At 47.4% G+C, this 72,089-nt stretch overlaps 1 protein-coding gene across 1 annotated transcript; it reads right to left on the reverse strand.

Annotated features, from left to right (window-relative positions):
* Positions 1-30,399: 30,399 nt before the first annotated feature.
* On the reverse strand, positions 30,400-56,198 carry ATP5ME (ATP synthase membrane subunit e). Its single transcript, XM_073546874.1, is given in 5 exon segments — positions 30,400-30,570; positions 32,370-32,465; positions 47,381-47,435; positions 56,056-56,156; positions 56,159-56,198. Coding segments are annotated over 5 exon segments (318 nt in total). The 3' UTR covers positions 30,400-30,544.
* Positions 56,199-72,089: the final 15,891 nt, after the last annotated feature.

Below are 72,089 nucleotides of genomic sequence, written 5' to 3' on the forward strand. Positions count from 1 at the left end.
ACATGGAAACACATCTTCATCTTCTCCTACTATGCATTCAGGCCTCTGCGGATTATGGGAATTAATACAGTCCTTCCCTACGAAACAAGATATTATCTCTCTGGCACAGAGGATTGAGGCCTCACAACAACAGGCCATTGACTCGCTATGAGAGGAAATCAATCTTCTGACCTCTAGAACAACTGTCACGGAGTGTGCCTCTAGGGATCTTTCAGACCAGATCCAAATACTGGAAAGTAAACATGAAACCCTCAACTCCCAGGTACAAAACATGACTCTTCTTCTCAATGACCAGAAAAATAGGGGTAGAAGAAACAATATTCGTATTAAGGGATTACCAGAAAGTAGAGGCTAGGAAGACCTTAAATCGTTGGTCACCACCTTATGAAGATCTCTGGAGGCTACCTTAGTCACTGACAGAATCACGAGAATGGGCCCCATAGACGTTCAAAACCTGATGTTTTCTGCAGACTCCACTACTTTACAGACAAGGAGGACATTCTGCAGAACGCTTGGGCTGCTGACCCTGTATCCATGGATGGGGTGGAGATCAAGCTCCGCCCCACATCGTATCAAAGGGAATCTGTCACCCCTTTTTTGAGATATAATATAATGATATCATTCCATTGAGTGTCACATAAGGATTCTCTTAGTACTTTTGCTTCCTTTTTTACCTTTTTTATATCGGTTCAGATGTATGTAAACTGCCACGACCTCTATGGCTAGAGCTAAGGCGGCCCTACAGCCTCTATGGCTAGAGCTAAGGCGGCCCTACAGCCTCTATGGCTAGAGCTAAGGCGGCCCTACAGCCTCTATGGCTAGAGCTAAGGCGGCCCTACAGCCTCTATGGCTAGAGCTAAGGCGGCCCTACAGCCTCTATGGCTAGAGCTAAGGCGGCCCTACAGCCTCTATGGCTAGAGCTAAGGCGGCCCTACAGCCTCTATGGCTAGAGCTAAGGCGGCCCTACAGCCTCTATGGCTAGAGCTAAGGCGGCCCTACAGCCTCTATGGCTAGAGCTAAGGCGGCCCTACAGCCTCTATGGCTAGAGCTAAGGCGGCCCTACAGCCTCTATGGCTAGAGCTAAGGCGGCCCTACAGCCTCTATGGCTAGAGCTAAGGCGGCCCTACAGCCTCTATGGCTAGAGCTAAGGCGGCCCTACAGCCTCTATGGATAGAGCTAAGGCGGCCCTACAGCCTCTATGGATAGAGCTAAGGCGGCCCTACAGCCTCTATGGATAGAGCTAAGGCGGCCCTACAGCCTCTATGGCTAGAGCTAAGGCGGCCCTACAGCCTCTATGGCTAGAGCTAAGGCTGCCCACAGCCTCTATGGATAGAGCTAAGGCTGCCCACAGCCTCTATGGATAGAGATAAGGCGGCCCACAGCCTCTATGGATAGAGATAAGGTGGCCCACAGCCTCTATGGATAGAGATAAGGCTGCCCACAGCCTCTATGGATAGAGATAAGGCTGCCCACAGCCTCTATGGATAGAGATAAGGCTGCCCACAGCCTCTATGGATAGAGATAAGGCGGCCCACAGCCTCTATGGATAGAGATAAGGCGGCCCACAGCCTCTATGGATAGAGATAAGGCGGCCCACAGCCTCTATGGATAGAGATAAGGCTGCCCACAGCCTCTATGGATAGAGATAAGGCTGCCCACAGCCTCTATGGATAGAGATAAGGCGGCCCACAGCCTCTATGGATAGCGATAAGGCGGCCCACATCCTCTATGGATAGAGATAAGGCTGCCCACAGCCCCTATGGATAGAGATAAGGCTGCCCACAGCCTCTATGGATAGAGATAAGGCTGCCCACAGCCTCTATGGATAGAGATAAGGCTGCCCACAGCCTCTATGGATAGAGATAAGGCTGCCCACAGCCTCTATGGATAGCGATAAGGCGGCCCACATCCTCTATGGATAGAGATAAGGCTGCCCACAGCCCCTATGGATAGAGATAAGGCTGCCCACAGCCTCTATGGATAGAGATAAGGCGGCCCACAGCCTCTATGGAAAGGCACACTTTTGTTCTGATTGAATGGCTAAACTATCACTCCAGATACGGACAACTCAACAAACCCCGTCATCCAATTTCACGGCTGAGCTGTCCATCACCATACTGACAAAGCAGCACCCCCCTTTCATAGATTGGATGGCAGAACTGTCATTCACTTTGTCCAGTAACTCAGATACAAGGAACTGTGAAACTAGAATGGCGAGGCTCTTCCGATTTACAGAAGAAAATAGTCCATGCTGCAATTTTTTAACACACAGCACAGTCTCACTGAATAACATTGGTCCAAGTGCGGTCCGTTTATTTATGGACAGCACTTGACTTGAAAATACGGTTGTGTAAATGCCTCCCTTGTATTAAAAAGAAGAAACATGCATATTTTCTCGGGCGTATTCAGCGTGCGTGTAAAATTGTAGCATGATGCGATTGTCACCGAGACTCGCCAATGCAAGCCTATGGGTGCGAGAGGAAAAAAAAAAAAAAATATCGCAGAGCACTTGGACCATGAGCGTATTGTTTGGTTTTTATGTACCGGTGTCCTTTGAAAAGCCGGCCATTCATGTGAAGTACAGTAAAATCGCAGAGTGATAGGTTAGAATAGATATATACACATAGATACAGTGTGGGAAATAAGTATTTGATCCCTTGCTGATTTTGTAGGCTTGCCCACTGACAAAAAAACTACTCCACACTGATGAGGGGCAATACCCCGAAACAGCTGTCTGTGGATGGATACCATGTTTTGGCTTAGGTGGTTTCCTTCATTGGAGACTGCCCTTCCCGTGGTTGTTCCTTCCCGGGGAAAGACCTGGCTAGTCATTGCTTGCGTTGAGAAACATGTGACGGTGTCTCCGCGGCTTGTGTTTTGCATGTTTTTACATATTGCCCATGAACAAAGACATGAAAAGTCTAATTTAAAGGGTAGGTTAATTTTAACATTGAGAGAGAGAATATCAAAAATAAAATCCAGAAAATCACATTTTATAAATTATATAAATTTATTTGCATTTTGCAGTGGGAAATGTATTTGATCCCTCTGGCAAACAAGACTTAATACTTGGTGGCAAAACCCTTGTTGACAAGCACAGCAGTCAGACTTTTTTTATACAGTAGTTGATGAAGAGGTTTGCATATGGGTCGCCCTCCCAGGGCTGTGGGGTACTCAGTACCAGGCCAGTATCAGTGGGATGTGTCACAGCAGCAGTGACCCGGACCGTGTCCCTGGGCGCCCAAGTAATAGGAAGCTGTGAATGGTGGAATGTAGTTAGATGAATAGTTTGTGACGCCACCTGTGGTGCTCGGCAAGGGAGGTGTTAAGCCGACGCTGCATACAGATCCGCTGGGACTGATGGTATGGTGCAGCAAAGATGTAAAAGCTCCCCACAGGTGAAGCTATAGTCCCAGGGCAGTGTAGATGTGGTTGGCACAGGGATGTAGCAGTGCCGTAAGGGTAGGAAGCAGACAAGACACAGCGGGGTGCAATTTCTGAACCTTTACTTGGTAACTGCAGTCCAGGGTCCTGATTACAGATGGTATTGGAGCAGGCTAGCCAGGAAGCAATTCAGGGATTCTCTCTCAGCAGACGGGCTGTGCAGTCACCTTTCTAGCGCTTGTTCGAATGAAGTACTCCCAGTACTGAGTTACACCGGACAGGTGTTCCCAAGAACCTCACTTGCACGGCAGACAGCTGTAGCTTCTCTCGGGGACTCCTCTCTCCTGAGTCCCGGCTCACTATCCAAGCTGCTGTTGTGCCCTCAAGTCTTAGATGGGAACAGGGCATTTACAGCCTCCTACTCTGGTGTCTGTTGCAGGACCGTTAGTATCCGTACAACCGTGGAGACCAGGCTCCAGTTCATGCGCTCTCTCCCGAGATGAGCTTGTCCTCTCCGCTCTATCTCAGCGCTCCTTCCACACGTCTGCACACTTCACCCTCTGCAGACTAACTACTCACCACCCCCTCTTCTTGGCCCTCAGAGAGCACTCCTCCCCTTCATCCCGGTTCAGAGTTCCCCCTGCTGGCCTGGAGTGGAACTGTGTTGCATGCCTAGATTGACTGCGAGAGAGACCTATCATTGCCTCCAAGCCTGGCATTACCCTCCCCTGGAGGAAGGCAAAGCCACTGTGGCGGCCATACTCCTGGGGGCGCCACACATACATGTCAGGTGGAATTTTGGTCCACTCCTCTTTGCAGATCATCTCTAAATCATTAAGATTTTGAGGCTGTCGCTTGGTAACTCAGAGCTTCATCTCCCTCCATAAGTTTTCTATGGGATTACAGTCTGGAGACTGGCTAGGCCACTCCATGACCTTAATGTGCTTCTTTTTGAGCCACTCCTTTGTTGCCTTGGCTGTATGTTTTGGGTCATTGTCTTGCTGGAAGACCCAGCCACGACCCATTTTTAATGTCCTGGCGGAAGGAATGAGGTTGTCACTCAGATTTTTACGGTATATGGCTCAATCCATTCTCCCATTGATAAGGTGAAGTAGTCCTGTGCCCTTAGCAGAGAAACAACCCCAAAACATAATGTTTCCATGTCCATGCTTGACAGTGGGGATGGTGTTCTTTGGGCTATAGTCAGCATTTCTCTTCCTCCAAACATGGCGAGCTGAGTTAATGCCAAAAAGCTCAATTTTTGTCTCATCTGACCACAGCACCTTCTCCAAATCACTCACAGAATCATCCAGGTGTTCATTGGCAAACTTTAGACGGGCCTGTACATGTGCTTTTTTGAGCAGGGGGACCTTGCGGGCACTGTATGATTTTAAACTTTTAGGCTATGTGCACACGTCCGGAATTCCCATGGATTTTATGCGTTGTTGCTGCTCTTTCGCCACGAAAACGCTGCAAAAACGCATAAAATAAGCAACCCATTGTATTCAATTGCATTACGCACATCCTGTGGTAATTCTTTGTGTGGAATTGTGGGAATTCAGCAGACATAGGAATGCATTGTTCCGCTTACTTTCCGTATGTGGCTATGCATGCCATGCGCAAAGTAAGCGGAAAATGTGGGGATGGTACCCACGGTCTGGAGGAGAGGAGACTGTCCTCGAGGCTCTGGGTACCATATCCTTGTAAAAAATAGAATTATAATAAAAAATCGTGCTATTCTCACCTTCCGGCGTCCCACGCAGAGTCCCCAGGCTTCAGCGATGCTCCCGGCAAGTGCCGTTCCCAACGATGCCTTGCAACAATGACCTTTGATGATGTATCGCAAGACCGCTACGTCATCAAAGGTCATTGTCGCAAGGCATCGCTGGGAATGGGACTTGCCGGGAGCATTGCTGAGGCCTGGGGATGCTGCATGGGACGCCGGAAGGTGAGATTAGCACGATTTTTTAATTTTTTTTAATTATTTTAAACTTTATATCTTTTTACTACTGATTCTGCATAGGCAGCCTCATAGTAAAAAGTTGGTCACACTAGTCGTCAAACACTATGTTTGACGACTGTGACCAACCTGTCAATCAGTTTTCCAAGCGATGCTACAGATTGCTTGGAAAACACTAGTATTCTGCAAGCCAATTACGCTTGCAAAATGCAAGTTTTTTCGTGGGAACTACGCATACAGATTTCTCGCAGATTTCGCACGGCAGGGAGTTATGGAATTGCCGCAGAAATTTCCGCGGGAATTCCGGACGTGTGCACATAGCTTTACGGCGTAATGTGTTACCAATGGTTTTTTTGGTGACTGTGGTCCCAGCTGCTTTGAGATCATTAACAAGTTCCCCCCGTGTAGTTTTAGGCTGATCTATCACCTTCCTCATAATCAAGGATACCCCACGAGGTGAGATTTTGCCTGGTGTCTCACTTGATGTCAATTGACAGTCATTTTGTATTTCTTCCATGCTCTTACTATTGCACCAACAGTTGTCTCCTTCTCACCCAGCATCTTACTTATGGTTTTGTAGCCCATTCCAGCTTTGCGCAGGTCTATGATCTTGCCCCTGACATCAATATAAAGCTTTCTAGTCTTGTCCATGTTGTAGAGGTTAGAGTCTGACTGATTAATCTGTATGAGTCTGTGGACAGGAGTCTTTTATAAAGGTGACTATGCAAGACAGCTGTCTTTAAGGCAGGTAACAAGTTTATTAGGAGCGTCTATCTGGTCTGTAGGAGCCAGAACTCTTACTGGTTGGTAAGGGATCAAATACTTATTTCTCGCTGCAAAATGCAAATAAATTTACATAATTTATACAATGTGGTTTTCTGGATTTTATTTTTGATATTTTATCTCTCAATGTTAAATTTAACCTACCCTTAAAATTATAAACTGTTAATGTCTTTATCAGTGAGCAAACTTACAAAATCAGCAAACTTACATATTTCCCCAACTGTAGATATATAGATGGCAGTGACACACACATATACAGCTCTTGTAAAAATTAAGAGACCACTGCAAAATTGCCATTTTGTCTGATTTTTCTCTTTATTGGTATATTTTTGAGTAAAAAGTAAATTGTTCTTTTATTCTATAAACTACTGACAACATGTCTCTGAATTTCCAAACACTAAATTTTGTATTTATTTTCAGAAAATGAGAAATGGTCAAAATAACAAAAAAAATGCAGTGCTTGCAGACCTCAAATAATGCGACGAAAACAAGTTTATAATCATTTAGAAACAACAATACTAATGTTTTAAACTCAGGAAGAGTTCAGAATTCAATATTTTGTGGAATAACCATGATTGTTAATCACAGCTTTCATGCATCTTGGCATACTTTCCACCAGTCTTTCATGCTGCATTTGGGTGACCTTATGCCACTCCTGGTACAAAAATGTAAGCAGTTCTTCTTTGTTTGATGCCTTGTGACTATCCATCTTCCTCTTGATTACATTCCAGAGGTTTTCAATGGGGTTCAGGTCTGGAGATTGGCCTGGCCATGACAGGGATTTGATGTTGTGGTCCTTTATCCACACATTGATTGACCTAGTTGTGTGGCATGGCACATTGTCCAGCTGGAAAAACAGTCCTCAGAGTTGGGGAACATTGCCTGAGCAGAAGGAATCAGCTGTTTTTCCAGGAAAACCTTGTATGCGGCTTGATTCATATGTCCACAAAGATTAACCTGCCCAATTCCAACCTTGCTGAAGCATCCCCAGATCATCACCGATCCTCCACAAAATTTCACAGTGGGTGCAAGACACTGTGGCTTGTATGCCTCTCCAGGTCTCTGTCTAACCACTAGACGAAAAGGTGTTGTGCAAAGCTGAAAATTAGACTCATCAGAGATTACTTTACTCCAGTCCTCTATGGTCCAATTCTTATGGTCTTTGGCAAACTTCTACCTGGCTCTCCTTTGCTTCTCATTGATGAAAGGCTTTTTTCTACTTTTATATGACTTGAGCCCTGCCTCTAGGAGCCTGTTACAAACTGTTCTTGCCATGCACTTCACCCCAGCTGCCATTTGCTATTACTTTTGTATGTCATTTGATGTCATCCTGCAGTTGCTGAGTGACATTTGAATAAGATGACAGTCATCCTGGTCAGTGGAGAGTCGTTTTCGCCCTCTGCCGGTCTGTAGTTTTGTTGTCCCCAATGTCTGCTGCTTGACCTTGTTGTAATGGACTGCTGTCTTAGAAATTTTAAGGATGGAGGCAACATGACACTCACTGTATCCCTCTACTAGTAAAGCCAGAATTTAGCCCTTCTTTTCCTCACTCAAGACTTTTCTTTTCAACTCCTTTGGCATGGCTAAAAGTTATTTTTTCATTCCTATTACTTTTGGGATATTGCTAGCACTTGTTTTGCCATCCAGCTTGTCCTATTGCAAGAGGATAGTGAATACCACAACAGGTTTTTTTTTTTTATACTTTCCTTTGTTAAAGGTGTTATCCAGTACTATAACTTTTTTTTTCATAAATCTTGCTATTGTGTGCCACTCAAAACATCCACTGTGTTTATTTTAGCAATATTACATTTTATCAAGCTCTAGCAGCACATCCTCAGTGCTGGCTCCAGCTCTCATGGGGTTAATCGACAACTTCCTTTCTCCTGACTTAAGCTAATACTAGAAGTTCCATGATACATTGCACTGGCCTGTATGCCAGCACCTAGCACACCCACTCCAGCATACAAACCCCTTCCTCATCTCCCTCCTCTATCTTCAATCTGAAGCATCTTATTGTAACACATTGCAAGCATCATGAGCACACACTCACGCATGAATGCAGGCACAAACACAGACATTCTTTTTTTTAAAAATAATGAATATGTACCCATATAAATACCTTTATAGTGCTGAATGCTATAAGGGTATGTGCACTAGGGTGATGACTATTTTAAAAATTTTGCAAAACGAAAATGAAACCCCTTACATTGGTGGAACAATTCCATACAAATGACATTAGTATCATCAAATTTGTAAAATATTCAAAAAAGTTCCCCCTCTTTTTCATTTCAAAAAAAAGATTTTTCGTGTTTTAATTTAAATCTATAAAGAAAATATCTTTCTAAGTTGTAACAAAAAGTGGTATTTTATTCACATCTAGAACATTCTGGAATATGTTTAAAATATTTTGTAATTTAGTATTATCTTTTCATTTTCAGTGCAAAGCTTCAAGTTTTACGATCAAGACGTGCAGGACAGGTCATTCAGAAAATGTCTTCTAGAAATTCCAGCAACAGTGTAAAGGCAAACAGGTCTATCTGGACGAGGAATCTGCCCTCCTATTCTCAACATAAAAGGGATCCAAGTATTCCATATGTTGAAAAGCTCTCCAATCTCACGCGGATGCCAACGAACTGCCAAATTCTTGGAAACTTCAGTTTTCTGTTCAACAGCGAGAAACGGCGAAGGCAGAAGAAGAAGGCAATTAAGTGTTTGAAGGCGCACTGGTTGGTCGAGGAGTCATTAATTGACATTCCCAGATCTAACCAAACTGCTGAACGTGCTGTAAAACTGATGGAGGAACTACATGCGAAATCGAAACAAATTGAATTTTTGAATCTAAAATTCATTGGAAAAAATAATTTTTAAACACTTCTTTTGTACATATTGTACTTATAATTAACTGTTTTATACCGTATTTGTTAAAAAACGAATAATAAAAGTTGCTTAGTTATTACTATTATCATTTCAATAATGCAAAATTGCATGTCCTTTTTTTGGGGGAAAAAACAATTTTTGCCTTATTTCATTTGAATGAAAGGGGGAACTTTTTTTTAAAAAACAAAAAAAGCATTACTTATTCTTAAATAACCCATAAAAGTTCCTCCATTGCACATGGTTTCATAAAAAATTTTTTTTTGTCATTACACTAATGTGCACACATTGCGGATTCCAGTGCGGATTTTTCCGCACAGTATCCGCATCTCTTGGCAGAAAACGCAGGTGCATTTTTTATGCAGATTTGATGCGGTTTTTCATGCGTTTTTTACATGCATTTTTGTAAGCTAAATAAAGATGTTATTAAAAAAAAAAAAAAGATTTGTGATATAATTTGTCCAACCTCCTCTTTTACATTTGTCCAACCCTCACTCCATTACACACATAGATAGATAGCTAGATATGGGACAGATAGATATATAGATATGGGATAGATAGATAGCTAGATAAATATGGGACATATAGATATATAGATATGGGATAGATAGATACATAGATATATCTATCCATATATGTATCTCTATCTATAGATATATCTATAGATATTTCCATAGATATATCCATGTTTACTAATGAACAATATGTTTCATTTAAAAAAAAAAAAACATTGAGTGGGCTCCCGCGCAATTTTCTGTGTCAGAAGGGGGAAATTCGATGGCTGGGAGCCAATATTTGTAGCCTGGGAAAGGGGTAAGGCTGAGTGCAGACGGAGTTTTGAGCCCTGCGGATTTTTCCGTGCAGAATGGAAGAAATCCGCAGGTCAAATGACCTGCATTTTTCCTGCGGATTTCTTCCATTTTTCCTGCGGTTTTTGTGTGGTTTTCCACTGCGGACTCCCCCCTGTGGATTTGGTGACAGGGGAGATGGAAAACCGCACAAAACAAGTGACATGCTGCGGATTTTGTACCGCAAGAAAACCGCGCGGAAAAATCTGCAGCGTCTGCACAGCGTTTTTTTTTTTTCATTGCTTTTAAGGCTACTGTACATCACAGTGCGGATATGCAACGTTTCTGCGTGGTAAAATCTGGTGCGGATCCAGTGCAATTCTGCATCGTGTGCACACAGCCTTATACAAATGGCCCCTTCTCAAGCTATGAATATCAGCCCGCAGCTGTCTGCATAGCCTTTATTGGAGCAAGTGTAAAGTAAGAAAAAATTGTTTTTTAAAAATATTAAAAAAAATAAAAATATAAAAGTATAATTCACACATTTGCCCCATTCAAAATAAAACAATTAAAAAAAAAACAACACATATTTGGTATCGACAGGTTCAGAATTGACAGATCTATCAAATTTATAAAACAAATTAATCGGTTCCGTAAACGGCGTAGTGAGGTGGAAAAAAAAATAAATCAAGGCTACAGATTATTTAATGCTTTGGTCGCTGCAACATTGCATTAAAATAGAATAACAGGTGATCAAAAGATTGTATCTACACCAAAATGGTATCAATAAAAACTTCAGCTCGGCGCGCAAAAAATAAGTCGTCACCCGTTCCCAGAACACGATTTATGGAGACAATACATGTCTCGGAAAATGAAGCAAATTTATTTTTTTTTTTAACAAACTTTGGATATTTTTTCACCACTGAAATAATAACCTAGACATGTTTGGTATCTACGAACGTGTAATGAGCTGGAGAAACATAATGGCAGGTCAGTTTCAGTATTTGGCAAACATGGTAAAAAAAAACCCCAAAAAACAGTTGTGGAATTGAACTTTTTTTTGCAATTTCACATTGCACTTGGAATTTTTTCCCGTTTTCCAGTACACTATATGGCAATACCAATGGTGCTGTTCAAAAGTACAACTCGTCTCACAAAAAACAAGAGCTCACACGGCCACATTGATGAAAAAGTTAAAAAGGTATGGCTCGGGGAAAAAACAGGAGCAAAAAACAGAAATGCAAAAACAAAAATGGGCTGCGGCGTGGAGGGGTTAAGAAATCACCCAAATAATTCTGATGGGAAACAATGGGAGACAGGGGACGGAGAGTCAGCTCACCACCTGTTGCAGCAAAGTCCTGCTGTATACACACGGAAGAGCCCGGGATCTGGCTGGAGGCACGCACAAGAAGAAATCCAGCATGTTCACAGGTAAGTAATAAAAGTCCATTTACTTAACAATCAATTCTTAAAAAACATGTTGACATGCGGCCTTGGCCATGGTGTCATCAACCGACGCTTTTCAGCTCAATGGAGCCTTAATCATGGCTGTGGTTCAATGTGAATGAACCACAATAACAGGCTGCACACATGGGCTAATCGAATCATTCAATGTGAAATCACCTGTTGGAAGTGTTAACCCATGGATTACCCTGCATATAGAAATGGGAATACTAAAAAACAAACAGCGTGTGAATAAAAGCAAGTATAATGTGTGCAAAGGACAAAGAATAAACACACAAAAAAACACATAAACATGGAAATGGAAATGCATTCAATGTTGAACATTTGTAAAACCATGTAGCGATTATTGAAACCAAAAAACCCCCAAAAAACTCTTTACAACAGGCTACGAATATTGTAAAATGAGATCATGTCTTATATTTAATCCAAATAGTTGTCTTGTTGCTAAAATGAGAATCCAAAAGGACTCACGATTCAGAATTTTTCTCTTAGGGTTCGTATTCACATGCGAGAAACTCGGACGAGTCTCGCACCTCAATACCCGGAACTACCACCGGCACTCGGATGGGAGCGTTCAGCTGCATGTATTTCTATGTAACTGAACGCTCTGATCCGAGTGCCGGGTATTGACGTGCGAGACTCGTCCGAGTTTCTCACATGTATGAGCCCTTAGTTACCACCCTGACTGGGTTGTGAACTCGCTCAATGGCTGTGAATCTGAAAGATGTTGTGTCTCCTGCATGTACTGACAAAAATCTCGGGATGCCGCTGATCTGCTCCCTGCTGTTGTGTTTGCCGCATCTGAAGATGTCTCTGCATGCGTCTTTTTAATTCTCCAGTCACGCAGCCTCCATATTGCAAAGCGTGCAATCCATGAGGTAAATCACACCTCTGCTACTGCAGGTTACAAAGCTTGCTTGTGACTGATGAGGTAAATCACACCTCTGCTACTGCAGGTTACAAAGCTTGCTTGTGACTGATGAGGTAAATCACACCTCTGCTACTGCAGGTTGCAAAGCTTGCTTGTGACTGATGAGGTAAATCACATCTCTGCTACTGCTGGTTGCAAAGCTTGCTTGTGACTGATGAGGTAAATCACACCTCTGCTACTGCAGGTTACAAAGCTTGCTTGTGACTGATGAGGTAAATCACACCTCTGCTACTGCAGGTTGCAAAGCTTGCTTGTGACTGATGAGGTAAATCACACCTCTGCTACTGCAGGTTGCAAAGCTTGCTTGTGACTGATGAGGTAAATCACACCTCTGCTACTGCAGGTTGCAAAGCTTGCTTGTGACTGATGAGGTAAATCACACCTCTGCTACTGCAGGTTGCAAAGCTTGCTTGTGACTGATGAGGTAAATCACACCTCTGCTACTGCAGGTTGCAAAGCTTGCTTGTGACTGATGAGGTAAATCACACCTCTGCTACTGCAGGTTGCAAAGCTTGCTTGTGACTGATGAGGTAAATCACACCTCTGCTACTGCAGGTTGCAAAGCTTGCTTGTGACTGATGAGGTAAATCACACCTCTGCTACTGCAGGTTACAAAGCTTGCTTGTGACTGATGAGGTAAATCACACCTCTGCTACTGCAGGTTGCAAAGCTTGCTTGTGACTGATGAGGTAAATCACACCTCTGCTACTGCAGGTTGCAAAGCTTGCTTGTGACTGATGAGGTAAATCACACCTCTGCTACTGCAGGTTGCAAAGCTTGCTTGTGACTGATGAGGTAAATCACACCTCTGCTACTGCAGGTTGCAAAGCTTGCTTGTGACTGATGAGGTAAATCACACCTCTGCTACTGCAGGTTGCAAAGCTTGCTTGTGACTGATGAGGTAAATCACACCTCTGCTACTGCAGGTTACAAAGCTTGCTTGTGACTGATGAGGTAAATCACACCTCTGCTACTGCAGGTTGCAAAGCTTGCTTGTGACTGATGAGGTAAATCACACCTCTGCTACTGCAGGTTGCAAAGCTTGCTTGTGACTGATGAGGTAAATCACACCTCTGCTACTGCAGGTTACAAAGCTTGCTTGTGACTGATGAGGTAAATCACACCTCTGCTACTGCAGGTTGCAAAGCTTGCTTGTGACTGATGAGGTAAATCACACCTCTGCTACTGCAGGTTGCAAAGCTTGCTTGTGACTGATGAGGTAAATCACACCTCTGCTACTGCAGGTTACAAAGCTTGCTTGTGACTGATGAGGTAAATGTTTTCCTTTTATGTATGTATTTGCATGAAAGACATTTAGTATTGCCACATCTAAAAAGTGTGAGCTATGTCTCAGAAATCTGGTGTTCATTGTGGCTGAATAAACTCGAGGACAAAATAGACCGTAGGCGCTTTTCTGGCAACAAATCTGACATCCGTATTTTTTAAGATGTCGTGTAATTGGTTGAGTATAGGAATATACTATATTTCTTGATGATCCGTACTATGTCATAATATTGTGAACTATACTGTGTAGAAAATGTAATAACCTTATTGTTCCTATGTGTGTTGCAAGATTTATTTAACCCCTTGGTGACAGAGCCAATTTGGTACTTAATGACCAAGCCAATTTTTACAATTCTGACCACTGTCACTTTATCTATAATAATAAATGCCCTAAGCAGCTTCCGGTTGTAACAACTTCCGTCCAGTTGTAACCGGTGACGTCACCGCACACCTCTTTCCATGTTAACCCTCAACACACCACTCCTCCTCAACACACACACTCCTCTCACCTTTCACCATCTCCACTCACCTTTCACCATCTCCACTCACGTCCACTCACTCTTTCACTCCACATACGACCCTTTCTCTCACTCCGTCTCTCATACTCACGCCGTCATCACCGTTGATCCACGATCCCCGACATCTTCTTCCGCCGGCGCCATCCTGGATCCAGACGCCCTCCACGCCGGCGACATGTTCTTGCGGCGACGCCATTTTGGATCGGCGAAATCCCGCGATAGTCAAGATGGCGTCGCCGCAAGAACATGTCGCCGGCGTGGAGGACGTCGGGATCCAATATGGCGTTGGCGAAATCTCGCGAAATTTCGCCGACGCCATTTTGGATCCCGACGGCATCCACGCCGGCGACATGTTCCTGTGGCGACGCAATTTTGGATCGGCGAAATCCAGCGATACTCAAGATGGCGTCGCCGCAAGAACATGTCGCCGGCGAGGACGACGTCGGGATCCAAAGTGGCGTCAGTGAAAACTCGCGAGATCACGGCGGCACGGTGGCTCAGTGGTTAGCTGGGGTCCTGGGTTTGAATCCCACCAAGGACAACATCTGCAAGGAGTTTGTATGTTCTCCCCGTGTTTGCGTGGGTTTCCTCCGGGTACTCCGGTTTCCTCCCACATTCTAAAGACATACTAATAGGGAATTTAGATTGTGAGCCCCATCGGGGACAGTGATGATAATGTGTGTGCAAACTGTAAAGCGCTGCGGAATATGTTAGCGCTATATAAAAATAAAGATTATTATTATTATTATTTGTGGCATATTGTACTTCATGTTAGTGGTAAAATTTCTTTGATATGACTTGCATTTATTTATGGGAAAAAAACGGAAACGGAAATGTGTCAAATATTTTGAAAATTTTGCAATTTTCAAACTTTTAATTTTTGTGCCTTTAAATCAGAGTCATATCGCACAAAATAGTTAATAAGTAACATTTCCAACATGTCTACTTTACATCAGCACAATTTTGGAAACATTTTTTTTTGTTAGGAAGTTATAAGTATTGAAAGATGACCAGCGATTTCTCATTTTTTCAGCAAAATTTATAAAACCAGTTTTTTAGGGACCACATCACATTTGAAGCGAGTTTGGGGGGGTCAATATAACAGAAAATACCCCAAAAATGACACCATTGTAAAAACTGCACCCCTCAAGGTGCTCAAAACCACATTCATGAACTTTATTAACCCTTCAAGTGCTTTACACGAACTAAAGCAATGAGGAAGGAAAAAATGAACATTTTACTTTTTTCACCAAAAATGTGCATGCATGCACACGTCCGTCATTTTCTTCCCTGAAGAAGACGCCGAGGTCTGGGGGACAGAGCCGAAGGGACACCGCAGGTAGCAGGGGGCTCGGGGGTCCCCATTTCTCTCTTCTCTGATGTGCTGGACCATATCAGAAGATAAATAAATGGAAAATCAGACTTTCTTTTTGCGGTCGCCGTTATTCGTTAGCCGCAACACTGGTGATGGTAAAAACCAACCCAAATCATGTTCTCCGGAGTCTCAGCTACCCCCAGTAGCTGAGACCCCGGAGATTTTTAAATGCTGGGGGGCACTATAACCTTATTTCTCAGCACCGTTAAAACGCGGCTCTGAGGAATAAGGCCCCTTAACTGACGCCGTTAAAAGGCTTATCAGCCGTAGTTAAGGGCTTAACTAACAAGAGCTACAGAGTATGGTGGATCCAATAGATTGTTTCTGCCTATTTGTGTGACTACTTGTACAGTCCTGTCCAAAAGTAACTTTTTGTATCCTCTGTTGTTTAATATATTGCGAATATTATCATTTACCTCTTTGAATTCAAGGTCATTGGAGCAGTTCCGTCTGATCCATATTAATTCACTTTTGGGAATACTCCTAATTATATGCGGAGGGTGGCATGACTAAGAGTGAAATATGGAATTGCAGTCTGTGGGTTTACGGTATGGGGATATGCCGACCCTACCTGTATCCGGATCTCCCTTTAGCTAAACATTAAGAAAATTAATTTGATGTATATGGTATGTATTGAATGAAAGTTAGATTGTAGGTGTTGGAATTGATATAATGAATGAAATTAATAATTTCTTCTTTGGGACCTGATCAAACAATAAGTCATCTATATAATGACTGAACCAATTGATGTATTTACAGAACAGATTATCCTCATTTAAAATACATTTTTCTCCCCATATTGCCATAATATTTGCAAGTGAGTGTGAAAATATCCCCCTTGCTCACTCATTGCTAATTGTAGAAAAAATTCATTGTTGAATAAAAAAAAAATTGTTTCAAAAGGAATGACACTGACATAACCATGAATGACAAAAGAATAATTACTATATTTGTGCAAAAAAATGTCAGACACTCAATGGCTATATTGTGGGGGATGGAAGGATAGAAGCCAATGACATCAGTCGTGATCCATGTAACATCCTGTACCATATATATTCAGGGAACGCTGAGACAATGCTTTTTGTGTATCTGATGTAACCTGGAATATTAATAAGTGGTTGTAAGTGGTGATCTACCCATGCTCCCAATCTCTCATTCATTGACCCTATCCCCGAAACGATAGGTCTAAGTGGGGGGTGAAAAAATGTCTATGTACTTTGGGCAATGAAGGAAAAATTGGGACAAAAGGACTGTCCACAAAAAGATGTTGACTAATTTTAGTATCAATGGCTCCCATATAAACGCCTTCTGCGAGCAGCGATTTTAATCTTCCTTGATATGTTGTAGTGGGGGTTACACAAAAGTTTGGAGTACATATGTTCTGTATGCAGGAGATCACGATTGAGTTTTTCATATTGTAAACTTGGAACACACCAGATGCTGAAGCGAAAGTATTTAATGCAGTCCAGAAGAGGTTTACACATGCAACAAACTTATGTTTCGGTCAAAACGACCTTCCTCAGTGTACTACAATGTAAACAAAGTTAAATAAAAGTCAGAAACTGAAAATAAAGTATATACATCAAAATGAAGTTAATGGTTAACCGCTTTTGTTATCCGTTCTCCTTCAACTCCGCCTCTTCAAAATCCATTGTCCTATTACCAATGTACTGTCCGATTTAGGCCTCTTTCACACATCAGGTTTTCGCCATCAGGCGCGATCCGGCGCTTTTGACAGCAACCGGATCCGGCGAAATGCAATGCCGGATCCGGTTTCCCCCCCATTGACTTTCATTTGCGCCGGATTGCGCTGGATGGCCATGCGTTTCATCCGGTTTTCGCCGGATCCGGCAATGTGTCGCGATCCGGCGTCTGGAAAAAACGGCTACTGTAACGTTTTTTGTCTCCGGCGAAAAAGCCGGACACGCCGGATCCGGCGCGTCCGTCTTTTTCACACAATGAAAGCCTATGAGCGCCGCAATGCGCCTGATCCGTTTTTTTTGGTCTGAGCATGCTCAGTAGCTCTGCCCACAAGACATATATAAAAGCAAGACAGTGGGACCCACAGCCACACCCAACATGCCACCCAAGAAAGCAACCAAGCGCAGCAGGAGAAGGCAGGAGACCACTGCAGCACCATCAGCACCACCACCACCCCAAATGGAGCAGCAAATGGAACATGCTGAGGAGGGGAGGCCAGCAGCAGATGAGAGACGGTAATTATCAAATCCCCCATTCCTCCAAACTAGGGCTATGGAATATCAAGATATTCATTGGCCCTTTGTTTCTCTTTATTCAACAGCCGCCCAATAGATGCAGCAGCAGCAGCAGCAGCAGCAGCAACAATGGCAGCAGCTGGAACACCACCCACAGGCATGGAGTGTGGCCACCAGGAAGACAGCACATCATCTTCTGGGAGCCCTCCCTCACATCGTCAGCGTTTGACGGTAAGTTTTTATTTCCAAAATCCATCATCTCTGTAATATATGTCTATTCATTGCCTTTTATTTCAAAACAGGATTCACAAGATGAAGAGGAGCTCCCAGAAGAAGAAGGAAGGGGTGGACAGACACCTGGAGTGGGCTCACAATTGGTAAGTTTTTTGCATCAAACGCAGAAACACAACATCACACTACACACAACACATAGAAAACAATGTTCTGCAGACCACACACAGCAAACAAATGCCTACATCCAAAGACATAACATTTTTTGTTTTCTTCTCTAGTCTTCCCAATCTGGTGCTCGGCCAAGAGGTCCTCGCAGTGCCTCCCAGGGTCATCGGCGACAGCAACGCGGCGGTCACCAGCGTGTAAGTATAAATATTTTTGCTTTGTTTTTTTGCACTTTTTATTTCATTTCTTTTGTGGAGGCTAATTATGTTATTTTTGTCTTTTTCTTTAACAGCCTTCACAGCGTGCTCCCGACTCTGACGGTGAGGATGGAGGACTCGATGTGGACCACCTCATCGATCTCGTCAGAGAAAGGGAGCCGCTCTGGAATATGGCTGACCGCCGCCACGCTGACCTTATCGTTACCCGACGACTCTGGGAGGAAATCTGTTCGCTCCTTGTGGGCCGCTGGGAGGACCTCGATGTTCGGGCCCAGATTAAAGAGCGTAAGTATATACAGTACCGGTTGCTTGATGTAAACCAGTGTTTCCCGAACTCCAGTCCTCGTGGTCCCCACGGATCATGTGTTCAGGATTTCTATTTACTATGGAAATCCTGAAAACATGACCCCTGGGGACCATGAGGACTGGAGTTTGTGAAACACTGATGTTGTATACTAACCACTCCTTTCTCGTTTCAGGGAACAGAATTGTGAATCGGTGGCGGTCTGTGAGGGATCGTTTCAAGAAGGAGTTCAATAAAGAGATGCGGGCCCCGAGTGGATCTGGAGGACGCAGGAGCAAGTACAAGTACGCACAAGCCCTGTCGTTCCTCCGGGAAACAATGGTCACTAGAAGGTAAATATTACACACCACATGTGAAAAAAAATGTTAGATGTAACTTTTTTTTTTCAGCCAGGGCCATACCATGTCAGTATTTTAATTGTTTTTTTTTCTCTTTATTCCACAGCACGGTGAGCAGCACTCGGGAGCCTGCACGATTGGACCCTTCTGAGGCGATCCCTGAGGAGACCGGCACCGAGGGACACTTCGACCGCCCCGGTACATCTGCACCTTCCCAGCCTTCCGACACATTCGACCCTTCTGTCCCATCCACCAGCACAGGAGCATCGTGGCCGCCTACATTACATGAAGCTGCTGGTGAGATCGCTTTCCCTTTACCCCACCCTTCTGCCCCTGCCACCTCTAGTACACCTGCGGGTACTGGGCGGCAGCGGCAGAGGGGTCAGGAAAAGAGTTATGCGCCAGAGTTCTTGCATCTGAATGCATCTTTCCAGAACTGTCTAAAAGTCTTGTCAGAGCAAATCTCCGCAGGCTTTCAGCATATCAACTCCAGCATTCTAGAGGTGAAGACACTTCTGCAAACCATGCATTCAGAAGCAAGATCTTCGCCAAACCACACCTTTTTCAGGTCTGTTGTGGAGCGCATGGCAACACTATCTCCTACCCAGCAGATGCATGTAATGCATTCGTGCCACGGTGCTCTACAGCAGGTTACCTCCCAACCTCCACCTCCCACCACTGTAGTTCCTCCACCTGCACCCCCTCCAGCCACTTTCCATCCTCCCCCTCCTATTACATCTGCACCCCCTCCAGCCACTTTCCATCCTCCCCCTCCTATTACATCTGCACCCCCTCCAGCCACTTTCCATCCTCCCCCTCCTATTACATACCAGCAACCTCACCAGTACCAGCAACCTTCCCAGTACCAGCAACCTCCCCAGTACCAGACATCTCCCCACTTCCAGCAACCTGCCCCGTAACCAAACTCCTTCCCCGTACCAAACTCCTTCCCCGTACAACTTTCCATCAACATCATCTGCTCCTACAGTCCCTGCCCAACCCTCCACTCCACCGCCCACCACCTCTTCTGCCTCCCACATGTCCACCCATTCTGTAGCTTTTTCCACACCATCACCTCTAACTGTTCCTTCCCCACCACGATCCCAGTCCTCTCTCCACACTCCCATTGTCGAAGTGTCCCGCAGCCCCTCCAGCAGTATTTCCACCCCACACTACACCGAGTTATAATGTTTTTTTTGTAATAAAAATGCCCATTTGGTTGGTTTCAAACCTTTATTAAAAAAGTTTTTTTAACTTTAAAAACAGTTTACACAAAAAAAAATATTTTAAATAAAAGTTAAATTATTGTTTACACTGGTTGTCTGTCATTTCTTTCTGCGGCGAAATATGTTTAAAAAAAAGGTTAAATACAGGGTATTTAAAAGGTAAAAAGGTATTCAAAACCAGGTATATAACTGTGGGTAAATTTTAGCTTTTTGCCACAGTTGTGTTCCTGGTTGTGTTTGAAGCAAAGTATTTCACCTGAAAAGTTGTGTTTATTGTTGGTGATTTCCTAACAATGTACACAACTTTTGTTAAAAGGTGAAATACTTTGCATAAAACACAACCAGGTACACACCTGTGGCCTAAAGCTAAAAATAGTAAGACCATGACAAGATAGCCAACTTTGGTTGGCAAAGGTATATACTGTTGGTCCAGAAGGTACACAAGTTTGGTTAGGGCACAAATCTTTCACACTCTGTCATCCTGCCAGTGTACTCTGCCTTGAGGTGACATAAAGTATAGTGCAAAATTGTCCCTCATTACTGAAACCGTCACAGAACTTCTAGTGGTAATATTTCCAATGACAACATCCATCTTCGCCAGTAACTTGCTCTTCTCTCCAACCTGCACTTTCTCCTCTACAACCTGTCAAAGAAGGGCTGTAGGAACATGCTATATATAGTTTTCCAGTAGCCAATCCCGTTCGGAAGGCCACAAGGGTCAATTTTAAAAACCAGATCCGGCGTAATCCGTCGAAAAACGGATAGAAAAACGGATGAACCGGATGAGACGGATCCGGTTTTGTCTGTCAAGAACAAGACGGATCCGGCAGAAAACCGGATCCGGCACATCAGGTTTTACAAAACATTTGCCGGATCCGGCATTCCGGCACGACGCCGGATCGCGCCTGACGCCGAAAACCTGATGTGTGAAAGTAGCCTAAGTTCACAAACATGAGGTGTATTTTACGGCTTTGATCAATAATGGTGGTACGCACTCTTGCCAGTGCCTTTCTCCATAATTTTGACCCTTACTTCATACTTTATTTTCATTTTCTGACTTTTATTTATCTTTGTAATACACTGAGGAAGGTCATTTTGACCGAAACATTTGTTGCATGTATAATCCTCTTCTGGACTGCATTAAATACTTGCGCTTCAGCATCTGGTGTGTGCCAAGTTACCTACACAAAGTTAGCACGGTTTGGGAACCTACTTGTGCACCATCTTACAGTTGTGCTCACGCTTTCCCACTTCAGAGTTTTTCCATATAGACCCGCATTCATGCAAACTCCTGCTCCTCCCTTGTCTGCAGGGCGGATAATAAGATCCATGTTATTCCGTAAAGCATCCAGTCTGGTCAGTTCAAGAGGAGGCAAGTTCTTTTGTGCAGTTTTTTTTTTTTTTTTAGAGTTGTATAATGAAATAAGCTCTTTTTCATTAACTCCTGGAACCTGTCCAACACTGATGGTCTGGTTTAGATGGGGTAGATAAACTGATTGGCTATAGAAAATGTGTCATTCCTGGAAACAGAATTGGGCAGAGAATATGATTGTAGGTTTCTAAGATCAAATAAATGTTTGCGTTCTACAAATAAATGCATGTTGTTTGATAAATATCCAGGATTGTTCTCTCGCACATTGAACCACAACCATGATTAAGGCTCCATTGACTTTTATTACGGTACTTACCTGTGAATACACTGGATTTCTTCTTGTGCCAAAAATTATGATAGTTTACATCTTCTCCTTATAGAGCAGATATCAGAAACTACTCAATCACTTTCAAAAATTAAATAGATAGCCATTTTGGATTTTTAAATTTGCCACCTTGTACCCAGGATTATTTATTAGTATTGAGCATACAGTCATGGCCAAAAGTTTTGAGAATGACACAAATATTAATTTTTACAAAGTCTACTGCTTCATTTTTTCTAATGGCAATTTGCATATACTCCAGAATGTTATAAAGAGTGATCAGCTTAACAGCAATTACTTGCAAAGTCAATATTTGCCTTGAAAATGAACTTTATCCCCCAAAACACATTTCAACATCACTGCAGCCCTGCCTTAAAAGGACCAGCTAACATCGTTTCAGTGATTGCTCCATTAACACAGGTGTGGGTGTTGATGAGGACAGGGCTGGAGATCAATCTGTCATGATTAAGTAAGAATGACACCACTGGACACTTTAAAAGGAGGCTGGTGCTTGGCATCATTGTTTCTCTTCTGTTAACCATGGTTATCTCTAAAGAAACACGTGCAGTCATCATTGCACTGCACAAAAATGGCCTAACAGGGAAGAGTATCGCAGCTAGAAAGATTGCACCTCAGTCAACAATCTATCGCATCATCAAGAACTTCAAGGAGAGAGGTTCCCTTGTTGCCAAAAAGGCTCCAGGGCGCCCAAGAAAGACTAGCAAGCGCCAGGACTGTCTCTTAAAAGTGTTTCAGCTGCGGGATCGGGCTACCAGCAGTGTAGAGCTTGCTCAGGAATAGCAGCAGGCAGGTGTGAGTGCATCTGCACGTGCTGTGAGGCGGAGACTCTTGGAGCAAGGCCTGGTCTCAAGGAGGGCAGCAAAGAAGCCACTTCTCTCCAGGAAAAACATCATGGACAGACTGAAATTCTGCAAGAGGTACAGGGAGTGGACTGCTGAGGACTGGGGTAAAGTCATTTTCTCTGATGAATCCCCTTTTCGATTGTTTGGGACATCTGGAAAACAGCTTATTCGGAGAAGACCAGGTGAGCGCTACCACCAGTCTTGTCTCATGCCAACTGTCAAGCATCCTGAAACCATTCATGTGTGGGGTTGCTTCTCAGCCAAGGGAATGGGCTCTCTCTCAGTCTTGCCTAAAAACACAGCCATGAATAAAGAATGGTACCAGAATGTCCTCCAAGAGCAACTTCTCCCAACCGTCCAAGAGCAGTTTGGCAATCAACAGTGCCTTTTTCAACATGATGGAGCACCTTGCCATAAAGCAAAGGTGATAACTAAATGGCTCAGGGAACAAAACATAGAGATTTTGGGACCATGGCCTGGAAACTCCCCAGATCTTAATCCCATTGAGAACTTGTGGTCAATCATCAAGAGACGGGTGGACAAACAAAAACCTTCAAATTCAGACAAAATAAAAGGATTAATTTTGCAAGAATGGACTGCTATCAGTCAGGATTTGATCCAGAAGTTGATTGAGAGCATGCCAGGGAGAATTGCTGAGGTCCTGAAGAAGAAGGGTCAACACTGCAAATATTGACTTGCTGCATTAACTCATTCTAATTGTCAATATAACCTTTTGCTACTCATAATATGATTGCAATTATATTTCTGTATGTGATAAAAACATCTGACAAACACACATAAAAACCAGAGGCCAGCAGATCATGGGAAAATATAATATTTGTGTCATTCTCAAAACTTTTGGCCATGACTGTACACATTAGATCAGACTGTCGTGATGTGCAATTTTGCCTTGAGAAAAGGGCAAAAATCTCAGTAGCAAGATGTGGAAAGCTCATAAGCTCATAGAGACATCCAAATCGACAGGCAGCTGTAATTACCGCAAAAGGAGGCTCTACAAAGTACTGGGGCAAATACACATTGAAGATTTCAGTTATTTTGACCTATTTGCTAAACAATAAAAAGAAAAACAAATGTTGACATGTTCTTTACATAGACTGATGCAAACCAAATTAAAAAAAAACAAAAAAAAACAACAAACAAAAAGCTGTAAAATTCCAGGTTGTAGGTAGCAAAACCAGAGCAAGCTCAGAATAAAGTGGGAAATAACTGTGAGGTCCACTTTTTCACGTGGCCTCTTGGGAAAGTAAACATTTTTTGTGAAATAAAAATACATAAATTTTCAATGACAACCTAGCGTTATCAGATTCTATGTAGTACCCCTTGGTTCAAAATGCTCGCCATACCCCTGCATAAAATCCTTGAGGGGTGTCGTTTCCAAAACAGGGTCAGGTAGGTGTGTGTGTGTGTTATGTTTTCTTCTGGGGAGTTTCCAATATATGGGCCTTTGAAAGGTCACTTAAATCTGAATAGGTCCCTAGAGAAACAGTTTTTTCAGTTTGCTGCTGAACTTTTAACCCTTCAAACATCCCAACAATATAATGATGTTTACATCTGAATCGTTTTTCAAAGTAGACATTGGGGAAATGGGATTATTTTGTATAGCATGACTAACTGGTTTAAGGATAAAATTGAAAGTTTAAAAAAAAAAATTGAATTTTTCTAAATTTATCAATATCCAATATTTTTACAAATAATCGAAAAACATATTGACCTAAGTTTACCACTAACAAAGTACAATGTCACTGAAAAACTCAAAACCGGTGGGAGCCGTTGAAGCGCTCCAGTGGTTGGATTTTAATAATTTGGCCTGATAATTAAGGTTAAAGTCTGCTATGTTAGTAAGGGGTTAAACAAAATGTGAATTTCCAGCAGGCTTCCACGGTGCTCCATTTACCTATAGTGCTTATACTGTAAAGCAAAGTAGATAAGAGTTAGGCAGAAATCATTTTTACTAGTGTAGAACCCATGCCAGTTTATACATAATCTATAATAATAAATGCCCTAAGCAGCTTCCGGTTGTAACAACTTCCGTCCAGTTGTAACCGGTGATGTCACCGCACACCTCTTTCCATGTTAACCCTCAACACACACACGCCTCTCACCTTTCACCATCTCCACTCACGACCCTTTCTCTCACTCCGTTTCTCATACTCACGCCGTCATCGCCGCTGATCCACGATCCCCGACATCATCTTCCGCCGGTGCCATCCTGGATCCAGACGTCCTCCACGCCGGCGACATGTTCTTGCGGCGACGCCATCTTGAGTATCGCGGGATTTCGCCGATCCAAAAGAGCGTCGCCGCAGGAACATGTCGCCGGCATGGAGGACGTCGGGATCCAAAATGGCGTCGGTGAAATCTCGCGAGATTTCGCCGACGCTATTTTGGATCCCGACGGCATCCACGCCGGCGACATGTTCCTGCGGCGACGCTCTTTTGGATCGGCGAAATCCCGCGATACTAAAGATGGCGTCGCCGCAAGAACATGTCGCCGGCGATGACAACGTCGGGATCCAAAATGGCGTCGGCGAAAACTCGCGAGATTTTGCCGACGCCACTTTGGATCCCGACGTCGTCCACGCTGGCGACATGTTCTTGCGACGCCATCTTGAGTATTTGCGGGATTTCACGATACTCAAGATGGCGTCGCCGCAAGAACATGTTGCCGGCGTGGATGTCTGGATCCAGGATGGCGCCGGCGGAAGATGTCGGGGATCGTGGAGCAGCGGCGATGACGGCGTGAGTATGAGAGACGGAGTGAGAGAAGGGGTCGTAGCATCGGGCCATAATCTAGTCTATAATAATAAATGCGCTAAGCAGCTTCCGGGTTGTAACAACTTCCGTCCAGTTGTAACTGGTGACGTCACCGCACACCTCTTGCCATGTTAACCCTCAACACACCACTCCTCAACACACACTCCTCTCACCTTTCACCATCTCCACTCACGTCCCCCCCTTTCACTCCACATACGACCCTTTCTCTCACTCCGTCTCTCATACTCACGCTGTCATCGCCGCTGCTCCACGATCCCCGACAACTTCTTCCGCCGGCGCCATCCTGGATCCAGACGTTGTCCACGCCGGCGACATGTTCTTGCGGCGACGCCGTCTTGAGTATCGTGAAATCCCGCGATACTCAAGATGGCGTCGCCGCAAGAACATGTCGCCGGCGTGGACGACGTCGGGATCCAAAATGGCGTCGGTGAAATCTCGCGAGATTTTGCCGACGCCATTTTGGATCCCGACATAGTCCTCGCGAGATTTTGCCGACGCCATTTTGGATCCCGACATCGTCCACACCGGCGACATGTTCTTCTTGCGGCGACGCCATCTTGAGAATCGCGGGATCTCGCGATACTCAAGATGGCTTCGCCGCAAGAACATGTCGCCGTGGACGTCTGGATCCAGGATGGTGCCAATGGAAGATGATGTCGGGGATCGTGGAGCAGCGGCGATGACGGTGTGAGTATGAGAGACGGAGTGAGAGAAAGGGTCATATGTGGAGTGAAAGAGTGAGCGGACATGGTGAAAGGTGAGAGTGTGTGTTGAGGGTTAACATGGCAAGAGGTGTGTCACTATCCTCCCGATGCGACAGCATCGGGCCTTAATCTAGTTTATAGCATAACGGTCTGGGCCCTGAGGCCGGCGTTGGGAGTAATAGTATGCCGATGTCTGACACCCTTCCTTTGAAGTGGGATCTGGGGGAGGAGCCCACATCTTTCCTGACACATGTCAACTGTTTTGAATAGCTAGGGTTTAGATTTTGCCTCCTTTATATGTTGTTCTCATTGTGATTAATTGTATATTTAAATAAAATTAGCAATTTATTGAATTATCAGTGGTCCAATTGTTTCGGAGGTTCCAATTTGACTCTAGTAATCTTACGAGCAGCTCTCACTGAAATTTTGGTCTTCTAGACCTTGTCTTGACCTCCACTGTTCCTGTTAACTTCAAATTCAAACTGAGGAAAAGCCAACTTGAAAACGCTTCATTATCTTATCTTGATTACTGCTTTGCACACTCTTGGCATTCTCTTGTTGAGCTTCAAGAGGTATTCACCGGAAATGGTCTTCCAACAGTCTTGAAGGAGTTCCCAGAGATGCTTAGCACTTGTTGGCCCTTTTGCCTTCACTCTGCGGTCCAGCTCACCCCAAACCATCTCAATTGGGTTCAGGTCTGGTGACTGTGGAGGCCAGGTCATCTGGCGTAACACCCCATCACTCTCCTTCTTGGTCAAATAGCCCTTACACAGCCTGGAGGTGTGTTTGGGGTCATTGTCCTGTTGAAAAATAAATGATGGTCTAACTAAAAGCAAACCGGATGGAATAGCATGCCGCTGCAAGATGCTGTGGTAGCCATGCTGGTTCAGTATGCCTTCAATTTTGAATAAATCCCCAACAGTGTCACCAGGAAAGCACCCCCACACCACCTCCTCTATGTTTCATGGTGGGAACCAGGCATGTAGAGTCCATCCGTTCACCTTTTCTGCATCGCACAAAGACACGGTGGTTGGAACCAAAGATCTCAAATTTGGACTCATCAGACCAAAGCATAGATTTCCACTGGTCTAATGTCCATTCCTTGTGTTCTTTAGCCCAAACAAGTCTCTTCTGCTTGTTGCCTGTCCTTAGCAGTGGTTTCCTAGCAACTATTTTACCATGAAGGCGTGCTGCACAAAGTCTCCTCTTAACAGTTGTTGTAGACATGTGTCTGCTACTAGAACTGTGTGGCATTGATCTGGTCTCTAATCTGAGCTGCTGTTAACCTGCGATTGCTGATGACTCGGATTAACTTATCCTCCACAGCAGAGGTGACTCTTGGTCTTCCTTTCCTGGGCCAGTCCTCATGTGAGCCAGTTTCTTTGTAGCGCTTGATGGTTTTTGCCACTGCACTTTCAAAGTTTTCCCAATTTTTCAGACTGACTTTAATTTCTTAAAGTAATGATGGCCACTCGTTTTTCTTTACTTAGAATTTGTATTATGGCAAGAAAAAAGCAGCTAACAGTCTATTCGGTAGGACTAGCAGCTGTGTACCCAGCAGACTTCTGCACAACACAACTGATGGTCCCAACCCCATTTATAAGGCAAGAAATCCCACTTATTAAACCTGACAGGGCATACCTGTGAAGTGAAAACCATTTCCGGTGACAACCTCTTGAAGCTCATCAAGAGAATGCCAAGAGTGTGCAAAGCAGTAATCAAAGCAAAAAGGTGGCTACTTTGAAGAACCTAGAATATAAGACATTTTCAGTTGTTTCACACTTTTTTTTTAATTATATAATTCCACATGTGTTAATTCCTAGTTTTGATGCCTTCAGAGTGAATCTACAATTTTCATAGTCATGAAAAGAAAACTCTTTGAATGAGGTGTGTCCAAACTTTTGGTCTGTACTGTATCTCTGAATGAAATATTCCAGTTGCAAATTTTTACTCATTGCATAGTGGAATGTGTTGAGAACAATAAATCATAACAATTACCAATGTAATTCAAAATGAATATCCCATGGAGGTCTGGATTCGGAATGAAACTCAAAATCAAAGAGGAAAATCAAATTACAGGCTGATCCAACTTCAGTAGTGTGTGGCCTCCACGTGCCTGTATGACCTCTCTACAACGCCTGGGCATGCTCCTGATGAGGCAGCAGATGGTCTCCTGAGGGATCTCCTCCCAGACCTGGACTAAAGCATCTGCCAACTCCTGAACAGTCTGTGGTGCAACGTGATGTTGGTGGATGGAGGGAGACATGATGTCCCATATGTGCTCAATCGGATTCAGGTCTGGGGAACAGGAAGGCCAGTCCATAGCTTCAATGCCTTCATCTTTCAGGAACTGCTGACACACTCCAGCCACGAGGTCTGGCATTGTCCTGCATTAGGAGGAACCCAGGGCCAACCGCACCAGCATATAATCTCACAAGGGGTCTGAGGATCTCATCTTGGTACCTAATAGCAGTCAGGTTACCTGCCGCGAGCACATAGAGGGCTGTGCAGCCCTCCAAAGAAATGCCACCCCACACCATTACTGACCCACTGCCAAACCGGTCATGCTGAAGGATGTTGCAGGCAGCAGATCGCTCTCCACAGCATCTCCAGACTCTGTCATGTGCTCAGTGTGAACCTGCTTTCATCTGTGAAGAGCACAGGGCACCAGTGGCAAATTTTCCAATCTTGGTGTTCTGTGGCAAATGCCAAATGTCATGCACAGTGATGAGCTGTGAGCACAACCCCCATCTGTGGACGTCGGGCACTCAGACCATCCTCATGGAGTCGGTTTCTAACTGTTTGTGCAGACACATTCACATTTGTGGCCTGCTGGAGGTTATTTTGCAGGGCTCCTCCTGTTGCTCCTTGCACAAAGGCGGAGGTAGCGATCCTGCTGCTGGGTTGTTGCCCTCCTATGGCCCCCTCCACGTCTCGGTGTACTGGCCTGTCTCCTAGTAGCGCCTCCAGCCTCTGGACACTACGCTGACACAGCAAACCTTCTTGCCACAGCTCGCATTGATGTGCCATCCTGGATGAGCTGCACTATCTAAGCCACTTGTTTGGGTTGTAGAGTCCGTCTCATGCTATGAGTGTGAAGGCACAACAAACATTCAAAAGTGACCAAAACATCAGCCAGAAAGCATTGGTACAGAGATGTGGTCTGTGGTCCCCACCTGCAGAACCACTCCTTTTAGGGTTCTTGATAATTGCCAATAATTTCCATCTGTTTATTCTATTTGCACAACAGCATGTGAAATTCATTGTCAATCAGTGTTGCTTCCTAAGTGGACAGTGATTTCACAGAAGTTTGATTTACTTGGAGTTATATGCTGTTTAAGTGTTCCCTTTATGTTTTTGAGCAGTGTATATATTTTGTATGCATAAAATACATAGGAAAGGTGTCATCTTTAACTTTAGGCCTTTAAGGGTATGTGCACATGTTGCAGATTTGCCTTCGGAATTATCTGCAGAGAATCCGCATCTGCTGCCAGAAAATGCAAGCTAAAATGCTTGCGGTTTTTGGGAGAGAGGGTTAATGTGCACACGATGGGGATTTCGATGCGTTTCCAAACGCGCGGAATTGCCTGAAATCCGCAGTGCGTTGTGCACGTTAATGAATGGGAAATGCAAAAACTCTGCACATGCTGAGGAGAATTCCACGCTGATCCGCAGCGGTTTATTTTCTGCATCATGTCAATTGTTTTTGCAGATCCGCAGATGTGGTTCCCGTTCTGGCACATAAAAAAATCTCTATCTTTCCCATAACCACAAAGTAGAAACTTCAAACCAAATCCGCACAGCAAAAACGCAATGGATTTCGCAGGAAAACCGCAAGCGGTTTAGCCTGCGTTTTCTGGCAAGAGATGCGGATTCTCTGCAGAAAATTCCGCAGGCAAATCATTACTCTTCAACTTGCTTCTCTGTTCACAATAATAGTAATTTTGACCAGAGGTGGCCAAACTAGCCCAAACCCAGAAACAGAAGTCACTAATGCCACTTTGATTCAGGGAGGAAGCATAGGCTGCGGCAGTGACTGCAGCCTCTGCCCCTGACAATGGCTCACTTGAGTATCCCAGATAACTACATTAAATAAACATTTATAAAAAAACTCCCCTTCGGTCTCCGACTGCCCCTTTAAGTTCAACCAACTGTCTGGCCCTCCACAGCACCGCCAGCTTCTCATGTGGCCCCTTAAGAAAATTAATTGCCCCAACCCTAAATTAAATACATTTCATTAGCAAAATGCTATTAAATAATCCAAACTATTCACAAACCGCTGCGTTTGGAGAAGTGAAACGTTTATTACATGGGTCACATAAATTTGAAGTGCATTTACAAAAGCGGTTCTCTGAACAATTTATGCAACAATAGTAGATGACTGCAGTGTCCCCGTGAGGGTTGCTGAAGGTGTTGCTAGAAATATCACTTGAGAATGGTGTCTTCTTGGGCTGTAGTAAAACAAGAAAGATCACAATATTTTACTATGCATCACTCATTGAAACGTAACAGTCATGAGTAACTAGCCGCTCATGTATAGAACGAGCGAGGCGGCCCCTTGCTATTGCTGAGAATTGTATTGTACTGTATTTCCCTGGTGGGAGCATTTTCTGTTTTAACAACATAAATGACTTATTTTAATGTAATGCTGAAATCAGAAAGAAAATTAAAAGAATCACAGATGGCCTAAAGCAGATTTCTCCATTATCCAGAACTGATCTTAGTACAACCACACAGGCATACCTGGCTCTATAGAACCAGATGTGCGAGTTTTATGTAACACATTGTACAAGCTGCTGGACAGAGTGACCCTGGCTTCCCTCAACCAAACAGGATTGGCAGTTTTGCAGTAGTGGCATCTATATAGTTAAAAGTCAAACCACATTATATATGCCAACTACTATTAAAGGGTGGCCCCAGCCCCGCAGTGTGAATACATCATAACACACTGCGGGGCGGGATCTGGGGCCTCCACAATGCGCAGGCGCAATAGCCTGATGTCGATTCTCGGGCAGCATGCACTGCGCATGCCCGAGAACACTTGTTACAGCGCAGTCGCCGGGATTCAAATCAAGAGGAGGCAGCGACACACAGGGCATCATGATGGACAGATCGTGGGCGGTGCCGAGGCCTCAGACAGGCACGATTGACGGATGGTAGGCGGCTGATACTGGGGGACACAACATACATGTGGGACACATTACAGGCATGAGGAGCTAATTATAAAAGTCAATATTTGGCCATTACTGGGGGTCAGAAAAAGAAGAGCCACCTTCACAGAATGCAGCCTTAAGGTACTGTCACACTTAGCGATGCACCAGCGATCCCGACCAGCGATATGACGTGGTCAGGATCGCTGGTGCATTGCTAAGTGGTCGCTAGTGAGCTGCCAAACAGGCAGATCTCACCAGCGACATCGCAGGGGTCGCTAGTTACCTGTCAGACAAGGCGATCCTGACGTCCTCCCGCCCGCGTCCACAGCAGGAAGCTGACGAGAAACGGTCCAGGACGTTCTCGCGTGATCAGCGATAACCAGCGGGGGAGCAGTCGGAGGTAAGTATCAGACATAGCAATATCGCTATAACGTCACAAAAACCAGTGACGTTATAGCGATATTGCTAGCGATATCGCTTAGTGTGACAGGCCCTTTAGTGCTGCTGAAGGTGGCTCTTTAACTGAAAAACACCCGGGGGGGGGGGGGGGGGTGACAGGTTCCCTTTAACTCCTGGAACTATGACTTATTGGAATCACGCTTAGCGTCAATTAAAACTAGTTTGGTTAAGATTTTGTACAAGGTGTCATTTTCATATATGCTACTGTGAGCAGTGTAACATCAAAGTGTAGAACTGTTAAAAGACCTTTTGGATTGACCACCCTAGTGTCAATAGACAAGAGCAGGTTTAGAGTAGTAGTAGTTTGGAAACAGTAAGAACTGCTGTAGAACAACCTTTACCCTGCTGACCAGATGTAGGGCAAGATTTGGTGAAAGAGGAAACCCACCACCACTAGATGCCTTGCTGACGTTCCAAATAACTTGAGTCAACAAATGAGACCATATCTCCTCTCCCAAATTGAACAGCCACATGTATGCCTATGAGGAAGTGAAGTTTGTGGCAGTTGGCCCATGGCCAGTTCTTGCTTCGTGGACTGTATCGTATTTCCCACATTGGCTGCAGCAGGTTGTGCTAGCTGCAATAATGGAAGGTGCTGCTGTGTCGGGACATCTCCTCTTGCAAAGTACATTACTCACCTGCCAATTCTCTTGCAATGCGAGCTGCTTCCTCCTGCTTCTTTTTTTCCTCAGCTTCTAGCCTTCTATCCTCTTCAGCATATGGTTTTAAATATGCTAGATAGGTTAAAAAAAGATAAAGGAGATAAATAGAAATACGAAGAAATAAACCAATAAGCAGCAACAAATGTGTAGAAAAGTGCAGGGAAGGACATAGAGCTCTAATTTACCTTAAAGGGAATCTGCCACCACGTCTGACCTATGTAAATTATTAATATGCGGGCACACAGTTTAGGCTGCTGAGGGGAATTATACCTTTATGCCTCATATCAGATGCCTTGTTGTGCATAAATCATCTTTATCCCTTTATGTAAAATGACCTCTTCCAGGCTCTGGGGAGAACACTGCCTGGAAGATTACACTGCTTCCAGAGAATAGTTTACATGAAAAGGAGTGTTACTAGTGTGATGTGCAGGGTTAGGTGCACACGATCAGGAATTGGCAGCACTTTGTACGCAGCACATGTCCGCTGCGTCCAAACTCTGCCGGATATGGAACGCAGGTGAATCCACATGTGTTCACTGAACCGTGCGGAATCACCCCGTCCAATACATTGTACAGGTGAAATATTCGTTTTGGAGGCTCGCATTTCCTCAAGAGAAATTGACATGCTGCGGTCTGGAGAGACACGCCACATGTCTGTCTCCGTGGGTGATCCACGGGCATCTGTGCACACATAGTGGGCATGGGTTTTCTTGAAATCCCATCCACTATGCTGTAACATCTGGACACTATGGGTCAGACGCTGCGCAAGTACACAGCGTCCAACTCGCAGCGTTTACTGATCACGTGCACATACCCTAATGGGCGCTCTCTGCTCTCACTGCAGACCAGTGTGTGATTATACCTGACATCTGCAAATTCCTCTCAGCTTTCATCTCACAGGCAGCTAGGGGTGCAATATTGTTGCAATACAGCAGAGCTCCAGAGCTGCAAAAATGTTTTTGCAAGAAGAATTCCACTTCACTTCTTCCACATTAGTTACATGCCTGGCACTGGTAGCTCTCCCTTTATGTAAAATAAGCTCTGGAGGCAACAATTCACATAGCCGGGAAGAGGTTATTTACATATAAGAAAAATGTGGATTTCCCTGGAATAAGACATCAGATATCAAGGCATCATTTTACTAAGCTTCCTATAACCTGTGTGCCTGTATAGATGGCTCAGGAGGGTTGATCCAAATGACAGATGACCTTTAAAGTTGTTGCCATCTTAGGGCTCTTTCACACGATCTGAGATTTCCAGTACCAGAGCTATCCGTGTCTGTGTGTTAAATATGTGTGGCACCTACCAGTGCCTGAAAAAAGTAGTACAGTCTGTGCTGTTCCCAAGCACCGGGTGCTGAAGGAAGCTCGGATCATTGTCACTTGATCTCCCTAAGATCAGCTTGAGCAGACAATGATGGGAGTTGTATTTAGCACCAGGAGTGTGCATCACGTGTAAAAGAATTAATAGGGAGAAAAAAATAGGGATTTGTGTACTCACCGTAAAATCCTTTTCTCCGAGCCATTCATTGGGGGACAGACAGTGTGGTTTTACGCTGCTTGCCACTAGGAGGACACTAAGTAAACCAGAAAAAAAGTTAGCTCCTCCCCTGCAGTATACACCCTCTCGCTGGATGATATTTCTCCAGTTCGGTGAAAAAAAGCAGTAGGAGCTTAAAACAATAACCATAACTATGTCACAACCTAAGAATGCTACAATGAGCCAGTACTCTAAACAGGGTGGGTGCTGTGTCCCCTAATGAATGGCTCAGAGAAAAGGATTTTACGGTGAGTACACAAAAATCCCTATTTCTCCTACGCCTCATTGGGGGACACAGACAGTGGGATGTCCTAAAGCAGTCCCTGGGTGGGGAGCATACATCTGCTAATACCCCATGTACCACTGAGTCAACACTGAGGTACTGCCGATTGCAAAATGCGTCTGCCGAGAGCTGCATCCGCAGAGACCTGAAAATGAATTTGGTAATGTTTTGTAAAAGTATGCAGACTGGACCAAGTCGCAGCCTTGCAGACCTGTTCTGCCGAGGCCTGGTGCCAAATGGCCCAAGAGGGGCCCACTGAGCGGGTAGAGTGCGCCTTAATACCTACTGGGACAGGCGCGTTCCTGACACGGTAGGATTCCTGAATCGCCAAGCGAATCCACCTGGCTAGCGTTGCCATTGAAGCGGCTAGACCCTATGCCCCTCTGGAAGTATGAACAGGGCATCTGACTTGCGGAAGGGAGCTGTCCGCGAGATGTACCGTCTCAAAGCCCTAACCACATCCAGGGTGTGGAGGGCCTTCTCTGTTATGACTAGGTCACCGAGGAGGAAAGCAAGACCAAACCAAGCCAAGCCACAGAAAACCAGAGAGGTTGGTAACTAAGTGGATTGCAGACCCCTGATCCTATCCACACAACTAGCAGTAGCCGTGGAGTGTACCTACGATGATCCTAGACGCCTAGACACAGCCGGAGAACTAAATAAGCCTAAAGCAAGAAAGGGGAAATCTAAACTGCCCCAGAGCAGACCCCAAAGGAATAGATAGCCCCCAAACATATATTGTTGGTGAGACAAGATGAAAACACAAACGTAGGTAGAAAAATAGACTGAGTAAACGATGGGGCCCACACTAACTAGACAGGACAGGAAAGGAAAGACTGTCTGCAATCATGCAAAAACCCTGCAAAAAAAAGCCCAACACGTCTGCTAGAAAAATACTGAAGTCATTAGACATTGCCCACTATATCAGCACTCTGGTATATTCTGAAAGCAGAGCAAAAAGAGGCCAATCTAAAAAGGGACAAAAACAAACTGGCACAAGCAGTAACATAAGGATGGAAATTCAGCACAGCCCCAGCCGGAGCTGGCTGAACACACAAAACTGACATAGAAAAAGACAGATCAAATGTGAACAATAGCAAAAGAACACTTAGTTTCCAGCTCAGTCCCTGCATGCTCAGCTAAGACCTCAGGAGGCAGGAAAACATCAGCAGGGATAGAGGGAGTCGGCTGTCTTAAATCCAGTCAGAAACTCCAGATCTCCAATCGTCCTCCTCATTTTCAGGTGGCAGGCCTCTGTTAATTAGATCAGCTCCATTACCTCCAGTAACCACCAGAGGGAGTCGGGAAAGAGAACTCGCGACCCCACTGTCAATATAACCAGCTCCACTACCTTCACTAGTAACCAGAGGTAGGCCAGAAAGCAAATTCACAACACTTCTCAATGCGATGGACTGGTGCCAGACAAAAGGAAGGCAAAACAATTTCCTCATTGAGATGGAAGGAGAATACTACTTTGGGCAGGAAGGACGGGGACGTCCTGAGAACTGCCTTGTCCTGATGAAAGTTCAGGAACGGAGGGCAGCAGGACAGGGCCGCCAATTCTGAAACTTGTCTGATTGACGAAATTGCCACTAGAAAGCCCACCATCCAAGAGAGAACGGTCAGTAGGACGTCCTGCAGCGGTTGGAAGGGAGCCTCCTGTAAGGCCCCGAGAACCAGGATAAGGTCCCATGACTCCAATGGCCTTCTATAAGGAGGCGCCACATGGGAGACTCCCTGAATTAACTCTTGACCTGGAGTTTGGTGGCAATTTTGCATTGGAATAGCACTGACAAGGCCGAAATCTAGCCCTTGAGCGAGCTAAGTGCGAGGCCTGACTTTAATCCGGATTGAAGGAATTCTAATATGGCCGGAATGGAAAACACGAGAGGGGATCGACCATGATCCTTGCACCATGAAAAGAAGGCTTTCCAGGTGCGGTGATAGATGCGCATGGACACAGGCTTCCTAGCACTAATCATGGTGGAAATCACACCGTGAGAGAACCCAGCCTGTGCTAAAATCCAGGATTCAACGGCCACGCCGTCAAAGACAGGGCCCTGGAGTTTTGGTGGTAAATCGGGCCCTGTGACAGTAAATCCATGCGATCCGGAAGTCGCTAGGGAACGTCGGCGACTAGTTTTATTAGTTGAGCGTACCATGCTCGGCGAGGCCAATCTGGCGTGACTAGGATCACTGGTACTTCCTCCACTCTGATCTTCTTGATGACCCTCGGAAGCAAGGGAAGAGGGGGAAAGATGTACGGGAGCCGGAACTGGTGCCATGGCAGAACTAGGCCAATGGCGCATGGATCGGGCAATGAACCGAGAAACCTTGTTGTTTCAGCTTGAGGCCATGAGATCCACATCCGGAGTCCCCCAACGATGACAATCTGTTGGAAGACTTCCGGATGAAGAGACCACTCCCCCCGAGGCAATGCCTTGGCAACTGAGAAAATCTGCAGCCCAATTTTCTACGCCCGGGATGTGGATTACTGAGATGGATGAATGGTTGGTCTCGGCCCAATGGAGGATGTGACTCACTTCGTGCATGGCCATCCTGCTCCGGGTACCTTACCTCCCTGGCGGTTGATATACGCTACAGCCGTGGCGTTGTCAGATTGGATCCTGATGGGGTGACCTGCAAGGAGATGGTGGAAATTCCATAGATCTAATCTGATCACTCGTATCGCCAAAATGTTGATGGGGAGACGTGACTCTCGGGTTGACCAAAGACCCTGTGCCGTCTGGTGACGAAAAACTGCACCCCAACCGAGAAGACTTGCGTCGGTGGTTACTACCAACCATCTTACTGGGAGAAAAGACCTCCCTTGATTAAGGGAGGATTGGTGTCCACCACCTGAGGGCTTGCCTGACCCGCAGGGACAGAAGGATCCAACGATCCAGGGAGAACGGCTTCTTGTCCCAAGCCAACAGCAACGCATGTTATAAGGGATGGAGATGGAACTATGCAAATGGAACTGCTACCATTGCAGCCACCATCTTTCCGAGAACTCTCATGCTGAAACGAATGGAGTGAGAAACCGGACGGGAAACAGTCTGCGCTGCCTGTTGTAAGGTTTGTGTCTTCTCTGGAGGGAGATTGACCAACCCGCGGGAAGTGTCCAAGGTCATTCCTAAAAAGGAAATCTGCTGAGCCAGTCTATCTTCCACCCCAGGCGAGAAAGTGTATTTACTGTTATATCCACAGATTCCTCGCAGGCTGGAAGGGACGGACCCTTGATGAGCAGGTCGTCCAGATACGGTAACACCACTACTCCCCGAGAGTGGAGAATGGCCATGACAGCCACCATGACGTTGGTAAAGACCTTGGGGGGCGGTGGCGAGTCCGAAGGGCAAGGCAACAAACTGGAAGTGTTCATCGTGAATTGCAAAACGCAGGAACTGCTGGTGGGATGGGCAGATCGGAATGTGAAGGTAAGCGTCCTCGATGTCGATGGATGCTAGGAAGTTCCTTTTTCCATGGAAGCGACAACTGATTGGAGAGATTCCATTTGGAATTGCCGTACCTTGACAAACTGATTTAACAGTTTGAGATCCAGAATGGGCCGCATCGTCCAGTTCTTTTTTGGAACCACAAAAAGGTTTGAATAAAATCCCCTGAACCTTTTGTGATGAGGGCCCGGAATGATGACTCCATCCCTTAGCAGAGCCTGAACAGCCCGAAGGAAGGCTCTTGTCTTTTTCTTGGGGGGGGGGGAGGAGGAGAGAAGAAAATTCTATCTTGTATTCGGAGGACACCAGCTCCCTGATCCACTTGTCGAGGACGACCGCGAGCCAGGTGTGGCTGAAGGAAAGTAGGCGACCGCCTACTTTGTCGGTGTCTGCCAGATACCGCAACAAGTCATTGGGTAGAAGATCTATGAGATCTGGCTCCCCTAGATCCAGATGCCCTAGGCCTGGTTTTCCAAGAGCGGTTAGGTCTGTATGAGACCTGGGAGCCTCTGTCTCTGAGCAGGGATTGACCTGATCTGGAAGAGAAGGTAGAGGAAGACCAACCGGAATTGTTGCGAAAAGATCGAAAACGCGTCGGCTGTTGGTTGCAAAACGGCCAAACAGCCTTTTGTTGCAGAAGGAATTTACCCCCCCCGGTAGTATCAGCAATAAGCTGGTCCAGCTTCTCTCCAAAAAGACGACCAGTTTGAAAGGGGAGAGAAGTCAACGATCTTTTAGATGTGGCATCCGCCCGCTGCGTGAATTATCTGCCTGGCGACAGAGGTTGCCTCCGGAGGAAGATTGGTGCCCTGGAAGGAAGTAATCAAGACTTCTGCCCAAGCGGCCATTGCCTTAGTGACCCAAATTGCTGCAAAAGATGGAAAAAGCGCCACTTCTGAAGCTTCAAAAACTGAGCGGGCAAGGTAGTCAATTTGATGATCGGAGGGATTCCTGACTGAGGAGCCCTCAGAATCAGATAGGAGCGTTTTAGAAGCAAGACGCGATACAGGAGGGTCCACCAGAGGGGACTATAACCAATCCTTCATTAGGTCTGGATCAAAAGGGTATTTAGCCTCAGCAAACTTTTGCCCTGTGAACCGCTTAAGTGGCCGATCCCTATGTTTCTGGACAATTTTCTTAAACTACGGGTGACTGGTAAATAACCTGCGCACACGCTTGGCTTTCTTAAATGAGATAGGATGTGCTGGAGCGGGAATATTTTCCTCATCCAACTTCAGAATCCTGCTGACTGATTCTATAAGAGAATCAAGCGACTCTTGATCAGTTGGGGGATTCTGAGGGGCTGACGTGTCAGGCGTGGGCGGCGCTATTCAAATCGTGGCCTAGCAGGCCAGAAAAGCCGGGGACTACATTTTTTGGCCTACCCGAGCTCCGAGAGCGGGGGGGCCGCGATGGGGGGCCGGTGCACCGCCGCTGATGCTAAGTCAGCGCTTCTCCCGGGGACCAGAACCTGACCCCATACCTCCACTCCTGTGCTCGGCAGGCCGCGCTGTCCGGGGCCATCTCTGCAGGTCTTCTCATCCTCCTGGGCTGATGTAGCAGAGCTGGAGGAGTTCTTAAAGGGGTATGCTCAATCGATCCTCCCTATGGCAGGGGGATGGAGAGCTATGGGGCTGATTCAGGGCATTCGGAAGCGCTGTTCCAGTGTTCTCCATTGCACTCCATGCGCTTGCCCTCGTATCCGTGGATTACCGGGACCGTAAGGATCATCGCCAGAGGAATCAGCCCCAATCGTTGCAGGAAAGTGTACGGGGAGGTATACTCCGCGTGCTTGCCTATTGTTGGTTCGGGGGAGAGCAGGCCGTAGAAAGGAACCGTCGCCCCCTTCACTCCGTTAATTAAAAAATAAAAATTTACAGAAAATTCAAAAATAAAATAAAAATGGTGGGGTCTGAAGCCAGACCCAAGTGCCTCCTACAGACACTAAGCAAGAACTGGAGAAATCTCATCCAGCGAGAGGGTGTATTCTGCAGGGAAGGAGCTAACTTTTTTCTGGTTTACTTAGTGTCCTCCTAGTGGCAAGCAGCGTAACACCCCACTGTGTGTCCCCCAATGAGGCGTAGGAGAAAATGGTGTGGGCTCTCACGTAATTTTCATAGCCAGCAGAATATTCTCACAGTGCTAGCGGTGAAGTCATGAAGATTACTGCAGGTTATCGGCTGGCTCACATTGAACTGAGCGTGGAAACGGCCAGCAGTGACCAGCGGTAACCTCTATACCACTAAAGCTGCGAATCAAGCTCAGCGTGTCCTGGAATCATGGCTGAACAGTCACATCATGCCACCATCCAGCCTTACAATATGACTATAGGACTAGTAACGGGGACGTCTTATAGATGCCTCTCTATTATAACCCCTGGGCTTCATGTCAGGAGCCATAAAACAGCTAATATCAACCCCAACCCTATCACCCCACTTGCCACCGCACCAGGGAAACTGGGAATAGCGAGGATAAGTGCCAGACTTGGCGCATCTTATGGATGAACCATTTCTGGGGCGGCTGAGGACTAATGTTAACCTGGGAAGGGGCTAGGGATATTGCCCCCTTGTCCCAGGCTATCAGCCCACAGCCCTTTGCTTTTTAGAATTTATAGGGGGACCCCATGTCATTTTTTTTTTTTGCTGGGGTTCCCCATAAAATAACCAGTAAAGGTTAAGCAAGCAGCTGTGAGCTGTTATTAATAGCCTGGAAACCTTTTGGGATATTGTCCTCTTTCCCAGGTTATTAACATCAGCCCAAAGCTGTGACTTTTCCCTATGCTGGTTATGAAAATTACGAGTTAGCCCATGCCATTTTTTTAAAAATATATTTTATGTATAACAGCAAGTAAGATAAAATAACTCTTAATACATAACTCTAAAAAAAAAAAAAATCAAACCTAAAGTGTCACCAAAAAGTGATTAAAACGAGATGCCCATACATTGGGTAATCCCCAAGGGATAATTGAATGCACCCAAAAGCATCAGATAGGAATACAGAATGCAGCTGATGTAATATCCAAGCAGCAATCTATATATGTTGGATACAGCATAAAAAATAACAGCAAAATGCCATAGCCAATTGCACTTATATGTTTATATACTGGCTAAACCAAAGAAAGGGGGAAGAGGTTCATAGTCACAAATAGATGAGAATAATAATAAAAGGAACAATCTCACCAATATTTTGCAGACGGTCAGGAGTCTCCAGGGATACTCATCATACATATGGATAGGCAGCAGTGGGAGTACAATACCCTGTCACAACCCTCATAAGCTGACCATTATCTGATCCCCAGACTCCTGCCCTGACAAGGGCAGTCCACAGCTAGCCCTAGATTGCACAAGCCCTACACTTTCCCTTCAAGGAGCGTCCCAACGCGTTTCATCCAAGTAATTCTTCAGGGGACCAACTTGTTCAACAGTGCCACAGTGCTAAAGCTAAGAGATACATCCTCCTGCTCTCAATACTATCTGCTGTCTGCAGTGAGCGGAGGAAAAAGGGCTTATTTATATCATCAGGGCGATCCACACAGCCCCATCATAATTAATTCAGTGAGTCACACATGTATACTCACTCTCACTTTACATATCAATTGTCCACCATTATGTGATTCTTCCCCAAGGTGCGCGCCACAGTTCACATTAACTCCGCCCCCCATGACATCACAGAACAAAGCGTCATGGGTACAGAGCACTAACTGGACAAAGACGCCACACTTCCTGTGAAAACAAGATGGCGGATGCCCCACTTCCGGTGACGTCTCAAAACACAGTAGACGCCCTTCGGGATGCCCCACTTCCGGTAAAACCAAGATGGCGGGTGCCCCACTTCCGGTAAAACCAAGATGGCGGGTGCCCCACTTCCGATAAAACCAAGATGGCGGGTGCCCCACTTCCGGTTGGCATACAAAAGCCGTCTCTGGGAGCGCCCCATCTCTTAGCTTTAGCACTGTGGCACTTTTGAACAAGTTAGTCCCCTGAAGAATTACTTGGATGAAACGCGTTGGGACGCTCCTTGAAGGGAAAGTGTAGGGCTTGTGCAATCTAGGGCTAGCTGTGGACTGCCCTTGTCAGGGCAGGAGTCTGGGGATCAGATAATGGTCAGCTTATGAGGGTTGTGACAGGGTATTGTACTCCCACTGCTGCCTATCCATATGTATGATGAGTATCCCTGGAGACTCCTGACCGTCTGCAAAATATTGGTGAGATTGTTCCTTTTATTATTATTCTCATCTATTTGTGGCTATGAACCTCTTCCCCCTTTCTTTGGTTTAGCCAGTATATAAACATATAAGTGCAATTGGCTATGGCATTTTGCTGTTATTTTTTATGCTGTATCCAACATATATAGATTGCTGCTTGGATATTACATCAGCTGCATTCTGTATTCCTATCTGATGCTTTTGGGTGCATTCAATTATCCCTTGGGGATTACCCAATGTATGGGCATCTCGTTTTAATCACTTTTTGGTGACACTTTAGGTTTGATTTTTTTTTAGAGTTATGTATTAAAAGTTATATTTTATCTTACTTGCTGTTATACATTGTTGGGTGAGAATTCATTGTCAATCCCTGATTACTATTGGCATTTTTGCTGTATATTGTTAAAAATATATTTTACACAAGATGTGCACAGCAGGTGCTGAACTCCCATCACTGTTGCCTGGTTGCACTGAGCTCAGGGAGGTCAGGTGACAATGATGCAAGCTACCTTCAGCAACTGGCACCTGGGAACAGTGCAAACTGTACACCTTTTTCCCAGGCGCTACTACGTGTCACACTGGTGTAGGACGTTTTACGGTCTATGCAGCTGGTAAAAAAAAAAACGGACATAGAGTGTTTTGCCCACAGACACACAGTCCATGACACACTATTTGAATGGGTCTACATGTGTAAGAGTCTCCGCTACATGTGAAAACTGTCACAAGTACCGTAAACACTGACGTGTTAAGGAGGCCTTGTGCTGTAGCAGAATATCTCTTTGAAGAGCCACCATGTAATGCAGATAACGGTTCCAGCAGGCAGGCAGGCCGAAGGCAATCAGCTCACCATTTACAATAAGCACTATTTGCAGTGAGTTGCCATTTTTCCTTGGTAGGAGCTTTAACAGTATGTTCATACGGGACACATTTATTGCATAATTTCTGCAGCAGAATTATTAAAGGAGTTGTCCTGTCTTAAGCTACAATTCTGCAGTCGGTCACTATGTGACTGCAGACTTACAAATCCCCACGTCGGGTGCACTGCACGCTGTGAGGATGCTCCAGTGTCAGGATCGACGGTCATGTAACCACAAGTATGCACACTCCTGGCAACATCCCGACTAGACGGGCATAGCCTTGCACAATGCAAGTGTATTGAGCAAAGCAGGACACATCAATCAGAATGTGAGTGGGAGTATGCATATCACATACTTGTGGTCACATGACCATCGATGCTGGCACTAGAAAATCCTCACAGTGCGCAGTATGTTACAGTTCACCAGTCTGCAGCTTAAGACTGGATAACACGTTTAACACTAAATTGTGAAGATATTGATTCAGTTTATGATGCATTGCACATTTTGATGTTTTGGGCTGAGGCCAATATAGGATCCTGGTGTTTGCACCCTTAATCAAGCATTGTAATGTAGTTAAAGGGAAGCTGGAAGCAGGTTTTTACTATGTAATCTGAGAGCGCCATGATGCAAGGCAGTGGTCCCCAACCTTTCTGACCATCAGAGCCGTTTTCAGCTCAGAGCATTGTCAGCGGCATTCAGCTCCCACCTCTCTCACATTAATAACATCCAGAACCCCCATCATTACTGGTATAATAACCACCAAAGATATTCCCCAAAAAATAAAAAAAATCACACCAAGGCAGAGGTTCCCACCGTACCGCCTCAGTATTCTCACATACAGCTTCAAGTACTCCTCTCACAGGTAGTATCATCCTACCACACCAAGTGTATTTCTCCACCTCAAGGCCAGACTATGCACAGCTAATTACAAAAGTCACCATCTATTCTTCTTAGGAGTTTGCTGAATGTGGGGCTAATGCACCAAGCTGGCAGACAGTCGCGACCCACACATCTAGGACCCGGGAGCCCCACGTTGCTACCGAACCAAAGGTTGGGGAACCCTGATGCAAGGGCTCGGACCCCGATTCCAACAATGTGTCACATTGCTACAATTACTGTCTTCTCTGCTGTATATATTGAGTAGTGCATACAATGCTAAGCTCTGTATAACCCCACAACCAGGGCTGTGGAGTCGGTAAGCCACAGTTGCGACTCCGACTCCTGGATTTTATCAGGCTCCGGCTCAGACTCCGGCTCCGACTCCAGCTCCATCATAAATGGCCAATTCATAACAACAAATTTACTGTTGTAAAATATTAAACATCGTGCTTATTCAGTTTCTCACCATCATATAAGTAATCAGACCACTTAGAGCAAAAACTACATTTATTAGAATATAGCAAATAACTTTTAAAAACTGTAAGTAAATATGCAATAAACACTTTTATGCAGTTAATAAGAAGAAATCTATACATTTGTCCTCAGAAAAAGTATTGCCTCTGTTAGATCCTCCTTCATGGATGCCCTCAAATCTGATCTAATTATTTTGGGAGCAGAGAACAACCTCTCTACACTAACTTGTGTTGGTGGCAAAGCAGTAACCACTCGGGCAACATCTCTGACAATGTCAGGATACAGAGGAATCGCTTGTTGCACTGTTATTTTTGATGAACGGTCAAATTTCTCAATTTCTTTTAGGGCACATGAAAAATTCTGCTGAAATGTACTGGCTGTGTTCCTTGATGGGGATGACTCTTCTATGCGGGAACGCTTTGCACGGTCCTTGTGATCCAAATATTTTTCGAAATTAAATTCTTCATCAGTTGATGATGAGGGTGAAGATGTGGCAGGACGACGAAATTCTTCTTGTTCCTCCTGACTGTTCTGCAACCCTTTCATCCTTACTGCTATTTCAAACAGAGCTTCTTTTCCTTTACTTAGCTGTTGATCATCTAGAAGAATCCGATGCATTGGGGTCTACATAAACAGCTGCCAAAAGAATGTTATTTTGTAATAGTAGCTCCTCTCTCCGTTTCATTGATGTAGCAATGCCACTTGCAATTAACCCTCCTCTTTGGGACAGGCGAAACATCAGGTTCTCCCACTCCTTTAAGAAAATACCTGGAGTTAAGTCCTCTGCTTGTAATTTTTTAGTCACTGTAAATGGGTGCTCTAGCAATTTTTCCAGCTCAGTCACCTGATTCCACTGACTTTCATTTAGCGTCAGTTGAGGGTTAGCCATGTCTACAAGAAAGGTTTTCAGTTCAACCAAGCGCTGAATCATTAAGTAAGTACTGCCCCATCGTGTGGCTTGATCAATAATTGCCCCTTTTCCAGCACGTCTCTTCAAAATTGAGTCAACTTTAGTCTGGCAACAGTAGCCAATTTTCTCACCTTGCCAATCAGTGCAGCAGCATGTCCTTCTTGCAGACTGTCTCTTATAGCCAGCTGTAGCGTATGCACAACACAGCGCATGATGAATGAAAGAACATTGACACAGTTTCAACAAGATCTAAACTATCATGTTGCTGTTCATCTGAAGCAACTTCAGTTTGCTCCTCAGTTACAATACTGTGTTCCTCTATTTCAAACATTTCTGTGTCTGTGGACCCAGAATGTTCTTCTAGCTGCTGGTCACCATCATTACTCTCATTCATTAGCTTAATAGTACTTATCATATTTGAAGCATTGTCAGTTACGACAGAAAGAACTTGCTCTTTTTTAAGTTCATAGTCTTGCAGAACCTTTTCCACCAAGACCTGGAGAAACTCACTGGTGTGATGAGCTTTGGTGTCTTTTACTGCCAATGTCTTGGTAACTATTTCATTTTTGTCACAAACAAATCGGACATTGATGGCAAAATAGTTCACTCTGTGACGTGTGCAGGCATCCATTTTAAGAAACAGAAAGTGTCCCTTGAGAGTTTTTTTTAAGTTCTTCCTTTTGTTTAAAAGCTTCTTCGATTACTAATTTTCTAATACTCTCTCTCTCCAGAGAAACACCAAGCTTGCGGGCCATTTCCCCATTCAGACACATAAAAGCTGGTTGTGAAAATAATGAAATAGGCACACTATCCTTTACAACAAGCTCTATGATCTGTTTTTTAAATGTATCTACTGTCATTGTCACAGTAACTTTGTCACTGACAAAATATCTTGCAACTGATGGCTGCAAAGTTCTCTGCTCCTTTGTTTGGCTGGAAGAGCTGGGCACTGGTTCATTGGTTTGGATGCAGTCTTTCTCATCCACTGCTTTCAGTACTTCTGGATGAAAGCGCTGTAAATGTCTCTTTAGATTAGAAGCTCTGGTAGGAGCATTTTTATCTTTGCCTGAATATGCACTCATCTTGGCTTCACAGCATTTGTTTTCGTCTGGATCATTTGTCATACACTGACAGACATAATGTTTTCTATCTTGAGTGATGTGAAATGTTCAAATACAGCTGATTTAATGTGATGCTTCTTTGACATTCTCAGGTTTTTAATTCTGCATTCACAATCCAAATGATAATTGTTTTTCCTAAAAACAATTGTACAAAATTATTGCCAGGTCGTACAACTGATATAGTGGTCAGTAATACTGTTATTATTCCTCATGTACTCACAGTTAACTGATGCAAAGTTTGTTGAAAGGATAATACTTCTTACAGTCTTCCTCTTCTGAGTAGCAGGCAGCTGTGAGATGCTTGGAAGATGCACACCTAGTATGATCTAGTCTAGAGGAGGAGCTTTACTACTAAGAATTTGCAACAAATTTTCACTTTCAGCTTCACTTTCAGTTTCATACATTGTAAGTCGGGGGGTTGGGGCAGTATGAGGTTAACCAAGTATAAGATTAGATAAGGGCAGTGGAGAACAGTGACACACAAGTAGTAAGAAATGTCTATCTCCAGAAGAAATGCTTATCACTGTTGTTCATAGTTTGATAGAACATATATATTTGAAGAACATATATATTTGAGTAACATTTATAAAATTCATATGAAAGTTCAATTATGAAATATTAATACATTTTTTTTTAAAGCTGGAGTCGGTACATTTCTACCGACTCCAACCAAAACTAACTCCGACTCCACAGCCCTGCCCACAACAATACGGATGGGACGAAAGCTGCTACTTGGTTAACTAGTAATCATGAGACACAGTCCTGCAGCGATAATTGTCTGCTGATAAAACCACACATCCTTGAAGAATAACAGTTTGAGCCAGCCCAGCAAAATGGATGAGCCGCTGGCCTAAACTGTGCGCTCCCCGATGCTACAAGCATAGACCGATGCTGAAGGGACAAATCTGAGGAAAGCAGAGACAGCCAGCAACAGTGGATTCAAAGATGTATAGCAAACTGCTTCTAAGAGTGCTGGTAGATTGGAGGTGAAGGCCAGTAACCTTGGCAATTAATAGGAAACTAGAATGTTAAAAATTCTTGAGAATAGAAAGGATTTTGATAATTGGCACATTGTGTTTAACACTTAGCAATTTTACCCTTTTAATAAGATGAAACGATCACTAAGTACTATTCCCCAGGCAAAACCAAATTGAAGAGATCTGTATTTTTCCCCATTTCTGTTAGCACCTACAGTATATCAGTGCTGGCTTATCAGTACACAGTTTCCAAAAAAATAACGGGTTCTGTGGTAAGAGAATACTTACAGAACCTTAGACTTCCATATCCAATCCCAAGCAATAGTGCAGAGTATCTGGCAAACTAAAAGATAAAAAAAAATAATAAAAATTAAAGAAAAACAACAATGTTGTAGCTGATACAAATTAGCGTAATATCTTATGTCTGAAGTGGTTGGCGTTTATCACCCTATAACTACAATAAAGTCCTGTGTCCCTGTATGATTGGGACATTGAACAATCACTCCAATTACTGCAATGGACAGAATCTTTGGGACTCATCTTCTTCACCTCTTAAGACACTGAATTAACCCCTTCATGTCCCAGCGATTTTACAGTTTAGTTTTTTTCCTTGCTTTATTCCAAGAGCCATGACTTTTTTTTTTTCACTGTTCTGTCCCCATAGCTGTATGAGGGCTATTTTTTTTGCGGGGCGAGTTGTACTTTTAAATGAATCCATTCACTTTATCATGCCCGCAGCTGTTACACCTTGTTAAATATCCCTGTCAATGTCTGACAGCGGCACTTAACACGAGCAGAAAAGAGTGTGCGTCATTCCATGCTTTGAAGCTGACACTGCTGGAGCGTGTGACGTCATGCGCCAGGAAAGGACGGGTGCGTGTGAGGGTCAATTCCAACCAATGTGTTTTGAGGGAATCAGTCCTTCTTCGGCAGGGTCAGCTTCACAGCGGTGGTGCTTCCGGTCGGAGCCTGCCGCTATCACCACCTGAGGTCCCGTGCACCCACGACCGTAAGTTAAACAGGAGGACGCTCCCCAAACTCCGGTCATCCTGTACCTGCAGAAATCTTAACTTGGCACCAGTTTTCAAACCTGGCTATAGATGTAAGTGCATACACTGTTTATCATTGGCACATTTATTTCTACCGAAGCCCTACATTGAACACCGCTGGTTTCACCCAATATTGGTCAACACACCCTAATTATCGTAAACGCAGTGAATCTCTTCTGGCTTGTTTTTTTAATGCAGTAGCAGGATTTGCACAGAGCCTGCATCATTCACTTACAGCTACAAACTTCACTTGACCCAGGAGCACCAGTGTGTATTTTTTTTACTACCTTTTGAAAAAACAAAAACTATATCTGTTTGGTATCTGTGTACATATACTGACCTGGAGAATCGTATTGCCAGGTGAGACTTACCATATAATGAACATAGAAAATAAAACACTGCAAGAGTCAATTGTGAAATTACACATTTTTTTGCAATTTCACTGCACTCTGTATTTTTTCCCCACCTTCCAGTGCGTCGCATGATAAAATGTATGACGTCCATGAAAAGTAAAACTCATACGGCAAAAAAACAAGACCTAACACGGCTATGGAGACGGAAAACCAAATGTTATGGCTCTTGGAAGAAGGGGAGGAAAAAACAAAAAAACAAAAATGGAGTTGGGTGGGGAAATTGGCCCAGGGGTGAAAACAAACCAGTAACTTGTTCTAACCAGTACAAAGCTACCATTTGCCCACTTTGATACCAGCTTTTAGGACTATTAACCATTTCAGCCAATCTGAAACAAACTGATGTTGCTATGAGACATCCTCTTCTGTGTGCTGATGCTGTAGGATCAGTGACCCAAGGTCATTTAACCCTTCGAAAACACTTGGTACTTAGCCAGTTTTACACATTTTGAATATCTGTCCACTTTGAAGACAGCTCCGATTCCTAGAACCATTTAGACCAGGCTGGAGTGACCCGCGTTTGACATAGCGCTTGTCTAAATGTTTAAAGGTACTGTAACGTCAGTGGCTCAAAGCGATTTATCCCTTAAAAACACGTTACTCAAATTTGTGAAAACTGGGTAACTGTCCACTTTGATGGCCAGAACCCAATTATGCCAGGCTGGAGTAACCTGCATTTGCTGACAGGCATCTCTGTCTGCAGTGTAAGGCTACTTTCAGACTTACTAGGCGCAGCGCTCGGCCGCCGCTAAGCTCTGCCGCGGCTCTCTCCTCCTATGGGTGCATGACGCTGCATGCGATCAGCGTACCCTATATTTAGCGTTGGGTACGCTGGCATGTTTTTGCCGGCGCATGCACCCTTTTGCGCTGCGCCGAGCGCACAAAAATGCAACAAGGTGCGTTTTTGTGCGCTCGGCGCAGCGCCAAAAGGGCGCACGCGCCAGCAAAATCATACCAGAGCACGTCCAGCGTACCCAACGCTAAATATAGGGTACGCTGATCGCATCTAGCGTCATGCGCCCATAGGAGGAGCTGACCGGAGGCGCAGCCGGGGGCAGAGCTTAGCAGCGGCGCTGCGCCTCCTAACGCAAGTCTGAAAGCAGCCTTAGATCAGTGGACTAAATTCACATAACCTCTTAAACCCTGGAGATTTCTTTGGTTTTGCGTTTTTTGCTCCCATTCTTCCCAGAGCCATAACTTTTTAATTTTTATGTCAATATGGCCATGTGAGGGCTTGTTTTTTTGCGGGACAAGTTGCACTTTTGAATGACATCATTGGTTTTACCATGTCATGTACTAGAAAACGGGGGAAAAAATTCAAAGTGCAGTGAAACTGCAATCCGTCAGTTTTTTGTTTGGCTTTTTACCATGTTCACTAAATGCTAAATCTGACCTGCCATTATGACTCTCCAGGTCATTACAAGTTCATAGACACCAAACATGTCTAGGTTCTTTTTTATTTAAGTGGTGAAAAAAAAAAAATTACAAGCTTTGTTAAAAAAATAAAATAAAAAAAATTGTGCCATTTTCCGAGACCCGTAGTGTCTCCATTTTTCCAGATCTTGGGTTGGTTGAGGGCTGATTTTTTTTGCGTGCCGAGCTGACGTTTTAACTGGTTCATAGCTGCGGTTGGTTTGCAATTCCACCCGCGGCTATTTCGGACACGTGTCAGCTGTTCAAAACTGCTGACATGTCCCGGGAAAGATGAGGAAAGGGAGGGAATCTGACATCGGCATACTATTATGCCCAATGTTGGAAAGGGGTTAAAGAAGCTGGCTACTACTAGGACAACTTCTCATACCCCTCGCTGGGCCCTGATAAAACAAAGCCTGTACTCACCTCCCGTGCCGTTCCCGTGATGTCAGCATTTGCTCTCCTCGGAGCTCTGTTGCTGCTCATTAGGGTATGTACCCACGATCAGTAATCGCTGCAGGTTTGATGCTGTGTACTTGTGCAGGGGCCAGATGTTACAGCATAGTGGGTGTGGGGGGGACTTCACGAAATCTAACGCCCACTATGCGTGCACAGATGCCTGCGGCTTCCCGGTGGAGACGGACGTCTATTTATCTTGCAGAGATGCTCAGTCTCCGCAAGATAAGTCACCTGTACAATGTAGAAGACGCGGTGATTACACACAATTTAATGCTCACAGAGGATTCACCTGCGTTCATAAGCCGGCAGCGCTGCCTGTTCCTGATCGCGGGCACATACCCTTAGACTATGGCCTCTATGCCGATCACAGTGCACAGTCCTGGAGGGAGACATCCGCAATACTAGGGAAACACTGGCCGCATTTGTCCTCTGGGCCGCAGGCGCTGACACCAGCCACCCACAGGGTCGCACGGGGGGGTCTGCCCCAGGCGCTGACACCAGCCACCCACAGGGTCGCACGGGGGGGTCTGCCCCAGGCGCTGACACCAGCCACCCACAGGGTCGCACGGGGGGGTCTGCCCCAGGCGCTGACACCAGCCACCCACAGGGTCGCACGGGGGGGTCTGCCCCAGGCGCTGACACCAGCCACCCACAGGGTCGCACGGGGGGGTCTGCCCCAGGCGCTGACACCAGCCACCCACAGGGTCGCACGGGGGGGTCTGCCCCAGGCGCTGACACCAGCCACCCACAGGGTCGCACGGGGGGGTCTGCCCCAGGCGCTGACACCAGCCAGCCACCCACAGGGTCGCACGGGGGGGTCTGCCCCAGGCGCTGACACCAGCCAGCCACCCACAGGGTCGCACGGGGGGGTCTGCCCCAGGCGCTGACACCAGCCAGCCACCCACAGGGTCGCACGGGGGGGTCTGCCCCAGGCGCTGACACCAGCCAGCCACCCACAGGGTCGCACGGGGGGGTCTGCCCCAGGCGCTGACACCAGCCACCCACAGGGTCGCACGGGGGGGTCTGCCCCAGGCGCTGACACCAGCCACCCACAGGGTCGCACGGGGGGGTCTGCCCCAGGCGCTGACACCAGCCACCCACAGGGTCGCACGGGGGGGTCTGCCCCAGGCGCTGACACCAGCCACCCACAGGGTCGCACGGGGGGGTCTGCCCCAGGCGCTGACACCAGCCACCCACAGGGTCGCACGGGGGGGTCTGCCCCAGGCGCTGACACCAGCCACCCACAGGGTCGCACGGGGGGGTCTGCCCCAGGCGCTGACACCAGCCACCCACAGGGTCGCACGGGGGGGTCTGCCCCAGGCGCTGACACCAGCCACCCACAGGGTCGCACGGGGGGGTCTGCCCCAGGCGCTGACACCAGCCACCCACAGGGTCGCACGGGGGGGTCTGCCCCAGGCGCTGACACCAGCCACCCACGGGGTCGCACGGGGGGGTCTGCCCCAGGCGCTGACACCAGCCACCCACGGGGTCGCACGGGGGTCTGCCCCAGGCGCTGACACCAGCCACCCACGGGGTCGCACGGGGGTCTGCCCCAGGCGCTGACACCAGCCACCCACGGGGTCGCACGGGGGTCTGCCCCAGGCGCTGACACCAGCCACCCACGGGGTCGCACGGGGGTCTGCCCCAGGCGCTGACACCAGCCACCCACGGGGTCGCACGGGGGTCTGCCCCAGGCGCTGACCCCAGCCACCCACGGGGTCGCACGGGGGTCTGCCCCAGGCGCTGACCCCAGCCACCCACGGGGTCGCACGGGCGCTGACCCCAGCCACCCACGGGGTCGCACGGGGGGGGGGGGGGTCTGCCCCAGGCGCTGACCCCAGCCACCCACGGGGTCGCACGGGGGGGGGTCTGCCCCAGGCGCTGACCCCAGCCACCCACGGGGTCGCACGGGGGGGGGTCTGCCCCAGGCGCTGACCCTAGCCACCCACGGGGTCGCACGGGGGGGGGGGGGGGGTCTGCCCCAGGCGCTGACCCCAGCCACCCACGGGGTCGCACGGGGGGGGGTCTGCCCCAGGCGCTGACCCCAGCCACCCATGGGGTCGCACGGGGGGGGGGTCTGCCCCAGGCGCTGACCCCAGCCACCCACGGGGTCGCACGGGGGGGGGGTCTGCCCCAGGCGCTGACCCCAGCCACCCACGGGGTCGCACGGGGGGGGGTGTCTGCCCCAGGCGCTGACCCCAGCCACCCACGGGGGGGGGTCTGCCCCAGGCGCTGACCCCAGCCACCCACGGGGTCGCACGGGGGGGGGTCTGCCGCAGGCGCTGACCCCAGCCACCCACGGGGTCGCACGGGGGGGGTCTGCCGCAGGCGCTGACCCCAGCCACCCACGGGGTCGGGTCTGCCGCAGGCGCTGACCCCAGCCACCCACGGGGTCGCACGGGGGGGGTCTGCCCCAGGCGCTGACCCCAGCCACCCACGGGGGGGGGGGTCTGCCCCAGGCGCTGACCCCAGCCACCCACGGGGTCGCACGGGGGGGGGGGGGGGGTCTGCCCCAGGCGCTGACCCCAGCCACCCACGGGGTCGCACGGGGGGGGGGGGGGGGTCTGCCCCAGGCGCTGACCCCAGCCACCCACGGGGTCGCGGGGGGTCTGCCCCAGGCGCTGACCCCAGCCACCCACGGGGTCGCACGGGGGGTCTGCCCCAGGCGCTGACCCCAGCCACCCACGGGGTCGCACGGGGGGGGGGGGGTCTGCCCCAGGCGCTGACCCCAGCCACCCACGGGGTCGCACGGGGGGGGTCTGCCCCAGGCGCTGACCCCAGCCACCCACGGGGTCGCACGGGGGGTCTGCCCCAGGCGCTGACCCCAGCCACCCACGGGGTCGCACGGGGGGGGGGGGGGTCTGCCCCAGGCGCTGACCCCAGCCACCCACGGGGTCGCACGGGGGGGGGGGGGGGGGGGTCTGCCCCAGGCGCTGACACCAGCCACCCACAGGGTCGCACGGGGGGGTCTGCCCCAGGCGCTGACACCAGCCACCCACAGGGTCGCACGGGGGGGTCTGCCCCAGGCGCTGACACCAGCCACCCACAGGGTCGCACGGGGGGGTCTGCCCCAGGCGCTGACACCAGCCACCCACAGGGTCGCACGGGGGGGTCTGCCCCAGGCGCTGACACCAGCCACCCACAGGGTCGCACGGGGGGGTCTGCCCCAGGCGCTGACACCAGCCACCCACAGGGTCGCACGGGGGGGTCTGCCCCAGGCGCTGACACCAGCCACCCACGGGGTCGCACGGGGGGGTCTGCCCCAGGCGCTGACACCAGCCACCCACGGGGTCGCACGGGGGTCTGCCCCAGGCGCTGACACCAGCCACCCACGGGGTCGCACGGGGGTCTGCCCCAGGCGCTGACACCAGCCACCCACGGGGTCGCACGGGGGTCTGCCCCAGGCGCTGACACCAGCCACCCACGGGGTCGCACGGGGGTCTGCCCCAGGCGCTGACACCAGCCACCCACGGGGTCGCACGGGGGTCTGCCCCAGGCGCTGACCCCAGCCACCCACGGGGTCGCACGGGGGTCTGCCCCAGGCGCTGACCCCAGCCACCCACGGGGTCGCACGGGCGCTGACCCCAGCCACCCACGGGGTCGCACGGGGGGGGGGGGGGGGTCTGCCCCAGGCGCTGACCCCAGCCACCCACGGGGTCGCACGGGGGGGGTCTGCCCCAGGCGCTGACCCCAGCCACCCACGGGGTCGCACGGGGGGGGGGTCTGCCCCAGGCGCTGACCCTAGCCACCCACGGGGTCGCACGGGGGGGGGGGGGGGGGGGTCTGCCCCAGGCGCTGACCCCAGCCACCCACGGGGTCGCACGGGGGGGGGGGGGGGGGTCTGCCCCAGGCGCTGACCCCAGCCACCCACGGGGTCGCACGGGGGGGGGGGTCTGCCCCAGGCGCTGACCCCAGCCACCCATGGGGTCGCACGGGGGGGGGGTCTGCCCCAGGCGCTGACCCCAGCCACCCACGGGGTCGCACGGGGGGGGGGGTCTGCCCCAGGCGCTGACCCCAGCCACCCACGGGGTCGCACGGGGGGGGGGTGTCTGCCCCAGGCGCTGACCCCAGCCACCCACGGGGGGGGGGTCTGCCCCAGGCGCTGACCCCAGCCACCCACGGGGTCGCACGGGGGGGGGTCTGCCGCAGGCGCTGACCCCAGCCACCCACGGGGTCGCACGGGGGGGGTCTGCCGCAGGCGCTGACCCCAGCCACCCACGGGGTCGGGTCTGCCGCAGGCGCTGACCCCAGCCACCCACGGGGTCGCACGGGGGGGGGTCTGCCCCAGGCGCTGACCCCAGCCACCCACGGGGGGGGGGGGTCTGCCCCAGGCGCTGACCCCAGCCACCCACGGGGTCGCACGGGGGGGGGGGTCTGCCCCAGGCGCTGACCCCAGCCACCCACGGGGTCGCACGGGGGGGGGGGGGTCTGCCCCAGGCGCTGACCCCAGCCACCCACGGGGTCGCACGGGGGGGGGGGGGGGGGTCTGCCCCAGGCGCTGACCCCAGCCACCCACGGGGTCGCACGGGGGGTCTGCCCCAGGCGCTGACCCCAGCCACCCACGGGGTCGCACGGGGGGTCTGCCCCAGGCGCTGACCCCAGCCACCCACGGGGTCGCACGGGGGGGGGGGTCTGCCCCAGGCGCTGACCCCAGCCACCCACGGGGTCGCACGGGGGGGGGGGGTCTGCCCCAGGCGCTGACCCCAGCCACCCACGGGGTCGCACGGGGGGGGGGGGGGGTCTGCCCCAGGCGCTGACCCCAGCCACCCACGGGGTCGCACGGGGGGTCTGCCCCAGGCGCTGACCCCAGCCACCCACGGGGTCGCACGGGGGGGGGGGTCTGCCCCAGGCGCTGACCCCAGCCACCCACGGGGTCGCACGGGGGGGGGGGGGGGGGTCTGCCCCAGGCGCTGACCCCAGCCACCCACGGGGTCGCACGGGGGGGGGGGGTCTGCCCCAGGCGCTGACCCCAGCCACCCACGGGGTCGCACGGGGGGGGGGGTCTGCCCCAGGCGCTGACCCCAGCCACCCACGGGGTCGCACGGGGGGGGGGGGTCTGCCCCAGGCGCTGACCCCAGCCACCCACGGGGTCGCACGGGGGGGGGGGTCTGCCCCAGGCGCTGACCCCAGCCACCCACGGGGTCGCACGGGGGGTCTGCCCCAGGCGCTGACACCAGCCACCCACGGGGTCGCACGGGGGTCTGCCCCAGGCGCTGACCCCAGCCACCCACGGGGTCGCACGGGGGGGGGTCTGCCCCAGGCGCTGACCCCAGCCACCCACGGGGTCGCACGGGGGGTCTGCCCCAGGCGCTGACACCAGCCACCCACGGGGTCGCACGGGGGTCTGCCCCAGGCGCTGACACCAGCCACCCACAGGGTCGCACGGGGGTCTGCCCCAGGCGCTGACACCAGCCACCCACAGGGTCGCACGGGGGTCTGCCCCAGGCGCTGTCCCCCCCAGTGCCTGCTCCTAACCATGCCGGGCATACGTGCTGCACATGGGGTTAACTGAGCACTGCGGCCGGTAATGGGCCTAATGTCACCTTCACAGACTCCTCCTCTGGGACCACAGCTCTGACAGCACAGCGCCGCCATCACTGAGGCTGGGCACCTGGTACACACAAGTACTCACCTTGATGAGCGGGGACACTTGCACCGGGGGAACCATCTTGTCTCCTCCAAGTGACACTGTGAGAGCAGAGCAACCTGGGATAACAAGGCGGAGCGTAACGCCTGTACGTCACCGGAAGTTCCTGGGACGGCGCGAGGCCTCATGGCCACGCCTCCCCGCCCTGCCTCATACACCCCGCCTCCCCGCTCCGCCTCAGTCACGCCCCTCCTTCCCCGTAACTTACTCCCGTATTGGTTGAGTCGCCGCACGTAGTACTTGTAGTGCATTTAAGCCTTGGTGACTGTGGTTGAGCCTACAATGTATGTTCTCCTGGCCAGTACTCCCTGCGCGGGCAATTTCACGAGTGGACGCGTGAGAGACCCGACTGTCTGGTGGGTAATTGTTGAAGGGGCTGTTCACTACTAGGATAACCCTTCTCAGTCCCAATATTCGGCCTTGATAAAATGAGCACTCGTCCGCTGATATGGCAGTGCGCCCGGCCCCCAATGCCCGCTGGCGGCACTTTCTCCTTCACAGTAGCGGTGAGTGGCGGCCGCAGCTCCCACTGCCTGTGTTAGTGACGCCGGTGGCGACTGGTCACATGTAAGAACAACCGCACGTGAGCCCCGAGAACACGAGTGCCGACACTGCTGGTACCACGTAGTGATGGGCAATCTAGTTCATTTTGGTGATTAGCTCCTTTCCTTCAGTATTTCTCTGGATTCTGCCGACTAGAGATTGATCAGTTCTAGTTCATTACACAGAAGCTGTGGCTCCTAGGATGAGTTATAGTTTGGTTAAAATGATCAGAAATAGTTAATACATCTGATCATTATATAACATTAGCAAGACTGATCTTCTAGGCTACCGGAGGCTGATCTTATCACAAAGACAGGAGAGGGGCATGAACCACACACAGAAACACTCTCATGCACATATAGGAGCTGTGTCTGTCTGCTGTGCAATTTCAGTTTTTATTAATAATATTATTATTACTATTATATTTGTATTTGATGTGTGGTATAGTGTTTTACTACTGTCTCCTCCCACTTGCTGTTTAGTTCATAATGAACTAATCTGTCAGGATGGTGAACTAGATGAACTAGTTCACTCTGAAGATTAGTTGATTTTGAACTAGTCACTCACGAACTACTTATCACTAGTACCATGCCGGAGGTATTAGGCTGCACTCACATTGGCGTCTAACCTCGGCGAGTGCGATGTGAGGAAACTGCGCTCTGCACTCGCTACAGTGAGGCCGCACTCATCCGCTACACTTTACTCACCTGGAATTGGGAGGAAAAATTCTCAGGATGCTGGGTACGGATGTGTGCATACCTCCCAACTCTTGAAGAAGGGAAAGAGGAACAAGGGTTGCAGCGCTGCAAATTTTTGGCCACGCCCCCAACCACACCCATTTCACGACTAGTCACACCCATGCCCACGCCCAGTCGCACCCATTTAGCACTGCTGATCACACTGACTGCTCTTAGGGGCATAGTGACTGGTACTGTGGGCACACTGGTACTAAGGAAAAGAAGGAAAGAAAATAGAGAAAGAAAGAACAGAGAGAACACAGAAAGAAAGAACAGAGAGAAAGAACAGAGAGCAAAAGAAAGAATAGAGAGAGAGAAAGAAAGAACAGAAAAATAAAGCGGGGAAATAAAGAAAGAACAGAGAAAAAGAGAAAGAAAGAAAGAAGACAGAGAAAAAAAAGCGGGGACAGAAAAAAAGAACAGAGGGGGAAAGAAAAAAGAAAGAACAGAGAGAGAGAAAGAAAGGGGAAAGAAAGAACAGAGAGAGAAAGAAAAGGGACAGAAAAAAGAACAGGGAGAGTGAAAGAAAGAAAGAGGGGAAAGAAAGAAAATAGAGAAAGAAAAAGAAAGAAAAAAAGAAATGCTGCCACTCCATGCGCACCGAGACCCGAACGATTACCTCCTGACATGCTGTAAGCTGACCGCCGGAAATGAGGTCAGCAGTCATTTCTGGCGGTCAGCTTACAGCACGTCACTTCCGGTGGAACGTGAAGTGCGGCTCAGAGTCAGACTGCTTGTATTTCAAGGTCCATCGCGGGAAAGAAAGGTTCCCGGTCGGGACGGCGGGTTACAGACCCAAAATCGGGAATGTCCCTCGGGAATCGGGACGGTTGGGCACCTATGAGCATGGCGTCCGTGGATGGGGGGGTGTGGCAGCTCAGTGCAATGCGGGAAAAATACTGCTGCACAAAGGATAATGATGGCCACATAAGATGCTTCATACAAAATACGCCACATATAATGCTGCACAAAGGTTAATAATGGCCCCATAAGATGCTCCATAGAATAATATGCCCCATATGCTGCTCCATAAAGGTTATGGCCCCATATGCTGCCTCATAAAATGCTCCATAGAATAGGCCCCATAAGATGCTCCATTGAATATACACCCATATGCTGCCCACATAAGATGCTCCATTGAATATGCTTCCATATGCTGCCCCCATAAGATGCTCCACTGATTATGCCCCCATATGCTGCCGCCATAAGATGCTCCATTGAATATGCCCCTGTCACGTGGACCCGTCCTGTGAGACACGACCTGTTAGTCGGTAACTAAAACAACAAGACACGGCACGTGTAACTGTCCGGTGTGACACGACCCGCAGGCCGGTAAAAACAAGACACGGGGAAAGGGGAACAGTTACAACGGTGGGCCCTGCGATAGGGAATGGGGACGTGGAGACCTCCTGCACTCCCCTGAGTCAGTGTCCCTCACACTCCTAACGTTCCCTATACAGGCTCCTCACCTGTCGCCGAGCCGTAACCTGTCACCCTAGCACACCCTACACCTATCCCTTGCCAGGGAGCTGGGTGGTGCAGGCACTGGCCCCACCGCTGTACTAATACACACCAGGGAAAAATACAAACAGGGATAACAGCACTTAGCTCTGCTCTGTTGCTCTTGCTCCCAGCAACAGAGTCCAGCACCAGAATGCAGCTTTCCTCCTGAATAGCTGCTACGTCACCAAGCGTTGTCAGAGCTGCAATAAACTCCTCACTGTGGGTCCTTCCACACCAGGACTCTGACCGTGCTGCAAGGAACTCTCTCTAGCTCCTTCCTCCACCAAGGATGGTTGAAATGACCAATATCACCACCACCTGCTCATAGACCATGTGACCCTATATAGGAAAAGGGAATGGTCAAATGATCAGGGGCCAAAAGCTGCTATAATCCCAGTGACCACCGAGGGCAAAAGGCAAAGCAAAGAAAACATCAAGTGCAATGTCCCTAACGGCCATCGGGGGCAAAACTAGAACTGAAACCACCAGCTTAAGGAGAAAAAAAAGGTTACTAGTGCTTTTATCTGTCATAATTCAGCATGGATCATGACAGTACCCTCCCTTAATAAGGGGCCTCTGGACCCTCAAGACCGTTCCTCATCAGGGAACCACCTACAGCGGGGATGCCCAGGTCCAGAGTTCACTCCAGCAACTACCTGCACTTCAGGTTTATTACAAACGAGCACCGCTGGTATTGGCAAAGTATGTTCCGGAGGCACCACCCATCTCCAAAGCGCCGATCTGGGGAACGAGAGGTGTATGGGCAAGTATGTGGGTAACTGCAGCTGGTAAGTCTCCGGGCCCTGGATAGCCGACACCAGATACGGCCCAATCACCTGAGAATTCCAGACCCCCGCAACACACTTCCACTGGATGTTTTTGGTGGCCACCCATACATGCTCGTTCACACACAGGTCCGGACCTGTGATGAACTCTCTCTGGAACTGACAACAGAGGCGTCCCCCTGTGTCACCACAATCACACCCCCGCAATTCACCAAGGGAAACACCACCCTCCAGCCCCTCCTACTACAAGGTATGTGCCTCTCAGGATTGGCTAATGGCGAGGGTTGAGCCTTGCCCCTACTCTCCTGCAGCACCTCAGCTGCTACCACTGGAGAGGAAGGGGACGTTTGTAGAGAGACAGTAGAGACAGTAGCCACTAGGCAGTAGCCCTCACTCGACTGCTCCCAGCTGACTACTTCCCTAGTCCGCCAATCTAAGACCGGGATGTGCTTTTTAGACCAAGGGGGGCCCACAACAATAGGTGCTGGATTTCCCTCCAAGACGTAGTATGGCTGGGACACATCCTGATGTCCGCTATGCAGCTCAATGTCTCCTACGACTTGGTTTAACCCCCCCCCCGGCTCAGTGGGACAGAGTTAATGGCCTGGACGCTTATGGGTTTGTCCAGCGTCTTACACCTCAGACTATGAATCTGGACAACCTGAGCATCCACCTGACTGACTTCTGCTCCACTGTGCACAAGCACCGGTATGCCCTCAGGTACCTCGTCAACCATCACCTCTGTTGTCATAGTATCTTCTGAGGGCGAGGAGGAAATATACACTCCCAGGTCAACACGGCTTCTCTGACAGTACAGAAGTTTCGGCGTCAGTGCCCTGGACTAAATCATTAGTCTGCTCACTACAGGGACATACCCCTTCACCTTGGGGAACACCAGGCAGCACCATGGGGACACCGACTCCACCCACCTGCCTGGGTACATCGCCTGTATAAGCAAGTCCTGCTCCCCAGCAGGGACTCCACGACACATCCTCGCCAAAGCCGTATATGGACCCTCTAGTTGAGGCAGAGGATAGGCCTCAGACCCATAATTCCGCTGCAGGTGCTGCTAAAACATCATTCAGCTCCTCACTAACCTCAGTGAGGGCCAGCAGCAACTGCTCACCGGTCTGCACTTGGCCCATGGCTCAACAGAAAAAAATGTTATGGTTGGTGATAATGTCACATGGACCCATCCTGTGTGACACGACCCGCAGGTCGGTAACTAAAACAACAAGACATGGCACGTGTAACTGTCCTGTGTGACACGACCCGCAGGCCGGTAAAAACAAGACACGGGGGAAAGGGAAACAGTTACAACGGTGGGCCCTGTGATAGGGAACGGGGACGAGGAGACCTCCTGCACTCCCCTGAGTCAGTGTCCCTCACACTCCTAACATTCCCTATACAGGCTCCTCACCTGTCGCCGAGCCGGAACCTGTCACCCTAGCACACCCTACACCTATCCCTTGCTTGGAAGCTGGGTGGTGCAGGCACTGGCCCCACCGCTGTACTAATACACACCAGGGAAAAATACAAATAGGGATAACAGCACTTAGCTCTGCTCTGTTGCTCTTGCTCCCAGCAACAGAGTCCAGCACCAGAATGCAGCTTTCCTCCTGAATAGCTGCTACGTCACCAAGTGTTGTCAGAGCTGCAATGAACTCCTCACTGTGGGTCCTTCCACACCAGGACTCTGACCGTGCTGCAAGGAACTCTCTCTAGCTCCTTTCTCCACCAAGGATGGTTGGAATGACCAATATCACCACCACCTGCTCATAGACCATGTGACCCTATATAGGAAAAGGGAATGGTCAAATGATCAGGTGCCAAAAGCTGCTATAATCCCAGTGACCACTGGGGGCAAAAGGCAAAGCAAAGAAAACATCAAGTGCAATGACCCTAACGGCCACCGGGGGCAAAACTAGAACTGAAGCCACCAGCTTAAGGAAAAAAAAAAGGTTACTAGTGCTTTTATCTGTCACAAGCCCCTATATGCTGCCCCCATAAGATGCCCACTGAATATGCCCCCCGCTCATTGCCCCCATTCTCCCCCTGGCACTCATTCCCCCCCATTCCTCTCCCCACTGCTCAGTCTCTCCCCCGGCCCCCATTCTCCCCCTGGCTCATTCCTCCGACGCTCATCTCCCCCCCTGCTCATTGCCCCCCTGGCGCTCAGTCTTCCCCCCAGCCCCCATTCTCCCCCTGGCACTCATTCCCCCCCATTCCTCTCCCTGCTGCTCAGTCTCCCCCGGCCCCCATTCTCCCCCTGGCACTCATTCCCCCCCGGTGCTCATTCCCCCCCGCGCTCATCCCCCCGATGCTCAGTGTCCCCCCCGGCCCCCATTCTCCCCCTGGCTCATTCGTCTCCCTGCTGCTCAGTCTTCCCTGGCCCCCATTCTCCTCCTGGATCATTCCACCGCCCCCCCGAGCTCACTCCCCCCGGCCCCCATTCTCCTTCCAGCTCACCTGTCGTGGCGCGGTCTGGTCCCTGGTCCTCCAGCTGCTGCTGCATCATGTGCCAGGAGCCACGGCGCCATCTTGAGCTCTCTTCCCGTTTGTGTCAGCGTGCGGTCACGTGTTACCGCTGATTAAGATAATGAATATGGGCGCCACGCCTATGAGAGAGGCGTGGCATCCATATTCATGTATTAATGAGCGGTACCTCGTGACTGCACGCTGACACAAGACAGATATCAGCGCAGCCGTGCAGGACCATCTGAGCTGCAACAGGCACCACTGGAGCCTGGAGGTGAGTATGATTGCGGAGGGGATGGGGGGGGTGAATGAGGGGGAGGGCCGACCCCGGACCCAAAAAAAAAAAAACCCCTTGCTCAGGTGCCGCCCTCCCGCTAAGCCCTGTCCTAGGCACGTGCCGTCCGGTGCCTAATGGTACATACGGCCGTGTGTGTGTACAGCTCAGTGTACATGTATTTATGTAATAATTAAAAAAACTGGTGTTGTCTCACCCTTCATTTTCATAACCAGCAGAGGGAAAGCCGACGGCTGGGGGCAGGTGTTTATAGCCTGGGAAGAGGGTAATACCCGTGGAGCTTTCCAGGCTATTAGCTCACAGCTGTATATTTAGCCTTTACTATTAAAATGGGGGGCCCCAAAAAAAAGACATGGGGTCCTCCCTATCTATATATACATAATCGCCAGTTTGATACTTCCGGCCCAAGTCCCTGAATCCCATAAGGCAGTGTCACTTGCACAGGTGCAGTTCGTGGATGAGCCAGTCTCCCAGCAGCTAGCACACTGGATACAGCCCGGGGTGGCCTGGCACAGGATCTCCAGCACATCAGCCAGCCTCAGGATAGGGCTCAAGTTGTGGAGAGGTTCTGCCTCCTGCCAGAAGCCCTCCTGGGAGCCCTCGGCCACAGCACGGCCCGGGAGGCTGCATCCTGACGGCTGGAGCAGGGAAAAGAGCGGGGTGCGTGGCCTAGAGTCTGAGCTTTCCCAGCACGATAACACGCTCTGTACAGCCTGGAGAGAGCCGCGGGGTGCCTGCGGGAGGTGGCCAGACATAGCAGTGGGGTGTAAGAAGGAGGTGGCCGGGGACAGCTGCCTGCTCTGCGCTGCTCTTACCTGGGTGTCCTCTGAGCCCCGGCCTCACATAAGTTACTTGCTCCTCCGAGGGCTAATGCTGGGACACGTCTGCATCACTCTCTGAGGGACAGCGGCCATGGTCAGCGGAGGTCCGGCGGTAATCACTCCATGTCGGTAATGCAGCCCCGGGCCATGCACTTTGCTCTCTCCCCACCTCCGGAAGGCTGACACATCCAGGGTCAGATCCTATGATTTCTCCCACCCTCCCAACAGTCCAGGGGGTGGGGAGAAGGCAGAGAGACAGAGGACAGGGATGAGGACTGGCTGCAGGGGCGGCAAAGCGCAATACAGCACAGGGTGGCAGCTGCTTGCAGTGGTTGGTGTGAGTGCTGAGGAGCCACCTCCTCCTATCTCGCAGGCGCAGTGGCCTGTGCAAGTGACATTTCCGTTACCACTATTCCCGTGCATGTGTAGTAACAGATAATTTCGCCACACTCCCGATGCGATAGCATCGGAGCCTATTTCTAGTAATTAATAACCAGCAAAGGTTTTGCAGACAGCTGCAGGCTGATATTAATAGCCACAGAAGGGGCCATGGATATTGGCTCTTGGAGTGATGAGCTGTGTTGGATTGGTGCCAGACATAGAGTTTACCTTGGTAGTCAAAAAGTTAAATTTTGGTCTCATCTGACCAGAGCACCTTCCTCCTTTCATTTGGGGAGTTTCCCCACATCTTTTGGCAAACTCAAAATGAGCCTTACAATTTTTGTGTTTAAATAAAGGCTTTTTTTTCTGTCCGACAGCGGCGTTCCTCAAGAAGTTAAAGTGGAAGCTCTGCGCATCTGATTACTCAGGCTATCCCTAAACACTGAGATTAGGCCCCTTGCACATGTTTCGCTTTTATGTGTTGGCTTTATCTATTTTGTGACATGCCAGCGAGATCGCTGTGTGTGACGGGGATCAGCGACTGGCCCCCCTGCCAGTTATCGCTGATCGTGCAGTATCGGCCAGGGCCATTTTTCGATCGCTGGCCAGCACGCATCGCGTGTGGCAGCGAGAAACCAGCGATCAGCGACGCTGGTTTCTAATGTAATCATCGGGTATCCAGGAGCCGCAGCTCCTGGTCGCTGGGGCTGTCTATGTGACAGCTCACCAGCGATCACCCTAACGATGTCCCAGCGATCCCATCATGTTGGATCGTTGGTGGGATCGCTGGGACATCGTTATGTGTAACGAGGGCTTTGGATAAAGCTGACACATATTGGTGAAACATGTGCCAGGGGCTAATCTCATTGTTTAGGTGCAGCCAGTTTACTGGTAGATAGGGCTAGCAACTAAATAAGGACTTGAATTCATCCCTCCCCGAAGCCCCTGTGCTGACAATAGCCTGTGTCCTCTCAAATTACCTTCATAATGTGAGTAATGAGAGGTGCGGTGATCCGACCTTCTGAGTGCAGAGCTTCCACTTTACCTTCTTGGGGAACGCGGCTGTTGGACAGCGTGCCTATGTGACAGTTTGTGCAATTGGCTTAGGCTACATCTAGCATTGCTCATTGTAACTTATGACAGTAGTACACGGCTACAGGTGCTCATATGTGTAGTTGTGGCGGTCCCACCGGTATGAACACGTGAGACTCCGCTTACATATAGTTCTGTAGCTTGTCTCAGCGTTTTCAGCATTTTCGGAGCAGAGATTACGACACCATGATCCCTCCTTTGCTCAGCTCAGTCTACTGCTAATTCACCTCTCAGTTGGCAATTTATTTATTCCTAACTATTCAGCTCAGTTTAGTATTAATTTATCTGACTGGCTATTCACCTATTTAATGTTATATAGAGGGACATTGGTCACTATCTGATATGGATTGACAAAACAATATTTTCTTCTGTATTACTATACTTAGATTTTTGTTTGAAGAATACGGTGCCTTAGCAAGCCGTTAATTTTTATACATTACATATGAGCAAATCCTAGTTAATCTTGTGAACTGACCATTAAGTATTCCAGTGAAGACCTGTGGGGCATGACAGCTTCTTCTAGACATGTTATTTCAGTTTTCTTTGTATATATTGGTTCAAATTGACAAAGCAGCATTGAAAACAACTACATCCAAAAAATGTAATTCTCATTCATGCATTTCTAAACGGAGTTTAATAAGTAGATGACATGAATTAATAAATTGCTAAAAAAAGAATATCAACTGATCCTATCCACAGATGAATCCCACAACTTAATTAATTGAAATAGTTGAAAATCACAAATTTTCTTTCAAATTCTACAAAACTTGGAGAATTTGAAGGCCATCGAAGGCCCCTGCAGCTGCAATAGAATAAATTTAGGTTTGGTGAGTTCTGTCTCTGGAGCTTATTCTGAGCAAAAATTAAGATTATTTTTTGATTAGCAAGATGAAAATATTCACATAATCTATTCCTAACAGCGAGGATACATTCATCATTAGGAATATTTGCGTACAGACTTGAAACATCAAAAGAACAAGGTACTTTAACCTGGGAACGGTCAATTGACTCAATCCTAGCCAGAAAGTAGTCTGTATCCTTCAGATCAATTGGTAATTCTCAAACAATTTTCTGTAAAAAAAAAAAACCCTCAACACATACGTTGCTGTAGGTTGAAGGATAAAATTAACATTGGTCAAAATGGCTTGAAATGGCTCATTATCCAAAGCACACATCCTCTGTAAAATATGGTGGAGGCAGAATGAGTACATGGGCATGCATTTCTTCCAATGGCGCTGGGTTACTCGTGTTTATTGATGATGTGACTGAAGACAGAAGCAGCTGAATGAATTCTGAAATGTACAGGGCTATACTTAATGCTGAGAGTCAACCAAATGCAGCAAAGTTAATTGGACGGTCCTTCACTGTAGAGATGGACAATGACCTAAAACATACTACGAAAGCAACCTAGGAGTTTAAGGCAAAGAAGTGGATTATTCTGCCATGGATGAGTCAATCACGAGACCTTATCCCCATTGAGTGTGCATTTCACGTCCTTAAGACAAAACGTAAAGCAGAAAAACCCACAAACAAGCAACAACTGGTCAGCTGTAAAGGCCTGGCAAAGCATCACAAAAGAGCAAACCCAGCTTTTGATGACGTCCCTGGATTCCAGACTAAAAGCAGTCATTGCCTCCAAAGGGTTCTCTATATTAAAAATGAAACATTTTATTTATGGCAAGTTTAATTTATCCAATTACTTTTGAGCCAGGAAATGAGGAGGTTTTATAGAAAAATGTTATATAAAAGAAACAAATGATTAAAAAACAGTTATGTATCCTCATTGGAATGGAAACCTATATCATGACACAACGCATATTATGAAAACGATTCCATTTTATTAATTAGATCACAAAAATATTAATTATCACAAAACTTGAATAAATAAAAGGAGAAAAACGCTCAAGACAAAAAGTATAAAAATGCACCTGAGGTGGGTCAGAAAATTTCAGAAATATCCGATACCAATGTACAAGTGCTTCTCACTAAATTAGAATATCATCAAAAATCTAATTTATTTCAGTTCTTCAATACTAAAAGAGAAACTCATATATTATATAGAGTCATTACAAACAGAGTGATCTATTTCACATGTTTATTTCTGTTAATGTTGATTATGGCTTACAGTCAATGAAAACACAAAAGTCATTATCTCAGTAAATTACAATAATTAACAAAAAACACCTGCAAAGGCTTCCTAAGTGTTTAAAAAGGTCCCTTCGTCTGTTTCAGTAGGCTTCACAATCATGAGGAAGACTGCTGACTTGACAGATGTCCAGAAGGCAGTCACTGACACACCCCGCAAGGAGGGTAAGCCACAAATGGTCATTGCTAAAGAAGCTGGCTGTTCACAGAGTGCTGTATCCAAGCATATATTAATGGAAAGTTGAGTGGAAGGAAAAAGTGTGGGACAACTGCAGCCTTGAAATGATTGTTAAGAAAAGGCCATTCAAAAATTTGGGGGAGATTCACAAGGAGTGAACTGCTGCTGGAGTCATTGCTTCAAGAGCCACCACACACAGACGTGTCCACGACATGGGCTACAAGAGTCGCATTCCTTGTGTCAAGCCACTCATGACCAATAGACAACACAAGAAGCGTCTTACCTGGGAGAAAAAGAACTGGACTGTTGCTCAGTGGTAAAAGGTGTTGTTTTCAGATGAAACTAAATTTTTCATTTAATTTGGAAATCAAGGTCCCAGAGTCTGGAGGAAGAGTGGAGAGGCCACAATCCAAGCTGCTTGAGGTCTAGTGTGAAGTTTCCACAATCAGTGATGGTTTGGGGAGCCATGTCATCTGCTGGTGTAGGTCCACTGTGTTTTATCAAGACCAAAGTCTGCGCAGCTGTCTACCAGGATATTTTAGAGCACTTCATGCTTTCCTCTGCCGACAAGTTTTTTGGAGATGGAAATGTCATTCTCCAGCAGGACTTGGCACCTGTCCACACCACCAAAAGTACAAATTCCTGGTTTAAAAACAACAGTATCACTGTGCTTGATTGACCAGCAAACTCGCCTGACCTTAACTCCATGGAGAATTTATGCAGTATTGTCAAGAGGAAGATGAGAGACACCAGACCCAACAATGCAGATGAGCTGAAGACTGCTATCAAAGCAACCTGGGCTTCCATAACACCTCAGCAGTGTCACAGGCTGATCGCCTCCATGCCATGCCACATTGATGCAGAAATTGATGAAAAAGGAGCCCTGACCAATTATTGAGTGCATTTACTGAACATACATTTCAGTAGGGTAACATTTTAGAATTTAAAATCATTTTTCAAGCTGGTGTTATAAAATATTCTAATTTACTGAGATAATGACTTTTGGGTTTTCATTGGCTATAAGCCATAATCATCAACATTAAAAGAAATAAACACGTGAAATAGATCACTCTGCTTAGAATGAATCTATATAATATATGAGATTCACTTTTTGTATTGAAGAACGGAAATAAATTAACTTTCTGATGATATTCTAATTTTGTGGGAAGCACTTGTATATCATAACAGTATTGTAGAGAACCAGAATCAGGGAAGTAAAATTGTATGAAAAAAAATTATTAAACCTAAGATGGTGAAAAACATCTGTGCAGTCCCATAATTAAATGGCAATTACAGACAAACAAACGGCACAATTAGTAAAGGGGAGTTAATTTATCAGAAGAGGGAATTGTCACTTTGATAGAAAAAAATTAATAAAAAATAATTATGATAAAATTAAATTTCACCTGATGTGATTAAGAGGGGCACCACAATGAAAATTTGAATAAAAAAGTTGAAATAGCTACAAATCATGTGCAAGTGGAACAAAAGAAGCATGGAATGGACTTAACATCATGCATCATACTGACCCAAACACTCACTGTGTGCGCCCAACGCGCGTTTTGCCTTGTGCGTTGACGAGGAATTTGTAACTATTTCCATGTACATCCTTCTGGGCAATAGGTAATTGGTAGGCACATGTTACTTTATGTGAAATCATATTTTCTTATTTGAATCTTGTCAATTCAATTTTACTTTATCATGTATTCATTTGAAGCTTGAAAGCTCTTGGCACTTTATTATTCAAATTTTCATTGTTTGGGGTGCCTCTCTTACTCATGTCACGTGAAATTTAAGGGTCATAATTATTTTTTATTATTTTTTCTATCAAAGTGACAGATCTTTTTCACCATCTCAGGTTTAATCATTTTTTCATATCATTTTACTTTCCTGATTCTGGTTCTCTACATTACTGTTATGATATACATTGGTACTGGATATTTCTGAAATTTTCTTATCCTTTTTGTCTTGTTGACTGTTTTTCTCCTTTATTAAATTTTTGTGATAATTGATATTTTTGTGATTTAATTACCGTATATACTAGTGTATAAGCAGACCCGTGTATAAGCCGACCCCCCCTAATTTTGCCACAAAAACTGGGAAAACTTATTGACTCGCGTATAAGCCTAGGGTGGAAAATGCAGCAGCTACTGGTAAATTTCAAAAATAAAAATAGATACCAATAAAAGTAAAATTAATTGAGACATCAGTAGAATCAGGAGTCCCATATAATGCTCTATACAGTTCATGATGGGCCCCATAAGATGCTCAATACAAAATACACCCCCATATAATGCTGCACAAAGGTTAATAATGCCCCCATAATATGCCCCATATAGTGCTCCATAAAGGTTATGTCCCCATAAAATGCCCCATAGATTATGTCCCCATAAGATGCTCCATAGATTATGCCCCATAAGATGCTCAATAGATTATTCCCCCATAAGATGCTCCATAGATTATGCCCCCAGAAGATGCTCCATAGATTATGCCCCCATAAAATGCTCAATAAATTATGACCCATATGTTGCTCCATAGATTATGCCCTCATATGCTGCTCCATAGAGTATGCCCCCATATGTTGCTCCATAGAATATGCCCCCATATGCTGCCCCATAGACTATGCCATGCCCCCGTATGCTGTCCCATAGAGTATGTCCCCATATGATGCTCCATAGACTATGCCCCCATATGATGCTCCATAGACTATACCCTCATATGCTGCCCCATAGAATATGCCCCCATATGCTGCTCCATAGAATATACCCCCATATGCTGCCCCCATATGCTGCTCCATAGAATATGCCCCCATATGCTGCCCCCATAAGATGCTCCATATATTATGCCCCCATATGCTGCTGCTGCAAAAAAATGCTATACTCACCTCTCCTGCTCAGGACCCGCACCTGAGATATTCACCTGTCCCCCGTTCCCACGCTGCTCACCGCTGTCTGTCACGTCATCTGCCAGTGACGTTCAGGCAGCAGAGGGCACGGCGCGCACTAACCACGTCACCGCACCCTCTGCTGGCTAAACGTCACTGACAGAGGATGCAACAGACAGCAGTGAGCAGCGATGGACCCGGGACAGGTGAATATCGCTATACTTACCCCCTCCTGGCGCGGTCTCTGCAGCCTGGCTTCTCCACGGTCTCCCTTCCTGCCTTCAGGGGTCAAGTGGTACCGCTCATTACACTCATGAATATGCCCATATTCATGAGTTTAATGAGCGGTACCACGTGACCGCTGAAGGCAGGAAGGGAGACCGTGGAGAAGAGGGGGGGCTGCAGAGACCGTGCCAGGGGGGTAAGTATGATCTGTGACACCTCCGCCGACCCCCCAGGTATATGACTCGTGTATAAGCCGAGAGGGGGGGGACTTTCAGCCCCCAAAAAATGGGCTGAAAATCTCGGCTTATACACGAGTATATACGGTAATACAATTTGAATCTTCACAATATGCGTTGTGTGTCATGATATATATAGGTTTGTAGAAAAATGGTTGCAATCCCTAAACGTTTCACAGGATATTTTTGTTCAACTAATTTAATTAAAAAATAGTGGCAAGCAGAGCCCAAACCACAAAGATTTGGTCACTGTCCAAATATTTCTGCACCTAACTGTATGTCATAAATGGAGTTATGAATTAGAGCATACTCACACCTGAGGGTAAAATGACAAAAGTTTTGGTAGCTGGCAACCAACAGGAGTGCAATAGCTCCCTGAATTATGGAGATATCATATTCATGTGTGGTATGTATAGAGTGCTTGAATGATGTTCAGTTAGTTGACGGCCATATTGTTCGTATGTGGAGAAAACATGACCCAATGCAGAAATGAGGGCTAGAACCAGATTAGAACTGAATCTAACCAGCTGTCCTTTTCTTACCCCAGAGGACGGAGTCCTGAGAGGTCTGGTAGACCCCTTCATAACATCTCATCTACTGAATATCAGGGTCAGACCCCAAGAGAAGCAATGAGTATTACAGATTTGTCCCTATTTCCCACTGTTCTCCTCCACTAGAAGCTTTCTCAGATACAATTAGACATATTTGTATATTATCCCTTTTAGTTTATACTGTTTTTGCTTCTATGTAGGTCTTTCTGATATTTAACTTTTTGTAACCATATTTAAGCACTGTACTCTTTATGCATATATAATAAAAAATGTAATAAGGTTGTCCCTCGTTGCTCTAATGTATCCACAATCTCGAGGAGAGAAAATAGCTTTCTTTTGTTACCTTGTAGAAGGAAGGTATATATACAAAAACGGGAGGGCACCATCAAATAACAGTGGGGACGGCCTGAAGCATATCAACAGGCGGAGACACAAAAATTAGAGAAGGAAATTTGCAAAAAACAGGGACCACTATATAAATCACAATATTTATTAGGGTATACAAAAAGAGCCAAAAACTTTAAAAGCATTTAAAAATAATTTGGACATACATGACCATGGATGGAAACATGGCCCTACAGACAAAATTGCACCAGAAAATATATGTATGTAAGCATAAACAATATATTCAATATACCGCACCCTGGCCACTGTTTGAAAATAAATGCTATGGTTCCTAATATAAGACCACACTCACTGAAGGGAGGAGCCTAAAAATATGTATACCTCTAAAGTTATAAATATATAATGTGACATGCAATATCTGATGTGCCAGAAAAAAATCCAAACTGCGCATAATAATAATCAGGAGGTAAAGGCTCCAAAGATAACAAGTATTTGCATGTACCAAATAGCACAAACAGGTATCAAGAAATTGCAGACCGGTGTGGAATGGAAAATAAACAAAAGATGCACAAAAGCCCATAAATGAGTATACAAATTATCACAACTGGGGCCTGAAAACTCATGGCACTTCCAAACTAATGCATACACCAAACAGATCAAGGAAGCATAATGCCATAAAATACAAATAACTTTATTGAAACACATACAATAAACATGAACATGATAAAAGGAGATAGATATATCAGTGGGTATCACAAGTACTTATGTGCTAGTCGTATACAAGTGTACACAAAAAATAATGATACATCACAACTGGAAT

Source organism: Dendrobates tinctorius, unplaced genomic scaffold, assembly GCF_039654945.1.
Source record: "Dendrobates tinctorius isolate UK_male_01 unplaced genomic scaffold, ASM3965494v1 ptg000011l, whole genome shotgun sequence".
Classification (NCBI taxonomy): domain Eukaryota; kingdom Metazoa; phylum Chordata; class Amphibia; order Anura; family Dendrobatidae; genus Dendrobates; species Dendrobates tinctorius.